Source organism: Mytilus trossulus, chromosome 8 (genome assembly GCF_036588685.1).
Source record: "Mytilus trossulus isolate FHL-02 chromosome 8, PNRI_Mtr1.1.1.hap1, whole genome shotgun sequence".
In the NCBI taxonomy this organism is placed as follows: domain Eukaryota; kingdom Metazoa; phylum Mollusca; class Bivalvia; order Mytilida; family Mytilidae; genus Mytilus; species Mytilus trossulus.
Window position 1 is genome coordinate 32,533,165 of NC_086380.1, and position 69,013 is coordinate 32,602,177.

The 69,013-nt window shown below is 32.8% G+C and overlaps 6 protein-coding genes across 6 annotated transcripts; 1 reads left to right on the forward strand and 5 right to left on the reverse strand.

Annotated features, from left to right (window-relative positions):
• Nucleotides 1–1,115: 1,115 nt before the first annotated feature.
• LOC134680831 (glutamyl-tRNA(Gln) amidotransferase subunit C, mitochondrial-like) lies at nucleotides 1,116–14,522 on the reverse strand. The gene is made up of 4 exons (XM_063540081.1): nucleotides 14,428–14,522; nucleotides 6,036–6,256; nucleotides 1,946–2,049; nucleotides 1,116–1,348 (listed from the first exon to the last, which is right to left on the reverse strand). The coding sequence occupies exons 1-4, from the start codon at nucleotides 14,497–14,499 to the stop codon at nucleotides 1,290–1,292; spliced, it is 456 nt and encodes a 151-aa protein (XP_063396151.1). The 5' UTR covers nucleotides 14,500–14,522; the 3' UTR covers nucleotides 1,116–1,289.
• Nucleotides 14,513–15,522, forward strand: LOC134680832 (TP53-regulated inhibitor of apoptosis 1-like). The gene is made up of 2 exons (XM_063540082.1): nucleotides 14,513–14,703; nucleotides 15,266–15,522. Exons 1-2 carry the CDS (start codon nucleotides 14,560–14,562, stop codon nucleotides 15,347–15,349), a joined length of 228 nt encoding a protein of 75 aa, XP_063396152.1. The 5' UTR covers nucleotides 14,513–14,559; the 3' UTR covers nucleotides 15,350–15,522.
• A 14,265-nt stretch (nucleotides 15,523–29,787) lies between these two features.
• Nucleotides 29,788–30,327, reverse strand: LOC134680833 (dynein light chain 2, cytoplasmic). The gene has a single exon (XM_063540083.1). The coding sequence runs from the start codon at nucleotides 30,319–30,321 to the stop codon at nucleotides 30,052–30,054; it is 270 nt and encodes an 89-aa protein (XP_063396153.1). The 5' UTR covers nucleotides 30,322–30,327; the 3' UTR covers nucleotides 29,788–30,051.
• Nucleotides 30,328–41,637: 11,310 nt separating this feature from the next.
• Nucleotides 41,638–43,227, reverse strand: LOC134680834 (dynein light chain 2, cytoplasmic-like). Its single transcript, XM_063540084.1, has 2 exons — nucleotides 43,071–43,227; nucleotides 41,638–42,169 (listed from the first exon to the last, which is right to left on the reverse strand). Exons 1-2 carry the CDS (start codon nucleotides 43,177–43,179, stop codon nucleotides 41,892–41,894), a joined length of 387 nt encoding a protein of 128 aa, XP_063396154.1. The 5' UTR covers nucleotides 43,180–43,227; the 3' UTR covers nucleotides 41,638–41,891.
• A 5,343-nt stretch (nucleotides 43,228–48,570) lies between these two features.
• On the reverse strand, nucleotides 48,571–50,173 carry LOC134680835 (dynein light chain 2, cytoplasmic-like). Its single transcript, XM_063540085.1, has 2 exons — nucleotides 50,170–50,173; nucleotides 48,571–49,101 (listed from the first exon to the last, which is right to left on the reverse strand). Exon 2 carries the CDS (start codon nucleotides 49,091–49,093, stop codon nucleotides 48,824–48,826), a length of 270 nt encoding a protein of 89 aa, XP_063396155.1. The 5' UTR covers nucleotides 49,094–49,101; nucleotides 50,170–50,173; the 3' UTR covers nucleotides 48,571–48,823.
• Nucleotides 50,174–51,453: 1,280 nt separating this feature from the next.
• On the reverse strand, nucleotides 51,454–59,623 carry LOC134681832 (TNF receptor-associated factor 4-like). Its single transcript, XM_063541469.1, has 8 exons — nucleotides 59,485–59,623; nucleotides 58,621–58,767; nucleotides 57,452–57,503; nucleotides 56,459–56,563; nucleotides 55,858–56,097; nucleotides 55,024–55,101; nucleotides 53,991–54,324; nucleotides 51,454–51,800 (listed from the first exon to the last, which is right to left on the reverse strand). The coding sequence occupies exons 1-8, from the start codon at nucleotides 59,568–59,570 to the stop codon at nucleotides 51,472–51,474; spliced, it is 1,371 nt and encodes a 456-aa protein (XP_063397539.1). The 5' UTR covers nucleotides 59,571–59,623; the 3' UTR covers nucleotides 51,454–51,471.
• Between the last annotated feature and the right edge of the window lie 9,390 nt (nucleotides 59,624–69,013).

Consider the following 69,013-nt stretch of genomic DNA (forward strand, 5'->3'; position numbering starts at 1 on the left):
ACTTCATTGGTTGTGTAGAAGGTTTGCTTGGTGTGCATGTTTCTCTGACAGGGTTGATTTGACTGGCCTCAGTGAAAAGGGGATTCTGAACGACAATCCCTAGCGCCTTGCATCATTGAAATCACAGGGAAGCCATATATGTAGGCCACAGTGTACCAGATAAATTCCCAATTAAAAACATGCAGCAATGTTCCTCAACTCAAATTCTGGTTTATTTGTATCCTGTACAAAGCATTCTACTGATTGCATGAACCAGGTCCACATTGTGTGTCTAAAGGGTTCATTCTCATTTATCCCACTTTTTAAAATTTGAGGTTGTAAAGGTAAAAAACAAAGTTGGATAGATGAGATTAAAGGTAATTAAGAACAAAGGGGTTTTCAATTAGAGTTTGCGTTGAATGACAGGTGAAAAATAAGACTGAAAATTATACCGGATTAAATTTTCTGTAGTATTATTTAGAATAGCATGTTAACACATGCAACTGACATTAAGTTTATATAATTTTAATCATTTGAAAGTATTTTTAAGTTTTTTAACCGGTAAATTAAAATGTGAACTGGATAGAAAAGTATCAGTTGCACTTTTATTCATGAAGAGATTTGTCAATGAGATGGAGTATTTTTTTGTGTGTAATAGATCCTCTTCATTCGTTTTTCAGTTTCTGTTCTTCTGACCAAATGATCCAAATGGGACAACATATAAGTTGAATACGTTTTACTACACAAACAGAACAATTATTTAATATATACTAAATTTTATTTAAAAATAAAATGTAACAAGTTTACTCTCTCCTATTTTCATATATAATATTTTTAGATAATATAAAACACAGGAACAAATTTACTGTCAAATTTTAGAAAAACACCTTATTATTACTAAACAAACAACCCAATAATTAACAAAAATAAAAAGTTGGCTAAGTGAGAATTCCTTATTTTAAAAAGTTGGATAAATGAGAAGACACCGTCTAAAGTTATGATTGTTTATAATGGTCCTGTATGTGATCATTATTGGTATAATAAAAATATTACATCAATGAAAAAAATTGAAGCATGGATTTATTTTGGAAACAAAACATGAAATATAAAATTAAATCTGATATTTAACTATTAGTTATGTTTTGATACAAATATGAAGTCCTTGCAGTTGCATAAAAAGATGAACGTAAATTATGTCACAGGAAAATGGACTACATAAATCCAGGATGTCAGACTTCATCAACTCAGTAAACTACACAGACACTGCATGTCACAATCAACTGTTGCCTAAGGTTTTATCATTCATCATATCAGCTTCCCTCTGAATTGCTTCCATAGTCTCTCTCTTTTGTCTTCAGTGGAATATTTCCTTAAATGGAGATCAAGACTTGATATATTTGCTAAACAGTGCTTTCAAAGAAAGGTTTATACTTATATTGTAGTTCAGCATTTATGAATTCATCTATTTGCGACTGAAATTTAATATTTGAAAAAGGAATTGTATTGTTTAATATAAATATCAGTAATATGACTGATGAAAGTCATTTGATGGATGGCTAATAATCAAGAAAAAAAATTGAGGAAAGGATGTTCTTTGGATCCATCATGTCCATGATGTTTATTTATTCTTCTTAGATCTGCTATTTCTGAATAACTACATGATTGTACCATTTAATTTCTGACCAACTGAATTGAAATATAAGATTTTTGCATAATACATTAAATTTTTCTGAATGCATGAATCATTCCAGTTGATTTCTGAGTAAAATTAAGAATGGATATTGGATATATGTAAAATAGACATCAATGGGTCTTCAACACAAGGATGATCTCTGGATCATTCTTTTCATTTTTGAAGATCTATATTGTGCCTGTCTGAGGACGTAGGATTTTCTCCTTGTGTTGAAGACCCATTGGTGTCTATTTTACATATTTCCAATTTCCATTCTCAATTTTATCATATTACCTGGTGGAGCAACAAAGTAATCCTCTATTGTTTTAACAGCATTACTAAGGACGTCTTGTTTACACTTCCCATCTGTAACTTTATCTTCTCTCAAATACAACATCCTATCGAAAAATCATAATATTTCCATGTAGATGAATCTATTTACAATAACAGAAAAAACAATATGCCAAGTGATGAGAATTGCTCATTTGACCCTTGTGGTGAGATGACCTTAAAAAGGCTGCAAAAATTGGTCATATATTGGTATCACGTTGTCATCAGAGTCGTCCAAAGACAGATAGTTTACGGATGATAACTCCATACCAAAAAAGAAAGGTTGGGATAGATTTAGGGGGTCATGGCCCTATCTGTTAAGGAATTAGGGGCCAAAACAATATTTTTCTATATTGGTTATTTTTTTACCAATTTCAATGGGGTTATTCTTGAATTATAAGAATTCTTTAATATGCTGAATCTAACAGTGTATTAAGTTTTTGGATTTTGGGCCCCCTTTTCAAATTGGTCAACATTGAGGTTTAAAGGGTCCAAAATTAAACTTTGTTTGATTTCCTCAAAAATTGAATATATGGGTTTCTTTGATTTGCTGAATCTAACCAAGATTTAAGTTTTTTGGATTTAGGGCAATTATTTTAAATTGGTCCACATTGAGATCCAAATTAGGGTCCAAAATTATCAAAAATTGAATCATTGGGGTTCTTTGATATATACGGAATGATTTATGCATTCATAAACAAAAATCTAACCTTGTAATTAGATTTTTGATTTTTGGTCCCGTTTTCAAATTGGTCTACATTGAGGTCCAAATGGTCCAAAATTAAACTTTGTTTGATTTCAACTAAAATTGAATGTATAGGGTTCTTTGATATGCTGAATCTAACCATGTATTTAGATTTTTGACCTGTTATCAATTTGATCCACAATGTTGTCAAAAGGGTTGATTGATTTCATAAAAAAAATGAATTTTTGGGGTTTTTGATATACTCAATCTAACCATGTATTTAGATTTTAGATATTGGACCATAATTGGTAACTGTCCAATTTAGAATTTTTAAGTTCTTCATTTATTTTGTGTCAGGAACCTATGCTATATCAAATATTTAATCACAATCCAAATTCAGAGCTGTATCAAGCTTATATGTTGTGTCCATACTTGCCCCAACTGTTCAGGGTTCGTCCTCTGCTGTCATATGAAGCTGCAACTTGCGAAGCATTTTATTAAATTGTTACGTTTTAGTTCTATAATGCACCAACTATTTATCTCTTGTGGGATGTTAGGGTTTTTTCTTGAGCATGTTGAGACAAACATTTTTTGGGACTTTTATAAAAATAATCACTAGTTTTTGTGTTTAACATATAGCAGTGGCGGATCCAGGGGAGGTTGCAGGGGTTTGCAACCCCCCCTTTTTTGGGACGATCAATGCATTTAAATGGGGACATATTGTTTGAACCCACCCTTTGTCCTGGGTTGGGAACACCCCTCCCCCTTTTAAAATGGCTCGATCCGCCCCTGTATGAATCATTAACCATTCCATTTTGAAAGATTATTAATTTCTTTTTAGTCAAAAGGAATGGTAAAATGTTTCTCTATTGAATACCAGTATAAGGAGAACAACAAAATCTAACATCAAGAAAAATGGAATCTTAAAAACAGCCTGCCCCATAAAATGACTTATTGGTGCCTTAGTGATATTCACCAGTCCAGTCAGCACAGATTTAAGGTGGTACCTAACACTACAGGGAGATAACTCTGTAAAATCAGCAGAACGTTTTTATGACGTTGTGTTCATAAGGGAATATTAAACTTCTCAATGATCAAAAAAGGTGTTTGTCAAACTGCTAAATAACCAGTGTAACTTTTCTGAGTAAACAGTTGGTTCAAATTTTTTGAAATTCATAAATTTTTGTCAAAGGGTCAAAGTAAATACTTTGTCAAAATTTTAAGAAAATTAAACAAGCCAAATTAATTTTAGTTAAAGTGTTAGGTACCACCTTAACTTATCAGAATATTGGTTGGTCTGTTGATAGGAAACTGACTATAATATTGTCATATTTAATCAAACAGTTAGTAAGTAAACATATGGGCACAGATGTAAAGGAAAAGAATGCCATAATTATAAGTGTAATTAAAATTAAATTAAAAAACTAGCCACAAAAACCACAAAAAATGTATAAATATGTATTTTCGTGTATATTTTTGTACATGTGTGGTCAGAAGATTCACAGGAAATGTAAGTGTCTACTTTTTCATATGAACATTAAATTATGTGATAAGCCTATGTTTGTATTAATGCAGACAGTTAAGGTGGTATGGGAGTCTAAAATAAAAATGATAGAATTTGTTCATACTTTGCCAAAATCTATTGATATATGTTGAAAAATATAATAAAAATGATAGGTCACCGCGCATTTTTTCGAGCTACAGGACGTGACAAAATGACAAATTTTGTATGGATTATACAGGAAAACACACCATTTTGTGATTACAAACTGAACAAAATGATAGAAATGTTAAATACTTAAGGAAAAGATAGCTTTCAGACAATGCTTTGAGAATATCAAAAGAAAAGATAGGGTCACCGTACGTTTTTTCCTGCTAAAATACAAAATAGGAAAATTCCATGTAGAATCCTTCAGAAAATGCACTGTTATTGAGTTACCTCCCCTTAAAATGCCATTTTTTTTTTTTAAACAACCAAAAATAATCACAATTTGCAAAAATGTTAATATTTATCAGTTATATTCTTAAAAATTGGCTCTTTTAAATAAAAATTCACATTAAATATCTGCATTCCTGCATCAAATTTTGCTAACTTGATAGAAAATATGGACCTTTGATTCTCTGTTTTTAACAATCCAAGATGGAGGAAGACACCCATACCACCTTAAAGCCAAAATTGGTGCAAATTGTAGTAAAAGGCAAAGTGTCATGTAATTTTTTAAACAGTATGTATACCATGTATACTGACTTTATATATTAATACATGTTTATTCAACATAAAGTTAAACAAATTACTGTCAATCATTTAAAGTTCCAAAGGAAACATGTACATTTATGATCTCTTTTTAGAATTATGGTTGATGACCCATCCAATATGGTTAATAACATCAGTTCTAAAATAGACACCTGACAAGAACATTACAATTAAAGTTACATGAAAAAAGACAACTTTGCCTAATGGGACTTATTAATAATTGTATGATACTTGAGCATGCTTTAATATAATGTTAAAAACAAAATTGATATGCACATACCTGTAGCCAGGAATTTCCAAAGGGGGGTTGGTTTGACTCACAAACTCGACTTTAACAGTCACAATTCGAACAGAACATTGACTTTAACAGTGCTTATAAGTTTTCAAGGGGGGGGTCGTCCGAACCCCCCAAACCCCCCCTGGCTACGGGTATGATGCAATTACATTTTGTAAAATCAACCATAAAAAGCAATATTAGTTATATGATGGTCCCAATTGTACCTCATTTTTTCATATGAATCACCAAACAATATTACCTAGGTTCTTTAGCACGTTTAGTGTTTTGACGGATCTTAAAAGAGCTTATGCTCATAATTGTTCCTTGTATCAAAACTATTCTTAATTGAATATATTTATATGTATAGATACATTTTAGTATCTTAATAATTTAGGTCTAATCTGTGAACATAAATTTTACAGCTAACATCTCTTTATATCAAGCTCCAGTAATGTACTTCTTAGGTCAAAAGGTCACGTTTAGGAAATTTTAAAATAGTTGGGTTTTAAACATTTTCTTAGGTGATGGGTCATTTTAAATTAGACATCAGGTCCCAAGGAGGCCTTCAAAACTTCCAGAGGTTGCAGGCCAGTGACTGATCCAGGGGAGGGTATCGAGGGTTGGCATCATCCCTTTTTTGACAAGCAATGCATTTGAATGGGGACATATATATTTTGAACCCTCCTTTATCCAGGGTTAAGAAACCAACCTTTTTTAAATACAAAAAGATGTAGTTGGTTCCACCCAGACACAACTTCCATTTGTTGTTGTTGAAGGCCGTGTTTGAGCCACATGTATAAATTCCAGGCCAGCATTTCAAGCTCCTTCTAAGATTTACCTGTCTTCTAATACAGATTCCATGGGTTCAATTCCATCTGTGTTGACCATATGTAATTTATTAGCTGATTCTATAGCTTTTGACAACCTCTCGATCCCTGCCTGATTATTAAACTCAACCAAGGAAACCCTTTCTAAATGGTTTATCATCTCTTGATCTATTTGTGGAACATTTGGAATTCTTGTGTGGTCCACTTCTTCCCATATTGGTGTCTTTGGGACCTGAAAATGAATAATGGCCCCTTATGAAATATGAAGGTTGAAATATAAATGTAAGGGGGGATATGGTAACAATAATTTACAAGGAGTTTAAGTTTTACAGAAAGTTTTTTCCAAACTTATGCAACCATTTCAAAATTATAGTTCATATTAATATTCATTTCAGGTGAGAGAAAATAATATTGAATGCTATTCAGAGCTACACTTTTAAGCAGAAATATGAATCATGTGTATCATTTACATTAAAAAGACATAAAAAAAAATCTTCATTTGAGGATCTGTTCACTATTTCATGTAACAAAATGTAGCAGGCTGAGCCCAAAATTATAGAAACAGTTGGTAGATTTAAAAAAAAAAATGATACAGAATCAGAACCAAAAAAATAATTGTCTAAAAAAGAGCGACCTCAAGCGAGCACATTGTTAATCTTGATATGGAATGGTGACACTTTAGACTGACATTTCTACACCATGCACATCCATTATGTATTGATAGAATCAAATACCTTACTTACATGACTTACACATCATGTGGCATGTACTGTTTAAATTTGCCTTATTATCATAATTTTTTTTGAATGAAAGACATGTGTTATTGGAGTTATGTTAGTACTGGTAATGGTATGTCAGAGGCAGATTTAGAGGTATTTTTCAAGAGCCCCTGCCCCCCCCCCTTTTTAGGTGGGACAAATGTTGTTGATTATATAGGGAATTGTAAAAAAATATTTGCTCCAGCATGACATTTGGTCCGCCAGAACAAATTTCATAGCAAATATGTTCCACCGGAACTTATGTCACAGAAAATATGTTCCAGCACAATAAAATTATTTGTTCCGGTGTCATATGGTATTTTGAACCCCATGGTAAAATGACCCCGGGGTCAAAATACCGCTATGGTAAATTGAACCCCCCCATGGTAAATTGAACCCCCCTGTATGGAAAATTGAACCCCCATGGTAAATTGAACCCCCCTGTTTTTTTCATTCTAGATGATTAATAAAACATTTAACATTATGTAAAAGCTAATCAAATATTAAAAATCATTTATACAAGAAGGGGAGGTCAATTTTCAATGATTGGTTAAAAGAAAAATATTTGCTTGGTATAAGTGCTCTGAAGTCTTAACCAACAAAATTTCATTCAAAAAACTTCTTCAAGCATTAAAACTAGACCATGTAGCCTGGACACTATAATTCTTTGAAATTTAAAATATTTATATAGAATGGTAGACTTTTAAGTTTTAATTCTCCATGGTGAAAAAGGGGGAGGGGGTCAAATTACCATGGCTCACTTGATTTTAAAAAGGAAAATTTTCAAAACATCTTTTCAAACTAATAAAATAAATACAAACTACTAATTGGAGTATAATAAATATATTAAGGAGTTACAGTAGCAAGATATTTTAACATGAAAGGTCTTTAGATGTATAGTAGGGGGGTCAATATACTATGGTACAATAACATGGCTAAGTAAAATTTTCAAAATATCTTTTCCAGCATGTTAAATACAAACAAACTACTAATTGGAGTATTAAAACTATGTTAAGGAGTTAGAAAAACTTGGATTTTTAAAATTCAAGGTCTATAGGAGGGGGTTCAATATACCATGGTAGGGGGAGGGGGTCAAAATACAATGGAATTTTTTTGTTCTTCAAAATATCTTTTCAAGCATGTTTTAAAAATGCATTCAAACTACCAATTGGAGTAACAACTATGTTATGGAGTTAGAATAGCTAGAATTTTTGAAATTGATGGTCTATGGTAGGGGATTCAATATACCGCAGGGGGTCAAAATACAATGGCTGCGTAAAATTTTCAAAATATCTTTGCCAGTTTGTTAAATACATACAAACTACTTATTGGAGTATTATAACTATGTTAAGGAGTTAGAATAGCTTGGGTTTTTGAAATTCAAGGTCTATAGTAGGGGGTTCAATATAAGATAAGATAAGATAAGATAAGATATTTTATTTCCTAATCATAGGGCTCATAACAAGCATTTAATCACACAAAGTAAAAATAAAAAGCCTTTCTCTCCCACTTGCATACACTCACACATACAACTATCGTTCTGATTAAGGATGATTGATTTAACAGTACAACATGTAAATGAAAAAAATAGAATACATATAATAATACCAATACAAATGTATTTTTTTATGAGGAGAGTCAGTTGCCTACATTGTATATATATATATGGAACGAAGGATAACTCTTACTGCCCAGAAAAGAACAATTCAAGTATATAATGTTACAATGAACTGGTGAAGACTATAAATAAGTTTTATAAGTTTCAGTTAAGCAAATATTTAGTTTCTTATGGTAGGGGGTCAAAATACCATGAAAATATTTTTTCTTCAAAATATCATTTCCAGCATGTTAAATGCATACAAACTACTTATTGGAGTATTATTATATATATAATTACTATGTTAAGGATTAAGAATAACTGGAATTTTTGAAATTGAATGTCTATGGTAGGGGGTTCAATATACCGCAGGGGGGTCAAAATACCATGGCTAAGTAAAATTTTCAAAATATCTTTTCCAGCATGTTAAATATATACAAACAACTTATTGAAGTATTATTACTATGTTAAGGAGTTAGAATAGCTTGAATTTTTGAAAATCAAGGTCTATAGAAGGGGGTTCCATATACCGCAGGGGGTCAAAATACCATGGCTAAGTAAAATTTTCAAAATATCTTTTCCAGCATGTTGAATACATACAAACTACAAATTTGAGTATTGTTACTATGTTAAAGAGTTAGAATAGCTTGAATTTTTGAAACTCAAGGTCTATAGAAGGGGGTTCAATATACCGCAGGGGGTCAAAATACCATGGCTAAGTAAAATTTTCAAAATATCTTTTCCAGCGTGTTGAATACATACAAACTACAAATTGGAGTATTATTACTATGTTAAGGAGTTAGAATAGCTTGAATTTTTGAAACTCAAGGTCTATGGTAGGGGGTTAAATATACTGCAGGGGGGTCAAAATACCATTGCTAAGTAAAATTTTCAAAATATCTTTTCCAGCACGTTGAATACATACAAATTTAGACTTATTAAGAAGGGATATAGTTACAATACTGTTGTCAGGTCATTAAAGATTGAATATTTTGGTGTTAATATTGATTCACTTATAGGGTCTTTGCATCGGAACTAAACCCATTTATTCAAAAACCAGTTGTTGGCATGACACGGATTATGTTCTTCTCATCTATGTTATGATGGTATGATACTGAAATGGGAAGGATTGTGTCTGATGCTCATATGATGAAATCATAATCTCTCAGTCAGTTTAATTGAAGTCTGGAGCTGGCATGTCAGTTAACTGCTAGTAGCTATAGTCTGTTGTTATTCATGTATTATTGTCATTTTGTTTATTTTCTTTGGTTACATCTTCTGACATCAGACTCAGACTTCTCTTGAACTGAATTTTAATGTGCGTATTGTTATGCGTTTATTTTTCTACACTAGCTAGAGGTATAGGGGGAGGGTTGAGATCTCACAAACATGTTTAACCCCGCCGCATTTTTGCGCCTGTCCCAAGTCAGGAGCCTCTGGCCTTTGTTAGTCTTGTATTATTTTAATTTTAGTTTCTTGTGTACAATTTAGAAATTAGTATGGCATTCATTATCACTGAACTAGTATATATTTGTTTAAGGGCCAGCTGAAGGACGCCTTCAGGTGCAGGAATTTCTCGCTACATTGAAGACCTATTGGTGACCTTCTGCTGTTGTTTTTTTTTTCTATGGTCGGATTGTTGTCTCTTTAACACATTCCCCATGTCCATTCTCAATTTTATTTAACTACAAATTGGAGTATTATTACTAAAATAGCTGGAATTTTTGAAAATATAGGTCTTTAGTAGGGGGTTCAATATACCACAGGGGGGGCAAAATACCATGGCTAAGTAAAATTTACAAAATATCTTTTCCAGCATGTTGAATACATACAAACTACAAATTGGAGTATTATTACTATGTTAAGGAGTTAGAATAATCTTACTCCTTAACATAGTTATAATATTCCAACAAGAAGTTTGTATGTATTTAACATGCTGGAAAAGATATTTTGAAAAGAAAAAAATATTCCATGGTATATTGACCCCCTGCGGTATATTGAACCCCCTACCATAGACCCCAAAGTTAAAAAATTCTTGCTATTCTAACTCCTTAACATAGTTATAATACTTTAACAAGTAGTTTGTATGTATTTAACTTACTGGAAAAGATATTTTGAAAATTTTACTTAGCCATGTATGTTGACCCCCCTGCGGTATATTGAACCCCCTACCATAGACTTTAAATTTCAAAAATTCTAGCTATCCTAACTCCTTAACATAGTAATAATACTCCAGGAAGTAGTTTGTATGTATTTAAAATGCTGGAAAAGATATTAGGAAAAAAAATAATTTCCATGGTATTTTGACCCCTCTGCGGTATATTGAACCCCCTACCATAGACCTTAATATTCAAAAATTCTAGCTATTCTAACTCCTTAACTTAGTAATAATACTTCAATAAGTAGTTTGTATGCATTTAACATCCTGGAAAAAATGTTTTGAAAAAAATTAATTTCCATGGTATTTTGACCCCCCTGCGGTATATTGAATCCCTACTAAAGACCTTAAATTTCTAAAATTCTAGCTATTCTAACTCCTTAACATAGTTATAATACTCCAACAAGTAGTTTGTATGTATTTAACATACTTGAAAAGATATTTTGAAAATTTTACTTAGCCATGGTATTTTGACCCCCCTGCGGTATATTGAACCCCCTGCCATAGACCTTAAATTAAAAAAATTCTTGCAATTCTAACTCCTTAACATAGTTATAATACTCCAATAAGTAGTTTGTATGTATTTAAAATGCTGGAAAAGATGTTACAAAAAAAATTAATTTCCATGGTATTTTGACCCCCCTGCGGTATATTGAACCCCCTACCATAGAACTTTAGTTAAAAAAATTCTAGCTATTCTAACTCTTTTACTTAGTAATAATACTTCAATAAGTAGTTTGTATGCATTTAATATCCTGGAAAAAATATTTTAAAAAAAATAATTTCCATGGTATTTTGACCCCCCTGCGGTATATTGAACCCCTACTATAGACCTTAAATTTCAAAAAATTCTAGCTATTCAAACTCCTTAACATAGTTATAATACTCCTACAAGTAGTTTGTATGTATTTAACATACTGGAAAAGATATTTTGAAAATTTTACTTAGCCATGGTATTTTGACCCCCCTGCGGTATATAGAAACCCCTACCATAGACCTTGAATTTAAAAAATTCAAGCTATTCAAACTCCTTAACATAGTAATAATACTCCAAATTGTAGTTTGTATGTATTCAACATGCTGGAAAAGATATTTTGAAAATTTTACTTTAGCCATGGTAATTTGACCCCCCTGCGGTATATTGAACCCCCTACTATAGACCTTGAATTTCTAAAATTCAAGCTATTCTAATTCCTTAACATAGTTATAATACTCCAATAAGTAGTTTGTATGTATTTAGCATACTGGAAAAGATATTTTGCAAAATTTTATATAGCCATGGTATTTTGACCCCTCTGCGGTATATTGAACCCCCTACTCATAACCTCTAATCAAAAAAACATAATAGCCAATAAATTGTTAATCAGATTATCTGCAATACTATTTCTCAAAAACATGGGGGTTCAATATACCGCAGGGGGGTTCAAAATACCATATGTGAAAAATGAACCCGGGGTCAATATTTAGGGGGTTCAAAATACCATATGACACCTGTCCTAATTTTTTAACCAAGTGTGAAATAAGTTCCGGAACAAAAATCACAGCACCATGAGTTTTGTTCCAATATTAATATTTAAAAAAAAAAGTGAAATAAGTCCCTGTGGTATTAGTTTTGAACGAAGGTATTTTATAGAAGTCAATGAAAATGTTCTGTTTGAACCTATTTCACAGAAAATAAGTTCTGTGCTTGCATGAGGTACATTTGTAATTGAAGGCATGACTTCAGGATGAAGATAAGAAATAAAAGCAATGATAATGTTTCATAATTTGTATCCATGTTTTATCGTTTATGTGGTATTCGACCTCCTTGTTTCCTGTTGATCTGTCATGTGTGTTCTAATTAAACATGTACTAAGCTATGGTCATTGCACAGGTTTTAAAGAGTGTGTCTTTTGTTTCTTTATGTCTTTTAATATAATTGATCAGTCACTTTGTCCTTTTCAAAAAAGTACAAATGTTCATCTTTAACCGTTATAATACTTTTATTATTATTTCTTATTATGTTCTCTTCCATATCATAAGTGTCATTTTTAGTATGATTAAGGAGGCTTCTGGGTATAAATCAATTTTTTTTCTAATATAGGATTTCGCTAAATTTTTTTTATAAATGAACTTTATCATATTCTTAAAAGAAAAATGAAATAAAAAGATGGGGTCACCGTTCATTTAAGCTCACAATCTGCCTCTGGAAGAAGCATACATTTTTGTTTTTTCTGTTGAACTAATAGGAGAAATAGATGTAATATCGAAATAAAAAAATAACCTAATAACAGATATCACAGTCACTTAAATTTTACAATTATTTAGTTTATGTACAGCTTATTTGAAAACAATAATAAAAAATATAGGCCACTGATGAGTTAAAAAAGATATTTCAAATTTAATGCCAAAAATTGGCATTTTTGAACCAAAGGGAGATAATTTGGAGCTCTTTCAATAATATAAACATTTTAAAAGTCATCTGGGGCCAAACCGAATCAATTTTTTGGGTTGATTTTTGTACCATAACATAAAGTAATAACTAATAGTGTAATAAATAAAACTTGTAATGAAAAAATAAAGGTTTAATTTTTTGCTGAAATTTTTGTACCCAGGAGCAAGGACTTATATACGTCCCTGCCAGGAGCCACCTTAATTGAGTATGTCATTAAACTTTTGCTTTACTCCACATGATCTAAATTGGATGTTTACACTTTCTATTTATTGCATTATCAATATAATACATGTTTTTATAATGACTTTAAACTTACTGATGACAAGTACTCAGTATATAAGATACTTGTTTAACCAGTGGAACATATTTTACAGACAAGGGACTAATTTCACCAGGTGAGGAACACATTTCACAAATCCAGAACTTATTTCACCAGGTAAGGAACAAATCTCACAAACATGGAACTTATTTCACAAGGTAAGGAACAAATTTCACCAACCCAGAACTTATTTCACCAAGTAAAGTGTGGAACTTATTTCATAGAGATGGAACAAATTATATAGAAATTGTCTGTGAAAAAAGTTCTCCCAGAACATATTTCCTGTGAAATTAGTTCCATTGGAACTTTTTTCACAGGAACAAATTTTGGCTCACAGAACCACTGGAGCGCTCCTAGGCAGTCAGTGGTCTCCCACTAAGGAAATTTTCTAGATCCACTACTGTAGTGCTGGGAGAAGTGTGACAGTCACGACTGCTTCCCTTAGTTTATTTAGGAGATACTTAGTCAGTAGTAAGTGGTTTGGCTAAGGAATTATTTCATTTATAGCTCAGTTGGTTAGAACACTGCGTTGTCACACAGAGGCCCCAATTTGAGTCCCAGTGGAGTCAAAGTAAATAATTTTATATGTAGAATCACTATCAGATCAGTTTAGGGGCCAGCTGAAAAGTGCACAAGTTTCTCGCTGCATTAAAGATCCATTGGTGGCCATCGGCTGTTGTCTACTGGTTTAGTTATTGTCTCTTTGACACATTCCCCATTTCTATTCTAAAGTTTACGTGTCTCTGTCTCTGGTTCAAATTCTGACGTAGCTGCGGAACCGTAGCTCATAGGTCCTTATGTTATTTTTTTACTATTTGCGGACCGCAAATGTTCCGCAGCTAATTCTGACGTACATGCTATCTTCATAAGATTTTATAAAATTAAGGGTTTTTTATTATTTAATGTTTTGACTTTTGTCTATTTTATTATGTTATCTGTTTATTTTTCTTGTAATCATTCTATCAAATTATTTTTCATTGGGTCCTTTAATAAATAAAGAACGTACTAGATTTTGACCTTTGTGAACATTTTTAACACTAACAGTGTTTACTTGATTTTGTTATTTTTCTACTTATTACTAGTTCAATTTAAAGATGAGAATAGAAAAAGAAAATATGACTTCTTTAAAATCCACACCTTGCTACAGAAGCCCTTCTTGATTCGTGAAACTCTTTGAAAACACAGTCTGCAAGTGAGTTTTGTCAACATGTTTGTTTGTTTTGTTTGGATTATCTCCCTTACTGCCTATTTACACTTCCTGTTAAAAAAATGAACAGCATTGGAGAAGAATGCCAAGAACTAAAAGTTGCTTATGACAGTTGTTTTAACAAATGGTTTGCAGAACAATTTTTAAAGGGGAACACACATGATCCATGTAAAGCATTATTTGGTGTTTATCAAACTTGTGTGAAGGTAAAATGAACATAGAACGTAAAGAACTTTTAATTTTTTAATACTGCATAAAATTACATCATACTGATGTGATTTCTTCCAAGAGTTAATTAAACAGAAAATCGCACAATTAGGATTCAAAAGTACCAACATTTTGATCCATTCTTCTTTAACGATGTTAAATGCAACATGAAACGGACAATATCATCATAATACATGAAATATTTGCCACTGGTTTTTAGGATAACATCAACCAATCATCAAATTTTGAAATGTATTAATTTATTCATAAGTAATTTATACTCCCATACCACCTTAAGTGATCTTGTTAATGGAGTCAGGAGATATCATATTGAAACCCTCTGTGTATAAAGCTGATTAAAAAACTGTTGCCAACTTTTCAAATAAAATTTCTGTTTGGCCTTATCAGGAACATATATAGATATACTGTTCCCAGGCCTTATGAGTTGATTAGAATGTATGAAACAAAAACAATTTACTGGTATAAAGAGTAGACTAGACCCATAATAATAAAGATTATAAAAATCACAAAAATATCACAATTATATTTATGTAATTACAGAAAGCAATACTTGAGAAGAAACTGGATTTGGGAGAAATTGAAAAAGATGTGTTAGGGACAGACAGAGAAGAAAAGAAAACCTGAAACATTTCCAACTGTCCTCTTACAAGAACAGTATAATAATGCAGCTGTAGAAATATATTGACATTCTTATCAGTGTGAATGAACAATGACTACTAGTGAACTTACATGACTTTTATGATTTGTTTTTTAAATATTTTTATTATTTTTTTATAAAAAAAACACCATAAAAACCATTTACATAGTATTGTTGTTTTTTTTCAATGGAGGGAAAGGGTTGATAAAGGTGGTATTGGGTTATTTTTTATGTGCAGGATGTTGTGACATTTTTATTTCACGTGCAGCCAAGAAAAAGGTTTGTTATTCACTGTGTTTTGTGAAATCAGTACAGCAATCAATGTGCAAGACATTTTTAATGTTCATTCATCGTAAAATGGCAATTTGATTTTGTGTTATTCTGTGCAAATACCGCAAACCCCTTATGCCCCTTGATGATGTTGCAGCAGTTTGGAAACTGATCAGGGATGTAATTCTTTCTTGTGTAGATCATAAGAGCATGGAGCAATACAAATCATGTATAAACATGAGAAATGAGGGGTTTAAAAAAAAATAAAAAATAAAGTTTTTGATTACACTGAGGCACAGGAAAGAAAAACTGATCAACCCAGGAAACTCAATGTTTGAACCCAAATATTGAACCCTGTCCAACAAACACTACATACTGTGGATTCAGTTATTTTTGTTGGTACCAATTTTTGTGGATACATCTATACTATTAAACGAGAAGACCTCATTTTGGGTGTCGCTTCTCTTCTTTCCACAATAAATTAACCAACACGCCTATGTGTCCTATAGGTACAGTGCATAGTGCCATTTGTCATCCATTCATATGATTATTCAGATTGAGTTATTTTTGAAGAAAAACGAGAAAAAGGCATCCGGATATTGTCCCGTCATTGGACGAAATTTTAAGTCAGATTAGACTTCCGGTTTGCGTTTTTCTGTATACTTTGAACATACATATACAAAGAATAAAGTGTATTTTAAGAATTCTATCTGCTATCATTTTCAAGTTTACTATCAACGGCAGACACAGAGTTTATTAAATAGAGAGGGTCTGTACACCATATCAATGACCACTATGGATCGATTAGTAAACTTCGAATTGAAAGTAAATACACTATATTTATATAGTAATGAATGTTCATAATATACAGATAAGGCCACAGACCACAATTAATTCCTCTATCAGTTCTTTATAACCTTTTGCATCATTAAAAAAATTGCACCATGCACTTTTGTCCAATTTTTTGTGTGTGTAATGTATTGTCCTAGTCCAAATATATATCCAAAATTCAGAAAGATTGAAGCAATCACTTTTACAAATTTAGCCAATACACATCCATACCCCTATTGACAAGTCAAGAGATGTTCCGAAAACTGTAAATATCACCTTTTTGCACTTGACCTAATCACTCATTCCATATCAAAATCAGTTAAAATACAACCTCCAAAAATTTATTTGACCTCTCTTCTTTCATTTCCACCCAAAAAGATTTAAGGAATGAGTGAGGAAAGGAAAGAAAAAAAATTAAGGAAAAATACACTCTAATTAAAAGGAACTATATTCGTGGACAACGAAAAGCGGGGTCATTAATTGTGGTCTTGGGCCTATTAGGGGCCTAAAACTTGACCAATTCTAATAAAACTTGGCATGATTCAAGCTTAGTATATTATAAAACAGGTTACAAAGTTTCAAAGCCATATGATACCAAATAAAAAAAATGTGGCATTTTTTATATCTGAGTTTTGGGTGCTGAATTGTGGCGTTGAATTAGAACAATTAAAACTATCAAATTTGAGCTTCTAAAAACCAAAAGATACCAAAACTAACACTTTTTAATGTCTCTATGTATAAGTTAACATCTATTTTAAGCAACAGAAAGCATACTTCATGTATCAGACTTAGGAAAAATGGCCAGAAGTTAATTTTATATGAGCCTGTGCCAAAAAATAGAGGTTTTCAATTAGGGTGAGGCCTTATATCAAATGTAATATTTTTCACTTACCACAATTTTCTGAAGTTGTTAAGTTATCAAACAAACTTTAACAGGTTATAAATGTACTTTTGATGGAAATATAAGTTTCAAATAGCATAACACATGTGGATAAAATGGTCTTTAGCAATGTTATGCTTAAAAAAACAGATTGCCAGTTTAGGCCGTTCCCCACATTTGCATATTTAAAAGCATATAAATGATATGGGAGATGGAGATATACTTCTTTTTGCTAAAATCTGTGCTCAGATATGATAAAACATGGAGCCTGGATGTAACAAGACTGTCACTTTCAACTATATATGCAGACAGTATGGTCTGATGCAAAGTTTATTAACTTTACTGTTTAAAAACTGAATGAAATTTCAGCCTCAAAAGGCCAATATTTAAACCACTAGCTATCCAACAGAAGAAAGTAAAGGTAGTCTGTGAAACAGAAATGGTTAAGCAACCAGTAATAAGTGTTTTTGATGTAGGTTCAGTGCAATCTGTTTTGGAATACAACTTTTAAGTGCATAGAACTTCACATTTCACCTGCTGCGTATACTGACCGTTAACCTTAGACTATTAAAACAGCACATTTTGCACTCATTTTATGTTTTTATCTACTTTTTTTTGTGTTCAGAGTTCACAAATAAGTTAAACAACTGAAATAAATACCACAAACACAAATAGATATCAGAAAAAAACTGTCAGAGAGAAATTAAGCATGCTGTTTTTGAAAAAATTGTGAAAAAAGTGAAAAAGCTACATTTTAGGCATTTATTACCTGAAAAGTGACTTTTTCACAAAATTTCTATCAAATGAAAGTGAAAATCATTTCTTCTCATATAGTTTGACAAATCAATACCAATAGATCATTCAGAAAAGATGCCAAAGTAAAAATTCAAAATTTGCTGAAATGCACCTCTTAGGCCACAGACCACAATTAATTCCTCTATCAGTTCTTTATAACCTTTTGCATCATTAAAAAAATTGCACCATGCACTTTTGTCCAATTTTTTGTGTGTGTAATGTATTGTCCTAGTCCAAATATATATCCAAAATTCAGAAAGATTGAAGCAATCACTTTTACAAATTTAGCCAATACACATCCATACCCCTATTGACAAGTCAAGAGATGTTCCGAAAACTGTAAATATCACCTTTTTGCACTTGACCTAATCACTCATTCCATATCAAAATCAGTTAAAATACAACCTCCAAAAATTTATTTGACCTCTCTTCTTTCATTTCCACCCAAAAAGATTTAAGGAATGAGTGAGGAAAGGAAAGAAAAAAAATTAAGGAAAAATACACTCTAATTAAAAGGAACTATATTCGTGGACAACGAAAAGCGGGGTCATTAATTGTGGTCTTGGGCCTATTAGGGGCCTAAAACTTGACCAATTCTAATAAAACTTGGCATGATTCAAGCTTAGTATATTATAAAACAGGTTACAAAGTTTCAAAGCCATATGATACCAAATAAAAAAAATGTGGCATTTTTTATATCTGAGTTTTGGGTGCTGAATTGTGGCGTTGAATTAGAACAATTAAAACTATCAAATTTGAGCTTCTAAAAACCAAAAGATACCAAAACTAACACTTTTTAATGTCTCTATGTATAAGTTAACATCTATTTTAAGCAACAGAAAGCATACTTCATGTATCAGACTTAGGAAAAATGGCCAGAAGTTAATTTTATATGAGCCTGTGCCAAAAAATAGAGGTTTTCAATTAGGGTGAGGCCTTATATCAAATGTAATATTTTTCACTTACCACAATTTTCTGAAGTTGTTAAGTTATCAAACAAACTTTAACAGGTTATAAATGTACTTTTGATGGAAATATAAGTTTCAAATAGCATAACACATGTGGATAAAATGGTCTTTAGCAATGTTATGCTTAAAAAAACAGATTGCCAGTTTAGGCCGTTCCCCACATTTGCATATTTAAAAGCATATAAATGATATGGGAGATGGAGATATACTTCTTTTTGCTAAAATCTGTGCTCAGATATGATAAAACATGGAGCCTGGATGTAACAAGACTGTCACTTTCAACTATATATGCAGACAGTATGGTCTGATGCAAAGTTTATTAACTTTACTGTTTAAAAACTGAATGAAATTTCAGCCTCAAAAGGCCAATATTTAAACCACTAGCTATCCAACAGAAGAAAGTAAAGGTAGTCTGTGAAACAGAAATGGTTAAGCAACCAGTAATAAGTGTTTTTGATGTAGGTTCAGTGCAATCTGTTTTGGAATACAACTTTTAAGTGCATAGAACTTCACATTTCACCTGCTGCGTATACTGACCGTTAACCTTAGACTATTAAAACAGCACATTTTGCACTCATTTTATGTTTTTATCTACTTTTTTTTGTGTTCAGAGTTCACAAATAAGTTAAACAACTGAAATAAATACCACAAACACAAATAGATATCAGAAAAAAACTGTCAGAGAGAAATTAAGCATGCTGTTTTTGAAAAAATTGTGAAAAAAGTGAAAAAGCTACATTTTAGGCATTTATTACCTGAAAAGTGACTTTTTCACAAAATTTCTATCAAATGAAAGTGAAAATCATTTCTTCTCATATAGTTTGACAAATCAATACCAATAGATCATTCAGAAAAGATGCCAAAGTAAAAATTCAAAATTTGCTGAAATGCACCTCTTAGGCCACAGACCACAATTAATTCCTCTATCAGTTCTTTATAACCTTTTGCATCATTAAAAAAATTGCACCATGCACTTTTGTCCAATTTTTTGTGTGTGTAATGTATTGTCCTAGTCCAAATATATATCCAAAATTCAGAAAGATTGAAGCAATCACTTTTACAAATTTAGCCAATACACATCCATACCCCTATTGACAAGTCAAGAGATGTTCCGAAAACTGTAAATATCACCTTTTTGCACTTGACCTAATCACTCATTCCATATCAAAATCAGTTAAAATACAACCTCCAAAAATTTATTTGACCTCTCTTCTTTCATTTCCACCCAAAAAGATTTAAGGAATGAGTGAGGAAAGGAAAGAAAAAAAATTAAGGAAAAATACACTCTAATTAAAAGGAACTATATTCGTGGACAACGAAAAGCGGGGTCATTAATTGTGGTCTTGGGCCTATTAGGGGCCTAAAACTTGACCAATTCTAATAAAACTTGGCATGATTCAAGCTTAGTATATTATAAAACAGGTTACAAAGTTTCAAAGCCATATGATACCAAATAAAAAAAATGTGGCATTTTTTATATCTGAGTTTTGGGTGCTGAATTGTGGCGTTGAATTAGAACAATTAAAACTATCAAATTTGAGCTTCTAAAAACCAAAAGATACCAAAACTAACACTTTTTAATGTCTCTATGTATAAGTTAACATCTATTTTAAGCAACAGAAAGCATACTTCATGTATCAGACTTAGGAAAAATGGCCAGAAGTTAATTTTATATGAGCCTGTGCCAAAAAATAGAGGTTTTCAATTAGGGTGAGGCCTTATATCAAATGTAATATTTTTCACTTACCACAATTTTCTGAAGTTGTTAAGTTATCAAACAAACTTTAACAGGTTATAAATGTACTTTTGATGGAAATATAAGTTTCAAATAGCATAACACATGTGGATAAAATGGTCTTTAGCAATGTTATGCTTAAAAAAACAGATTGCCAGTTTAGGCCGTTCCCCACATTTGCATATTTAAAAGCATATAAATGATATGGGAGATGGAGATATACTTCTTTTTGCTAAAATCTGTGCTCAGATATGATAAAACATGGAGCCTGGATGTAACAAGACTGTCACTTTCAACTATATATGCAGACAGTATGGTCTGATGCAAAGTTTATTAACTTTACTGTTTAAAAACTGAATGAAATTTCAGCCTCAAAAGGCCAATATTTAAACCACTAGCTATCCAACAGAAGAAAGTAAAGGTAGTCTGTGAAACAGAAATGGTTAAGCAACCAGTAATAAGTGTTTTTGATGTAGGTTCAGTGCAATCTGTTTTGGAATACAACTTTTAAGTGCATAGAACTTCACATTTCACCTGCTGCGTATACTGACCGTTAACCTTAGACTATTAAAACAGCACATTTTGCACTCATTTTATGTTTTTATCTACTTTTTTTTGTGTTCAGAGTTCACAAATAAGTTAAACAACTGAAATAAATACCACAAACACAAATAGATATCAGAAAAAAACTGTCAGAGAGAAATTAAGCATGCTGTTTTTGAAAAAATTGTGAAAAAAGTGAAAAAGCTACATTTTAGGCATTTATTACCTGAAAAGTGACTTTTTCACAAAATTTCTATCAAATGAAAGTGAAAATCATTTCTTCTCATATAGTTTGACAAATCAATACCAATAGATCATTCAGAAAAGATGCCAAAGTAAAAATTCAAAATTTGCTGAAATGCACCTCTTAGGCCACAGACCACAATTAATTCCTCTATCAGTTCTTTATAACCTTTTGCATCATTAAAAAAATTGCACCATGCACTTTTGTCCAATTTTTTGTGTGTGTAATGTATTGTCCTAGTCCAAATATATATCCAAAATTCAGAAAGATTGAAGCAATCACTTTTACAAATTTAGCCAATACACATCCATACCCCTATTGACAAGTCAAGAGATGTTCCGAAAACTGTAAATATCACCTTTTTGCACTTGACCTAATCACTCATTCCATATCAAAATCAGTTAAAATACAACCTCCAAAAATTTATTTGACCTCTCTTCTTTCATTTCCACCCAAAAAGATTTAAGGAATGAGTGAGGAAAGGAAAGAAAAAAAATTAAGGAAAAATACACTCTAATTAAAAGGAACTATATTCGTGGACAACGAAAAGCGGGGTCATTAATTGTGGTCTTGGGCCTATAGCGCTAAAAATATTCATGTGAACTTTTGATACCTTTTCTGAAATTCTCCCGTCATTAAATCTTTTACAAAATTTATTGATTACAAAAAAAAGAAGATGTGGTATGATTGCAATGTTGAGATAAGGCAGTGGCTATTTGACCGGCACCGGCTAAATAGCAAATTTGCTATTTGACCGGCACCGGCAAAATAGCAAATTCGCTATTTAGCCGGCACTGATTAAAACTGTTCATTGATGTGATTAATAGAGAATAAAAAACTTCTCAATTATAATTTAAAACAATTTTATCACAATATCAAGCATTAAAAATATAGAACCATAACAAATAAAATATTGAAGATGTAAATAATTTATAACTTTATAATATCAATTAAAAGTATGAAAACACATTTATATGTACATTAATTTACTAAATATATCTTTTCTAAAATATTTATAAAAAAGTTAATGTCCAAATCTGTGTAAAATATCCTGCCATGCGATAGAAATAGTGATTTGTAAAACTACGTACATCATGAAAAAGACAATATTAAAGTCAGGAACTGTAATTCAGTGGTTGTCGTTTGTTTATGTGTTACATTTGTTTTTCGTTCATTTTTTTACATAAATAAGTTAATTAGTTTTCTCGTTTGAATTGTTTTACATTAATTGTCTTATCTGGGCCTATTATAGCTGACTATGCTGTATGGGCTTTGCTCATTGTTGCGGAAAGCCGTACGGTGACCTATATTTGTTATTGTTTGTGTCATTTTGGTCTGTTGTGGGTAGTTGTCTCATTGGCAATCATACCACATCTTCTTTTTTATATTTGCTACGAATTTCAAAATGACACATGATTTTACATTTGCAATTGTTACAAAACCATTTTTTTGCCTTTGAAATGTTTTTTAGTCTAGCACAAGAAAAATGTTACCGCCACTCCAAACATGAACTACTCATTACACTGGCTTCCTTTGAATCTGCATCATATGTGCAAATGTTGCATATGTAGATAGGGTTCTTTTTCGTCTCTTTATACATGTATACGCCCTTAATAGCTTCCCATATATCTTTTTGACAATACTTTTTGATTAAATCAATGTTCACAATTGAGTTCAAACAAGAGACAGTTAAAAGTTCAGGTCTTGCTTTAACTTGTTCTCTTAATTGAAATGTTGTTATTACCAGCATGTTTGGATAGAATCCAGAGGCAGAGACATATGTCTCTGCCAGAAGTAAGCTGTGTAAAAAAAAAAATCCATTTTTTCCGTTTTTTACTTTTAAATGGACTTAGATTTTCTGCCAGGAAGCAACACATTTACTCTGTGATTAATTTTTTTTAAAATTTAATGACTTTCTTATCTTATTTCTAATAAGTACGAAACTTGGACAGAAGCTTGTTTATGATCAAAAGTTAGTATCTAGAAGGAAATTTTGTTAATTAATATTTTGTACCTGTGTATCTATATTTTTCTTATACATGAACATTTTCTTCCAGTTAACATTACATACAGTCTGCAGTTAAAGTTTTTAAAACATTTATTAGATTCATAAACTATCATGGATATTCACCAAACTTCGACAGAAGGTTCTTACAATCAAAAGATAGTATCAAGAGGAACATTTTTTTTGTTTTTTCCTCGTTTTTGTTGAGCCTGCCATTTACAGCAAAAGAAGGCGAGGCACTGGGTTCCGCGAAAACCTTACATTTTTTTTCTAAATGAGAGTTATATTTTTATTTTTAGAATATATCTAATTTGAAAGTTAAAAGATTTTTTATTGTACTGTATTTTTAATGCTTGATATTGTGATAAAATGATTTTAAATTATTATTAAGCTTTTTTTATTCTCCACTAATCATATCAATGAACAGTTTTATTCCGTGCCGGCTAAATAGCAAATTTGCTATTTTGCCGGTGCCGGTCAAATAGCAAATTTGCTATTTAGCCGGTGCCGGTCAAATAGCCACTGCCTTGAGATAACTCTCCACAAGAGACCAATATGACACAGATATTAACAACTACAGGTTACCGTACGTCCTTCAACAACGAGCAAAGCCCATAACGCAAACTCAGCTTCAAAAGGCCCCGAACTGACAATGTAAAACAATTCAAACAAGAAAACAAGCGGCCTTTATTTATGTACAAAAAAAATAACGAAAAACAAATATGTAACACATAAACAAACAACAACCACTAAATTACAGGCTCCTTACTTGAATGTTCATAACATACTAAATGTATGTTCATATTGAAATTGATAGAAAACCAAAAAATGGCAATATTGGAAATAAAGGAGGAGGGATAAAAAAAAAAAAAAAGCATTTTCCTGTCCCTAATAACCTATGACTTATGATACTTTTGCTGAAATTCTCCAGTCATTCAATATTTTACAAAATTCTTCCAACAACACTACATACTTTAAACTACTTTCTGAATGCCCGCGACTTTTCGCGGGTGTGTTCTAGTGTATTTAAAATATAAAGGATGGATGGATTATTTAATCACAGTGTTGGGTGTCTTTTTACTCACCTATGAAAAATGGTTGCATAACTTGATACCTGCCGATGCTTATACATGTATAAATGGTGGTGACAATGGCAGAGGCGGATCCCAGGTGGAAGGGGTTCGACCACCCCCCCCCCCCCCCTTTCCCCTCCCTTTTTCGTGACGATCAGTTCATTTAAATGGAAGAATATAGTTGGAACATCCCCCCTTTTTTACTCTGGCTGGATCCGCCCATGAATGACATGAAGCACTTGCATACAGTATAATAATGCTTTTTATTATTTTGATTTTGAGGTCACAATGTAAAGGAATAAGATCATAGTTACTAAGAACAGACTATAATTTGTGCTGAAAAATGGTTTTTAAAAAATCCTCGCAAATTTGATTGAAACCTTACTTGGATGGTCACATACGATGAGAGTAAGATTTCTATTTATTTTGAGATCACAAAATCAAGATCATATAGTTAGTTTTTAAAATAAATCTAAGCTTGTTTACAAATGTAATACAGGTTCCTTACAGTAGTTAAATTGTTCTACTAGTCCTAAAGGAAAATCTATGAAATATTTGCCACTGGAAGAGAGACAGCATTCGGTCAATTGTTATTAAAAACGTATTTTGGAAGTGAAACAATTTGATTAAAAAGGAGGTACACCTTTGACCTGTATATTTTCCCTGAATAAAAGAAAAGGAGTATGATTGGGAAGACCCTTATATGAACAGGCAGTCGTCCGGTATCAGGTCCGTTCGCGCCCAATATACTTTCGCACCCTACACGTTCGCACCTCGCACGTTCGCACCCAAGGTCCGTTCGCACTCTACACGTTCGCGCCCAATTTTAATTCAAATTCCAGGTGAATAATTGGAAAATCGTGATTTTTGTTTTAATTGCTTTGATGTAAATACTTGGTATTTAGCTTGGTATGAGTAAAAGATTAAATATATTAAATGAAAAACACAAAAGATAATTGTTTTTAACAGCTTGGTCCCTTTGATCTGAAACAATTAAATAATAAAATATAGCAATACACTATAATATAAACCAAAACATGATAAAATTCATTCAACGCACACAAAAAACGTAGTCAGAATCTCACTTCATTTTGAAACAAGTCAATGAAACAAAGTTATAGGTAATACACTAAACAAAACATAATTTAGTGTTATTCAACACAAAATAAAACGTTGACAGAATCCCACTTTAATTAGAAAGGAATAATTTATTTTCTTTAACAATACACTCTCAAAAACATGATTAAGATTTATTCAACACATAAAAAATGCTGTCTCGATTTATTTTGAGACAATGAAATCAATTATACTTTTAAGAATACTACTTGCCAAAACTTGATTACAAAGTTATTAAACACAAAACCAATTAAAATTGGGCGCGAACATGTAGGGTCGTCCGGGCATAAGTTGTTAATTTCTGTGTCATTTTGGTTTCTTGTGGAGAGTTGTCTCATTGGCAACCATACCACATCTTTTTTTTTTTTTTATATCATACACTAACCTGAACAATTCAGTCCCTCCCCTTAATCGATCTATCCTAATGTCAGTTAAGCGGAATATAACGACTGAATTATTCGGGTTAATCATAGACAAACTGTCGTGCTTATTTAGTCAAGCCTACGAAAGCAAAATATAAGCGATCCCATTAGATCGTACTGTAAGATATGTGTATCAAAACTCAGCTTAGTGGTAGTCGTTGCCAATTTATAAATGTTATACAGTCACTAATATCACATGTAAATTCGCGTTTTTTTATCTGGACTGGACTGAACAGGCATCAAATATTTTCCGCTGGACGCTGAGCAACTAAAGTTCAATCAGCACTTCGCTGTGAATATAATGCTAATGGTTGTAATAAGAAAATAATAAATGTAAATCAATGATACACAAAAATGACGATGTGTTCCCTTTAGGTATATATATATATATATATAAAAGAAGATGTGGTATGATTGCCAATGAGACAACTGTCCACAAGAGATCAAAATGACACAGAAATTAAAAAAAATATAGGTCACCGTACGGCCTTAAACAATGAGCAAAGCCTATACCGCATAGTCAGCTATAAAAGGCCCCGAAATGACAATCTAAAACAATTCAAACGAGAAAATTAACGGCATAAATAATGTAGTCAGTTGCGGGAATTTCACGTTACATTGAAGACCTGTTGGTGACCTTCTGCTGTTGTTTTTTCTATGGTCGGGTTGTGGTCTCTTTGATACATTCCCCATTTCCATTCTCAATTTTAGTTGAACCGAATAATTTACAGTTGAAAATTAAATTGACCAAAATATTGGCGGATGATACGAAATGGTAAAATGTAAGGTTTTTGTAATTGTGGTGGCCGAGCAGAAAGGAAATTAAACAAATCTCAAAATTCTATGTTAACATCTTCGCTACGATGCTATCTAAAATGCAACTATCAAATGTATTTCAAATACAAGTAAATTTTTGTTTATCTCCAAATGACCTTTAGACTAAATATGAAAGTATGATATTTCTTTTACTTCCATGGGTCTGAGTCAAAACCAACAACAGCAACGTATAAAAAAAAATATACTTCCGTTTATTTTAGTCCTTCATGTGTGTTATGATTATACTTTTTATTTCAAAATAAATTATGGTTCTCGGTAACAAAAGTCTTAGCTTAGATCTAGAAGTATTGATAAATAAGAATCTGGCAGGATTTAAAAGATTTTTTCAAGTTGAGTATCTGAATGAGATGCACCCCATTTATATGTAATCTTCATCTTTTAAAGAAGATTTTATGCGGATCCAGGATATTGGAAAAGGTGTATAGGCAACGTTAGATGCTGAGCACGCAAAAAATCTTAGCACAAACTACATATGAAGCCCTCTTTAATTCGCATCTGTTGTATACTATAGAAGTATTGAACTGTATTTACGTGCAAATAAACTCTTATCACACATCATTTGTTTTTGATTCATACTGTTGGCAAGGTTATACTATCAATCATTAACACTATGTGTAAAACTTATTTATTTATATCTTGTTTATGTAAAGGAATGTGATTAATTCAGCCATCATTTTATCTTACATCCACAGCTTCTGATTGTTAATCAAATGTTTCTGCCTATCCTCGCGGCTGTATATGTTTGTCACAAAGCCAAATGAACCTGACTTGCTACGTCCACGGGCGGATTAACGTGACATTGATATAACAAGAAAGGTGTCTTGTCCTTTATACTTTCTATTTATAATTTGTTATGGGCGTTTTTTTCCTTATAAAGTTGTTAATCTACTTCAGAGTTCAGACTTTCGCCGATATTAGAGTGTAGAAAGAATATGCATTGACTTTTGGGTTTCACTTTAGTAAACGATAGTATTTTATTCGTTTTGATTTTCTGCTATTTGGTCGAGTTGCTATTTCTTTGTCATATTCCCCATTTCCATTCTCAATTTTATTGTTCATTGTACCTTTTGTACCATTATTTTATAGTTGCGTACTCTATATCTTGAGTTATATTATCCCAAAATTATGTTCGACTGGTCGATATTAAAAAGACTAGCAGAGTTGAATTAAAAAAAGGAAACTTTCAAAAACCCAGGAAGCTTTTTGAAAATTCTTGTCGTTGAGTTGCTGTCTCATTGAAGTATAATCCATATTTCATTTTATTAAAACATGTATAATGGGGTAATGAGATTTACAGTTTCTGTCCATACTTCAGGCTGGAATGGTTTGTCACAAAGCCAAATGAACTTGACTTGCTAAGTCAACGGGCGGATTAACGTGACATTGATATACCAAGAAAGGTGTCTTGTCCTTTATACTTTCTGTATTTGTTCTAGGCGGTTTTTTTTTTATAAAGTTGATTATTCACTTCAGAGTTTAGACTATCGCCGATATTAGAGTGTAAGATGAATTTGCCTAGTGTTTGCTTGCTGTAAACGATAATATTTTATTAGTTTTTGTTTGTTTGTTAATGCCTTTATTACTAGTATACAAGTATTTTATAGTTGATATAACAAAATTGAGAATGGAACAGTGATTTATAGAATAGTTTATCTCTAGTGTTTTCCTCTTATGTTGTTGCTCGGTAATATAAAGGCCGAAAGAGTTGAGACATAAAATAAATTAAAAAAAAACCAGCCGATAAAAGCTTGCATAAACCCACAACATGTGCATGTGGATTTTTGTCGAAAGCGAGACATTTACCGATCCTACATACCGCCATCGTCCGTCCACAAAAGCTTACTTTTGAAAAAATCACTTCACTAAAATATCCTGGATTTCTACCAAACTTGAAAGAGCTTGTTTATGACCAAAAGCTAGTTTTGTAAAAAACAATATTGCCTGTTTTTCAGTTTATTATAAAGTATCCAGTCTGCATTTATTCCTTTAAGATTAATTCATGAGCCATCCTGTATTTTTATCAAACTTGGACAGAAGCTTCTTACAATCAAAAGATAGTATCTATAGCTAGAGGAACATTTTAGATAATTTTTCTTCAGTTTTGTCGAGTGTACGACTTTTCTAAGTTCTATTTCATTAACTGTGAATCTGTTATGTGCATTTCCCTCTCACACTGAAAAGTAGGGGAGACAAAAGAACCCTAATAATTTTTCTTTGAAGATCAGGATCTTGTCATACATGATTAGTACTATTCTATCATTTATAATTGTATACTTTATGTTGTGTGAGAACTTTGAAATTATGGCATTTATTTGATAGTTATTTATATCAATCATTTTTATTATTTACAACCGAACAGATTTACCAGTACAAGTATCAATGGTGTTTAAAATTTCGTGTCGTTGGGTTGCTTTCTCATTCGCATATACTCAATTTACTCCTTAATAGCCTGTTTTGTGGTTGAGTCTATGCTCTTTGTTGAAGACCGTACTTTGACCTTTAATGGTATACTTTTACAAAGTGTTACTTGGATGCAGAGTAGTTTCATTGGAACTTATACCACAACTTCTTATATATATGTGTGGTTTGTTTACATATCATTTAACAACAGAATCGAAACAGTTATCCGGGGTTCTATAGATTATAGATAATTTCACCAACAAAGCCAAGATACATCACTTTGAGATAAAATATAAGGTAAGACAATATACTAACAATGTTTTATTATAAACACGTTAGCCATGTAACAATACAAGGTATAACAATAATAAATAGGTAACAATATGTTCATCTAAAATGTTCACATCATAAATTCACAGGCAATAATTTACCGCAATCGGCGATCACGTAGGTTAATAATATAACGCTGGCAGTGTTCATTTCGTTCCTCTGGTCGGGACCCGATGCGCGATATACTTCGTCCTATATAAAGATTACTGTGACTAGTACTTTATAAGTTAGTATACATCTCTAACCGGATTTGAAGAGCAGGATGGCGACTTGTCCTAAGTAAAAGTAGATGAAATGCTTGGTCTCGTGTGTTACGTAGCTACCAAAGTTACGTCCAACGATACAATGCCATGTTGGGTTGTATTTTTTGTCGAACTCTTTCTTGATGTATGCTGCAATATCTTTCTCGATGTTGTATTTCTCTAGAGCTTGTGTTGCACAGTCAACAGCATCCTGCTGCATGTCTTCTGACATGTCAGCATTCTTGATTACTGCTTTTCTTTCAGACATCTTGACCTAAAAGAGTATATTTAAAAAAATTAAAATAAATGGAATACTAGTAATAGATTTTTATTCAGAGATTTAATTACGTAATTGATGTAATAAATTGGCTATAATACATAAGACTTTACTCGGCAAGTTGATTGTGACTACCCATGGGTAAGACATCTATTGGTTTCAAACAAAATTTAATTTAAAAAGTGGTATATAAACTACGGATTTCATGTTCTAATTTTCTATACAGAATTCCTGAAAAGCCGAACTTGAATTTAAATGAATAACGAAATCCATTGAAATTGTTGTATAACCTCGCAGTGTCTTGGTTAACAATCCTGACTGACTACTTTTTTTTTTTTTTTTTTTTTTCTTTTTTTTTTTTATCTTTTTTTCCAAATAAGACCAACTTACTTGAAATTTCTTTTGTTAAAAAAACCCCAAATGTATCAATAAAAATAATTTACATCCACTGAGTATTTGGGAACCATTTAAAAAATAATCTACTTGAATCCTCGCTATGATGGTACACAAACATGTATAACAAAAACGGCTGCAATTTACGCATTACTATGCACTATAAATTGGCATTTGCAGGTCTTGTTTGAAACAAACAATAAAAATAATAAACAATGTTTACAGGCTATTTGCATATCAAGAAATATTCGTTCGCAGCTATTGCTCATTAAACCTCATCACGAGAGATTTCTTACCAGAACATTTATTCCAAAGTAAAAACGGAGGAATTTCCAGTTATTTACAGCAGTAAAAGATATATCACGAACGAAATAAAAGTATTTGAAAAAAAAATTGACATGATCACTGGCCTTTTTAATGATAAAAATAATAATAAGGGTCAACAAGCGACGTTAAACAGAGACAGTCTATAGAAAGACGATGCGTAAAAAAAGCACGCAAACTTCAATCATTATGAAGCGCGGACGTCTTGGAAAACACCCCTCAATTATTATGAAGCGCGGACGTATTTGAAAACACCATAAATTAAAACTATAGCAGAAAATGATGCTGTTACAGCTACATACTTTAAAATAATAAAGTTATAGTAAAGATTAAAGTACTACTTACAGTTAGTTTTTCTAAGGTCGTCTAGATGGTCTTCAGTCAAATAATAAATTTCAATTGCTGAAGCTTTCATGGATACGCAAACCTTTTACTTATGTTAGTAACCAATGCGTGCATTGCACTGGTCACAATATGATAGCTCTCTAGTTTAGTTTATCAACCCACAATTCCAACAACAGGAAACGTACAGTCTAATATTAGATCATTTTCGGTGTAACTGTGAGATTGCGGCATTTACTTCAAATACGAAAAATAGCTTTTCTAAAAAGCTGACGAAAGTCGGAAATGTGTTCATTCATTCAGAATACCCTTGTATATCAATTATAGTGGACTACAAAAGACTTGTACATTTTCTCAGATTAACTACTACTTTTTTTTGAGGGGGGGGGGGGGGGGGGGGTGTACTGGAAACGAACACAGTCAGGGACTCGGTAAGCAGATAAAAAAATCAGTATACGGATATGGATAGTAATTAAACTGCACATTGCCAGAAAACAAAGAAATATCGATGTCATCGTCAAATACGTTGATAAAGTAATACAAATAGACAGGTAATACTAAAAATAATATAAAAAAACAATTATTAACAAAATGTTAATCGGCTAACCGAGTCCATATGGAAACGGAGAGGTAATAAATGTCTATATAATTAACGATATTAATATGAATTCAATCTAATTTAAAACCGATCTCTCATCGCTCCTGTTTTCTGATATGTTACACTATTGTTTCAGGTAAGGGTGAGGATTGGTACCTATTAAAACGTTTCAACCCGCTACATTTGTTTGCACCTAACTGTCATGTCAGGTATCTGATGTTCAGTAGTTGTCATTTGTTGATGTGGTTCATAAGTGTTTCTCATTTCCCGTTTTGTGTATTGATTAGACTGTTGGTTTTAAACATATCATTTTGGGGCCCTTCAATATAGCTTGCTGTTTGGTGTGAGTCAAGTGTTGAAGACGGTGCTTTGACCTATAATGGTTTATTTTTATATATTATGAGTTGGATAAGAGAGTTGTCTCATTGGAACTCATTCGACATCTTCTTATATATTAGTATATAATGGTATGTCCATTGCACAGGACCGTATGTTTAACTTTATAAGTATTGTGTATGGGTGCTATAAACAGTTTCGTATAAAAAAAACTTGGGGTTATTCCCCGACTAAAAATAGACTTGGAGGAAAGTCCCTTTTTATCAACATAATTGGTAAAAAAGTATCATGTTTTTTATATTTGATTGTAAAAATAAGTTAATTAGCTTCAATTAAAACAGGTTGAATGATTAAGATAATTTTTAAAAATTAGATTAAATACACATGTTTTAAGGGGAGACGAACTGTAAACATCCTGTTTTTTTGGCAGTGAAAAGTGCAAAACTTATTTGCACCCACTGTAGCTCTTTTCGGAGCAGGCGAACGTAGCCTGAAGCATAAATTTTTAGAAAGACCAGGTAAAAACCTATGAAATTCATACAGTTTTGAATATGAAAAATGTGCATGTATCATGTCTGCATGGGTGTGCACATGGCCTGATTTCATGTTTTTTATGCATAGATTAGGCAATATTTTTCCCATTTTCTCTGGATAAAACTTTTTGGTACTATTAAAAGTACAATTTATTTTTATTTCATTATAAACTAGAGAAAATTCTGATTCTAATGATATCTAGTTTTATACAAGTATCTTCATTAACATTAACACCACTAAGGGTCAATTATAGATGATCCCTCAAAATATGACGTCATAGAAAAAAACTGTTGATTGCACCCTATATTTTGTTTGATTGCGTTGCTTTCTAAATACATTATGCATTCTTTCCTTTAAAATCGTGCATGCATATCATATTTCTTAAAATATGCTAGCATACATGTACAATTGTTTTTATCGTCTTCGATTAGTTTTGTTTTATTCTTATTCTTCTTATACCCTCTTTGGAGTTTTTTTAGTCTTCTATTCTCCTTCGTCATGCTATCTTGATCGGAAGAGCTAGACGACGTCCAACAAAAACCACACCCAGATCCCAGATAGATCTTAATTTGGGTTTGTAGATAAACCATTATAAAAATATTTGGGATAGTAATCAATTATACACACCACGTATGTCTATCTTAAACCAGGTGCTCCGCAGGGAGCAGCTTTATACGACCGTAGATCAAATTTTTTACATATGAGTTTCTGACACAAAACAAATGTCAAGATCTTAAATTACAAAATTATTGTGCAGTATTGTATTTTTAACCTGTATTATCTACGATCATACTGAGATGAGGTGAGCATCGTGTGACTTCAATTATTCCTCCTACAAGTATTCAAAGGTCTCGCTCGTGCAAAAGCGAGAAAGAGAAGGTGAGACAGGGACAGAATACATATTTCAGGAGAAAATTCGATAATTTAGTATTACTATAAGATATATACATAAAATGAACGTGTTCCACTATATATATCATTGAAGTTCAAACATCATCCAGTGTATGTCTTTTTTGTTTTTAATATTATTCTATCCAGTCGCAGACAATACATTGATAGACTCATTTGTGTTTCACGCCACTTTAAGCACTATTGTGCTATCAGGGGCAGATCCACTATTTGAAAAAAGGGGGGTGATCCCAACCAGGATGATGGGGTCGGGGTGAGTGGGTGTTCCAACCACATGTCCCTATTAAAATGCATTGATCGTCCATAAAAAGGGGGTTCCTGTCCCCAGCTTGAAGCATATCAGTAACACCAGCAGTTTATCTGATATGCTTCAAAATCTGAAATGGCAAACCCTACAAGAACGAAGGCTTAAAACCAGATTACAAATGTTCCACAAAGTAATAAATATAGTTGTCTGTAGAAGTTTTGTTTGAAATTTCAGGTGGAAGTTTATTCCAGTCTTTGATTGTTTGGCTGAAGAATGAGAATTTAAAACTGTCTTTATTGCATTGGAGCTGTCTGAATGTTAATTTATGAGTAGATCTTGTTTTGGACGCTTTTTATCAGAATATCTTTAGATGGTATTGTATTAGGATGCACTTACCCATGAAGTACTCATTAAAACCTTTTCTCACTTAAACAAAATGTACCTATTGTTTTTATCTTAATTTGAAATTAAAATAAACCAGATGCTCCGCAGGGCGTAGCTTTATACGACCGCAGAGGTTGAACCCTGAACGGTTGGGGCAAGTATGGACACAACATTCAAGCTGGATTCAGCTCTAAATTTGGATTGTGATTAAATAGTTGACACAGCATAGGTTTCTGACACAGAATGAATGTGTTCTAATGAACTTAAAATTTTTGTTTTCTCTTAGAGCAATTCACTATGCTGTTGAATATTAATCCTCTCAAAAAAATGTTTGAAGAAATTTTCTTTTTATTTATGAAATTTCAAATGAGAAAAATTGAACCCAATTTTTTAATCACATCCCCCTTTCCCTTATTCCAAAACTAATCTCAATTAAAATATTTTAATGGAGTTTGCAACAATAACTACATCATAAAATATTAAGATGTAAAAAAAATGCTTGTTATCACTGAATGGTAAAGATCATTTAAATTTATCAGTTGGTAGTAAAAAGTGAATATACATTGTATATTGTATATAACAAAGATTTAAGTTGATTCTTGACAAAGAAAGATAACTCCAATTAAAAAAATTTCTTGCAATAAGATATTTCTTGCTTACTATTCTAGACAAAGAAAGATAACGGGATCAAAAAAGAAGAATCTACATACACAGTTAGATTTGGCATATCAACGAACCCCATTTATTCAATTTTTGATGAAATCAAATAAAGTTTAATTTTGGACCCAAATTTGGACCAACTTGAAAACTGGGCCAATAATCAATAATCTAAGTACATTTTTAGATTCAACATATCAAAGAACCCAACCGATTCATTTTTTGTCAAAATCAAACTAAGTTTAATTTTGGACCCTTTGGACCTTAATGCAGACCAATTTGAAAACATGACTAAAAGTTAAGAATCTACATACACAGTTAGATTTGGCATATCAAAGAACCCCAATTATTCAATTTTGATGAAATCAAACAAAGTTTAATTTTGGACCCTTTGGGCCCCTTTTTCCTAAACTGTTGGGACCAAAACTCCCAAAATCAATACCAACCTTCCTTTTATGGTCATAAACCTTGTGTTTAAATTTCATAGATTTCTATTTACTTATACTAACGTTATGGTGCGAAAACCAAGAAAAATGCTTATTTGGGTCCCTTTTTGGCCCCTAATTTCTTAACTGTTGGGACCTAAACTCCCAAAATCAATACCAACCTTCCTTTTGTGGTCATAAACATTGTGTTTAAATTTCATTGACTTCTATTTATTTAAACCAAAGCTATTGTGCGAAAACCAAGAATAATGCTTATTTGGGCCCCTAATTCCTAAACTGTTGAAACCAAAACTCCCAAAATCAATCCCAAGCTTTCTTTTGTGGTCATAAACCTTGTGTCAAAATTTCATAGATTTCTATTAACTTAAACTAAAGTTATAGTGCGAAAACCAAGAAAATGCTTATTTGGGCCCTTTTTGGCCCCTAATTCCTAAAATGTTGGGACCAAAACTTCCAAAATCAATACCAACCTTCCTTTTATGGTCATATACCTTGTGTTAAAATTTCATAGATTTCTATTCACTTTTACTAAAGTTAGAGTGCGAAAACTAAAAGTATTCGGACGCCGACAACGACGCAGACGCAGACGACGCCAACGTGATAGCAATATACGACGAAAAATTTTTCAAAATTTGTGGTCGTATAAAAATGTAAAAATTAAAAGTTCAATAAAAATTGAAATTAATTTTTAAAAAGGCAACCTCAATAAGGCATGCACGAGAATGTTATCTTCAAAATGTTGATGGTTTTCTGTAACTCAAGAAGAAGCTCTGTATCATATTTCGTGGAGATCGGTTTTCATTTATGGAGGATGCTATATGGGGGTCTTTCATAAAAAGTGTTGTTGCCTGAAGTAACCAAAAACCAGAAGACATATTAAGTCCATGTTTTATTAAGGGGAAACCAGGAAGTCGAATATTTGAAATGAAATCTGCAGGTGCAGAACTTCACACCCTGAAGAAAAATATGTGTAATGATGCTTGAATTCTGTGTGGCAGTTGTAGGTAAACATGATGCATGACATCCAAATTGATCCCTATATGTGGATAGTGATAGACTTTTATGCAACTAAATAATTTGTAAGATCATTTACTAGATGTTTGGTAAACATCAAGAGATCTGTTTAAGGTAACACGATACCGAATGACGTTACGCCACGAGTTATCGTTCCTTACGTTATCGAATAACGTTCGCACACAAAGAGATTTTTGGTGACTATGTGACATTTTTAACGGAAACTTTTTCTAGGTGCAGAGTGCCAAGAGTTTTGATGCAATATGTAAGAGTTAACTTATTTGACATAGATTGCTTTATCGTTTTCCGGCAATTCTTTTGCTCATTGTTAACCTTTAAAAATGTATTACTTTACTTTTAAATATCCTGTTTCTTGAATATTTAAGCATCTGCACAATTTAACTACATATGTTCTTATCCATAAAAGACTGAGTTTTGTCACTTTATTTTATTCTTGGTTTATTTTTGCAATAAATACTTTTTCATGATGCACGCAGTATCCCCATGAAATTTTCTTTTGAACGTAGAATTCTAATCTATAGAAACTTAGGATGATGTGTAAAAAAACAGGAATTGTACAACTATTAATTCGTGTTAAAATGGTCGTTAAAAACATCGCTCTTGCAAAATAAAAAGGTTATCTGACATCTGGATGAGAATTCGAATAGAATTAGACGATAAAAAACCAAACATTGTACAATCAAGACTTTGAAACTCATACAGAAAATAGTTTGTTAGTATGGAATGTAAAAAAGTGGTTTAAATTTGTTATTTTGCCGAAAAACTTTCCCTGTGTTCCAAGTATAAACAGTCTCTGAAATTCATTGGTCTGTAGAGAGTAAATCCGATATAGTTTCTGAAACATTTATAAATGAAGTGCTAGCTTCGTAAATAGACCAAATCTACATGGAATAGACAGCAAATTCGGAATGAGGCCTGAGAAAGTTAACGAAGTCGAAGACTGAGAAATACAAGAGAACTTATTCGGCAAAAATGAAATTAAAATCAATTCAGGTCCAGTTAAAGTCTGATTAAAAGCAGCCCCATGTATCCACTTGCGTATATGAACGCAAGTTGATAGTCAGGACTGGCTGTAGTCAGATTGGATCCGTGCCATTGTTTTCTTTCGAAATTTACAAGCATACGACTGACTAACTTTTTATTCAAACGACAGAAAGAGTCTTGTTCCGTAGTGAGTACAAATACATTTTATTTTTCTGACAATATACATAATTTTTATATTTTGTTTTTATTCTACGAATTACACCCCAAGGGTGACAAGGGAATAGAAATTGGCACTTGGGATTCTTTTGACCGACAGTAAAATGCTTCCAAAGTGAGGCGTCCATTTGGCTGTGCGGGATGTATCAACTTTGCAGCCACATCCGGTCAGAATGGGGAAATTAAATCCGATGCCTCGAATAAAGAGAGTGCTATGCTCTTTGAAAATCAAAAATCTTTGCAACAACTCTTTGAGTGGTCGATCTGTATGTGGCCTGTTGCAAGATAAAGTTTCTGTCCCTATCCAATATACCCTCATTTTCAAGTGCCCTTCCAAATTTACTCAACCATAATCCCGGAACGCCTCTATTACATAACCTACCAATTGTATTTATTATTTTGTTCTCGCCCATACATGTAACATGCATGGTCTATTTGTCACTGGACGTAAAGCCAATCAATCCTACAATTTACAATCATCACTTGCAACTTTAGTTGTTAAAATTCAAATCATTGCCTCTATTTTTTTCTTTTAAAAAGAAATCGACAAAGTTAACGAACATTTACGCAAAAAGAAATATCTACGTTACCGCTTGCTCATTATGGAAGTGGGATAACATAAGACAAGAAAAAGTACAAGTATAGATAAAGCAAACAATTATATGGAACATTTTATTTGTACAACACCGTACATTGACCTATGGTTTATTTTTTTAAACTGTTATTTGAATGGAGAGTTGTCTCATTGTCGGCTCACACCACATCTTCCTATATCTACTTAACGACATCAAAACATCAAAGTATTTGTAGTATAAGTATCACACTAACATGTCAGTCTCTAGTACATATTTGTTTAAGTCTTAAAACTTTTATTCTTCGGTAGAAAATTCAAACCATAAAGAAATAAGGTTGTGCGGTAAAATTGCCAATTTATCAACTTTCCACCAAAGACAAAAATGACGGAAATGTTAGTTTGCTTACATTGCTACTTCATTTTAAAACTCCAAAAAACTATTCCATTATACGAACTAGATATTCAAATATTTTTTTGTCACCAAAATCCTAATAGGCACGTATCATCATATTGTGTCACTTGTTTTTGTTCAACCGTCAATCCCGCACTTGGTATATATACATATATAGGGTGTATACGGATAACTATTTACGTAGCACTACAGTCTTTTTGATTCGGGTTTAAATTATGTACATGGTGTAACAACTTATATTAAAGCTGCGCATATCTTCTGGATTATCTTTATTTTTTGTTCATGACAGGTTGCTTGATTAGGCATTTTGATAGAATATAAAGGAACGCAGAGTTCAGACTCCGGCTTCCATCTCATAAATGTGGAATTTCAAGCTGGAACCTTTCTATTTCGTTTGTTTTACTTATAAAGAATGTATGTATGTACTCGAGATTCCGCCAATCTAGACGCACCCCTTGATTGATTGCAAGGGTACAGCGGATCCATGTACACTCCCTAAGGATTAATGGAGATGTGTCCTTTACAATATTATCCTACCACCAGAACAATCCCCACCCAACACCACCTAAGGGAGCGTGTAGGACACCGGGAAGTCTGTTATTATGGTGGAGGAAGCCGAAGTACTCGGAGAGAACCACCGGGCCACTCGGTGGAAACAGACAAACCAGAGAGATATCAGAAGATTGATCTCCAGGTCAAAGTAGGGGACAACTTTGACCAACCGAGGCCCCCAAAGTACCCATTCTAGTTTAAACTCCGGTCTGGGTACCAGAGATGTGTGTGAGAGGGTGAAAATTCCCCTTCTGATGTACTGATATTTTTAGCACCCCGAGTGAGAATCGAACTCGGGACCTTCAGCACTGTAACCATCGGTCTTAACCACTAGACCACGAACTCGCATATCTGATCTCAAGATTTGTTTTGTAAATAATTTTCCACAAATGACAAATATTTTGTGAAATGTTGCGTACAGTTTAATTGCCAATGTTTGTCTTGCTTGCTGAGCAACCAACTGACACATTTACCACACGCAGAGTACGCTATACTTATGTATTTAGCAAATTAAGAATATGATCGAGTTCTGAAATTTTCTTTGAGTTTTATTATTTTATTTTTTAGAATGTGTATTTTTTAGGATCATAATTTTCACAACTAACAGAATGTTCAACCTTTTTTGACTGGTGCATCAAATGTGTCTTTAATAAACAACTGTTTTCAAAATTGTATTGTATCGTCCCCAACATGCATGAACTATTTGCCACTGAACGTTAAACAACCATCAAAAACCGAGCAATTATAAAACTGTTAACTGGATCAAATTTGTAAAGTACTCTTTTTCTGCATGGATGAAGCGATGACACCACCATCAGTGTCTTAAAGGATGGAGTTAAAAACTCAGTTATTCAAATGAATCACCGTCAAATTTCTCATGTTATTTCCACGTGAGCTTTACAAAAATATGAAGGTCAGATTTTTCATGATTTTAATTAAATTTTAGAATTAAGATGTTATTTGAATAATCTTTTTTTTTAAAAATACGTGAATTTAACGTGTATCTACTTCCGGTGATTTATTCATGAACTAGTATATTATAAGATTTACGTGGAACCAACCAGTTCAAGCAAGTTTGAAATATATATAAAAAAGAAGATGTGGTATGACTGCCAATGAGACAACACTCCCAAGAGACCTAAATGACACAAAAATTAACAACTATAGGTCATCGTACGGCCTTTAATAATGAGAAAAGCCCATACCGCATAGTCATCTATAAAAGGCCCCAAAATGACAATGTAAAACAATTCAAACGAGAAAACTAACGGCCTTATTTATATAAAACTATGAACGAAAAACAAATATGTAACACATAAACTAGGTTGGTCTTCTCCGTAAAACATTCAGTATGCCTTCGGAATATACAATTAATAACCAAGAATTTCAATAACGGCCGGGAAACAGACATAAACAAACCACACCCACTGAAATACAATATGCTCGTTTGGTGTGAAAATCAGACAATTCATTTGAGTGAAATTTCTATGAGCGGGACGAAATATTTCATATTGCATTACTAGGAAATTTACGACACCCGACAGGGGAAATGAAAATAAAATAATCACCGTTCAGATTCCGACACATATTTTGTTTTCCATTTCTCTGAGTAGGAATAACGTTACATTCTGTATTTAATAACGTCACACGTTTTCGGCCAAATTCTAAGGGTATCAATCAACTTTGAAGTCATTTATCTCAAAAACAAGGATGGTGACATATAAGTTTCTATACGTGTATGGATTCAGTATTCAATCCTGGATATTATGTTAGTTTTTTGTTTTTCTCCGTATATCAGAACATAGCCATCCATTGGAAAATATAAAAAAGTAAGCCGAAAAATAGCCATTTTCCCTATATACCTAAGTAAATTTGTCGCCAAAATTGACGTTTTCTTATGAAAATTCCAAGAAAACAAAAATGGTGACCCCCATTTTTTATTACATATTCCGATGTAACTCGATTCAAAGAACACGTGTGCCAAAAAGTTTGGAAATCGGGAGATATGCCATTCGGTATCGTGTTACCTTAAGGTATCACACAGTTTGATTACTATACTACTCATTGTTGGAAACTACAGATAAAGACCTTTTTACAATTATACCATACACCATTTCTTTACCAAGTTGTAAAATATAGAAGATAATATTAACTTTACAGCTCCAAATGGTTTTACACTAACCATTTTTGGTGCCCTTTACAGCTTGTTGTTTGGTGTGAGCCAAGGCTAAGTGTTGAAGATCAGACTTTGACCTATAACGGTTAACGTTTACACATTGTGACCTGTATGTAGAGTTGTTGTCTTATTGTAATTCATACCACATCAATTTTATATCTATCAAACCAAGTACCAAAGAGACAAAATGAACTCTTCATTACTTTATGATGTGGAAACAGAGCACTCAAAATACAAAACATCAAAATATTTATACAATAACACTATCTTTCTGTGTATAAAATAAATAACAAATAACAAAATATGATGTAAAACAATGCTGTCAAAGGTCAATAATGATGTCACAGCCTACAGAAAACATAAGCGTCTCATGATCACAATAATGGCAGTAAATTTTGGTTCCCATTGTTCGTGTTTCCTCGGTCTGTAATGCTGAGTATTTCTAACCGGATTTGAAGAGCAAGATGGCGACTTGTCCCAAGTAAAAGTAGATGAAATGCTTGGTCTCGTGTGTTACGTAGCTTCCAAAGTTACGTCCAACGATACAATGCCATGTTGGGTTGTATTTTTTGTCGAACTCTTTCTTGATGTATGCTGCAATATCTTTCTCGATGTTGTATTTCTCTAGAGCTTGTGTTGCACAGTCAACAGCATCCTGCTGCATGTCTTCTGACATGTCAGCATTCTTGATTACAGCTTTTCTTTCAGACATTTTGACACCTGGAAAACAAAATAAACAAATATTTATTGAACTGAATGTACCAATAATGAAGAATTTTGTATTTATCAATAATTAACCTGCAGGTGGTTATAGTTAAATTAGTACAATCTATTAAGAATAATTTTTTCAAAGTGTTCATGCTTGAACATGTGTTATGTGATCATGATGTTTTGCAGAAATAAATGATTTTTTTTCTCCATTTTTTGTTCGTGAATAAATAACTAATTTTTCTGTGTCAATCAGTTCTTCCCACTTCTTTACAAACTCATATGTATCTGCAAATTCTTAAAACACCTCAGTGCGAAGCCACACATCAGTTCGGCGCCTCCTTCCATTTCAGGAAAATGTGAGGCGCAATGCCAACAGAAAAGTGTTTGTTGCACATGTATGACTTCAAAGTTTGAAGTGGCGCAGATTTCCTCACAATAAGGTGATGTTTGTTGGTTGCTTCATGTCCAGTGGCAAATATTTCATGCATGTTCAAGACTTGTACTATATACAACACGGACATTTGATGCAGGACACAATGATTGTTTACTTGTCAATGTACTGTGCCAATCTATAGCATAGTTTGTATGTTAAATATTTGAAACGTCACACGAGACTCAGAGGAGTGTCTTATTTGCGATGGGGAGAAATTAAATAATGGGGGGAATTTATTTTTTCAAGAGGTGTTTCGATAACAGGAAGTTTCACTTTTTTCACGGAATGTTTCAATGTGGATATATACAGACGTAGGACAAAACAGCTGCTGAGACTGAGTGTGACAAACTTGTATCTTTTCGCCGGGTTGAGCAGACGAAGGATGTAGATCAGGTGTATTGCCCGCCTACTACAGAAGTTTAGCATACTAATCAAGTCTAATATTTTTAAAAAATGAAGTAAATAGTAAATACTTACTTGTTCTTGTTTGTAAACAGGTGGAGACTTTACTGTCAGATGTAGAATGATGTATTTTACATAGCAACTCACAGATTTTGTTTTTCGTAGAAGATATCTTAATTTTCATTGGTCATTTTGTTTCGTTCTTGAGTCCAGTCTATCATCCCAGCATTCCGTTTAAGCGGATATCCATATTAAATTTAAATTTGTAACGGTACAATAAGGGATATTATCCGGTTTTCCGCCTTCAGAACTGCTACAAAACGGAAAGAAACTTTTGTTTGCATAATTAATAAACGTAGGTGAAAACTTTCAAATTAGATGGAATTTGGCCGGGTGCCCTCACGTTACCGATCCAATTTAAAATTTAAAAATAGAAGATAAGTAAACTGAGATTTTCGTCTATTTCTGAGAGTCGGCCGTACCAACAAGCCTTTCTAATAACAAATTTAGACAGGTATTTTGAGAATTAACTATCAAGATGTGAAAAGGTAGTAAACATGTTTCAAGAACGGTGATTTTTAATTTCAAGTTTGGTTAATGACAAAAAAAATCATTGGTAGTGACTATTCACACGCGGCCGAGCTGAGACTGAGGGTCCCACTGACTGACCTAATGGGACCATCTCCAGTCATGCCAGTTCGATGATTCTCTATATAATCAATCAAATTTTCCCTTCAGAATGGGGGTTCGGATCCCTCAGGGCGGGCGTATGACATTTTCGCCAATTATTTAAATTTTCATTCTTTGATTTTATAAATGATTCCGATTTTATATTTGCTCCTTATTGCATTTACAGAAAAACATAGGTGAGTAAATACGGGCCATAATGATCGTGAGAAAGGTTAAGGTATCATGGCTTATTTTTTCTACACACCTCAACCTTGAATGTCTTTGCAATGATATGTCTGCAATATTTATAGATGCAGGCGCGGATCCAGAGGGGGGGGGGGGGGGGGGGTTCCGGGGGGTTGGAATTACCCCCTTTTTTGGACGATCAATGCATTTGAATGGGGAAATGTAGTTGGAACTCTCCCCTTTGTCCTGGGTTAGGACCCCCTTTTTAAAATGGCTGGATCCTCCCCTGAGATGGAACTTTTAAGTGCTGTCCGAAATACTTTTATCAGTTACATATTTTACACGGACGTAAAATTGGAAACTTTGTACCTCTAATTTACACCCTCTTATATACCAGCGAAAGATGAACAGTGTTACGAAGTGATATGGAAAATAATTTTCGATCTCTGCCGTCAAAAATAACTTTCGTTTGTGGCCGAGGTTATGCATATTGAGTTTGGATAAGCAATGTTATGGAAAGCCACAGTGAACCCCCCGATTATTATTATTTTCCCCATTAGAAATGCATTAAAAAGAATTATTCGGCGCACTTCAAATTCCCGCCCGCAAATTATCATTTTTCCCGCCCGAAGTTTTTTATCAATCCCGCCCGCAGATTATTATCATTCCCGACCGCAAATCATTATTATTCCAGCCCGCATATTCATATTTCCCTATTCTTTTTGCGGCGGTCGCCGTTTTATTTTCACAAAGCCGACAGATTATTATTACACAAACCCCGCCTTTTTACACAAGACCGAAAGATTATTTCAACACATATGTAGAATAGATTGTTGTCGTTTTCATCTGGCTCAGAATTAGAGCTGGTGAAGGAAAATTAAGCCCTGTTGGGCTGAGCACAGAGTATAAAGACAAATTAAGTGACATTGGTAAATGGCTATCCCAATTGATTGACAATTCCTAACATTTGTACAACTGGCTAACGGTGGAGGTCTATGATGATCAATGAAAAAAAACACCATTCACCTGTAATTTACCTGTAATTTAACACAAACGGATTGATTGATAAGTGTTTAACGCCACTTTCAGCACTATTGTGCCTCTCCGTGGCGGTCAGTTTTTATTAGTGGAAGAAGCTGAACAGAAACACCGACCTTCGTTAGTCTCGTTGCACCAGAGTTATCGTTCTTACTGTGAACAATAACTCTACATATGTATAACCGGAAGTTTTCCGTGTTATAGTGATGCAAAGACGGAATACCAATACTTTAATATTTATTAGCAAGGTCCGGACAGTACCAGACCTAAGACCTAAACTGACTACAAAATGACATACAAAAGCATATATAAAAACAGTTTCTATAGCAAAGAATTAGTGTCCAACGGATTAACTTGTCATGGTCAGAGTGATTTCCATCACGACAAACATATATTTAACAATAGAATTAATTACACACAAAGAAATATAAAAGGTTAGATAGACGGATTAACAAATTGTCACTTTAGCACTTAAAATATAATGTCTGATCTTAATTTATTTGTAATCGCAAATAGTCCAAATCTTCCTGGTTATATTCGCCACTACTCCACCTAAACTCGGTCTCCGAGTTTGCCGAATGAATTTTGTTATCGTCGTGGGTATCCTCCTCCTCGCCGATGACGTTGCTGCGAATTGCCACGCGAGCAAATTGCATAGGTCGAAAGCGCACCTCGGTTTGAATGTTTTGTATCTAGATGTTGAATCTCGTGTCTACTGTTTACGTTCTCTTCCCTCAGTCTCTGCATTTCGTCTTCCATATCATTTAAGATGCGATTGTAGTGCATGTCAGTATTTTTAAACTCCATTGTTAAGCGTTGTCTGGCGTTGGTTAAATTACGGTTTTCCTCTTTCAAACGCACTATTTCTATTTCAAATTTTTTAGTTCCACTTGCATGTTCAGCTAACTCCCGCTCGATCGTTTGTATTAACCGAACATGTTTTAAACGTTCCAAATTTAAATTGTCCAAACTGTTCCTTAACATCACGTTTTCTTGTATTACTGTATCTAATTTAGAATTTTCACACTTCAGCACAGCGATTTCTTTGATGAAGTTTCGGTTAGACTCTTTCAACTTGTTAATGTGTTGTTTCGCGGATTCGTCCTGTATGGAGCACGTAAAAGCGGAGAGTTCCTTGTCCTCAAGTCCTTGAAACGGAAATTGAGACATTTGCTTCTTCTCAATAAACGTTCTCATACGGTCACTATCTCTCTGAATTTTGGATTTCGACTTTGATTTCTTCTTCGGGTTTGGGTTTTCACATGACTTAACGTGAAAACTACACATACGGGCAAAATGTCCATGATGTCTGCACTTGTAACAATAAGCGTTAGCTGCATAACACCGATGGTATGTGAAAACATTCAATGTCTTACCGCAATATTTGCACAGAAAGTCCAAACAGGTATCTGCTTTTCTCATCGGAAACGGATGTCCATTTCTGCAAGGCTGGTAATTCCAGGTTCCTTCCATAGTGTTGTTTCTGAAGGTATTCATTTACTAGTTTGGGGGGAACTAGCTCAAGATCGTGCCCGGGTCCTCCACCAATATATAACCGGAAGTTTTCCGTGTTATAGTAATGCAAAGACGGAATACCAATACTTTAATATTTATTAGCAAGGTCCGGACAGTACCAGACCTAAGACCTAAACTGACTACAAAATGACATACAAAAGCATATATAAAAACAGTTTCTATAGCAAAGAATTAGTGTCCAACGGATTAACTTGTCATGGTCAGAGTGATTTCCATCACGACAAACATATATTTAACAATAGAATTAATTACACACAAAGAAATATAAAAGGTTAGATAGACGGATTAACAAATTGTCACTTTAGCACTTAAAATATAATGTCTGATCTTAATTTATTTGTAATCGCAAATAGTCCAAATCTTCCTGGTTATATATGCATATGGAGCGTATGGATAATCGACACTAACCTTCGGAGGGAAAGCTGACAATCCTAGTCAATGAAGTTTTATGTCGAGCACCTCTGCCATCTGCTTATTGCGGGATTTTAACTCACAACCTCAGTATTGACTGGGCTACTGATACAGTAGTTAACCACTAGATCACTTTTTCCCACAGTCCCCCCCCCCCCCTGTTTAGTATCGAATCATTTGTTTTTCATTATATTTTTCTCTATTAATTATGTGTGTGCCATTCTTTACTTTTCTTTGAAGTTTCTTCAAGGCATTGTATTGTTTAAATTTGTTAATTAATTTATCTATTTATAAGAAAACATTGTAGAATTTCTGCAGTTGAGAACAACCTATGTTGACTTATATTACTTCAAGATATGCTGTGGCCATACTCTGGAATGAGCGACAAGTGATATTCACAACCAACTGAGTTTAACCCGTTCTAAAGTATGACAAATAACTGGAATGATAGCTTTCACAGACTTGGCTCCTACAGATTTTTAGTGCTAACATTTTAAAGTGAATTTTATCCTTTTAGTTTATTCCTAATGTGTGACGATGTGTTGCATTTTTTTTAATTCATATAATCAATATTTCACGTGATTTTTGTTTGCCTTGTTCAGGTGTATGCGCTTATGTTGAGGAACTTACTTTATGAAGACCTATAGTTTCTTAAATCCGCTTCATTTTAGTCTATGGCGGATAGTTGTCTCATTCACATTATACCACATCGTCTTTATATGTTACCTTACTTTCCTATAGGTAAGGGAAGGTTGAGCGCTTCTTATGTCTATTCCCACCACATTCTGTATGAACTCGATCGTCTTAAGCTAGGGACTGTTTATCAAGTGTTTTATTCTATATCAAATTTGTTTTTGTTTAACATTATAAGCATGCAATATACCGTTGGTTTTCTGTGTCTTCTGTTTCATATTTGTTCTTCTGAGCCTTTTATAGTGTGCGACATGAGTATTTTGCTTTAGGAAAACTCGGTTAGAAATGGTTATATCTATAAAGAACATAATTATAGCGAAATAGATAGACAAATTTTAGCGCATTGAAAATAAAAATTAAGGTTATGTTTTTACGCAAGGCTGGCTGTGATTGATATTTTAGTCTGTGAGAATATAGCTTTCAAAACAGCAAGTACTCCAAGATCGATACTTTGTGTATTTTGTTAATTTGTTATTTTCCTTTTTGCATCGTGCGGATTTGATATAACAAGCAATTCCAACTGATCTCAGAATAGTTTTTTTTTATGTTGTATGGTCAAGGTAAGGGAAGCGTTGAGCGCCCAGTGATATGTAGAACCCCGTGTATTATGTATGTGCATGCATGCCTGTCACACGCCAAGAACCTGTAATTCAGCGATTGTCGTTATTGTCTGTCTGTCATATTTATTTTATGAAACTTTGACTATAAGGTACGAATTTTGCTCATGTTGAAGGACATACGTAACGATGACCTATATTTGCTGACATTCGCTTCAAGGTAGAATTTGGTGGATAGTTGTCTCATTGCCTTATACCACATCGTCTCATCTAAATATGTGACTCTTATCTTGCTTTTCAATGGTAAACGCAGAGGCCAAGGACCTTTTTTTCTCAGCTTTTCATACAATCATGACTACATACTCATTGTTTGAAGCTGCAGACTAGTTTACCATTTGGCAATAACATAGCATCTCCTTTTCTTTATATATAATATATATATCATGAAACCTGGCAGCTTGTAGTATTACTGAGACAAAATTAACTCTTCTTTCATACTTTATGTTTAGGAAACAGATCACCCAAAATACAAAACATAAAAATATTTATAGAATAACACTATATGTGTATAAAATAAATAACAAATAACAAAATGCGGTAACAATGTTGTCACGTGTCAATGCTGAAGGGGCCGCTTATGTAAAATATAAGCGTCAGATCTAATCATCACAACTTGATAAATGGCAGTAAAGTTGTTCTTATTGTTCGTGTTTCCTCTCGTTTGTAATGCTGATTTTTCTAACCAGATTTGAAGAGCAAGATGGCGACTTGTCCTAAGTAAAAGTAGATGAAATGCTTGGTTTCGTGTGTAACGTAGCTTCCAAAGTTACGTCCGGTGATACAATGCCATGTTGGGTTGTATTTTTTGTCGAACTCTTTCTTGATGTATGCTGCAATATCTTTCTCGATGTTGTATTTCTCTAGAGCTTGTGTTGCACAGTCAACAGCATCCTGCTGCATGTCTTCTGACATGTCAGCATTCTTGATTACAGCTTTTCTTTCAGACATTTTGACACCTGAAAAAATAGAAAATGAAACAACACTATGAACATTTTTTTTAAAACAAGAATTAACCATTTAGAAAATATTTTCATAGCGGGGAAGCCCAGAAGAATGAAATACATTTCCCCCTTGAATTACTCCAAAAATAAAACCTGTTAACGTTTATCTAAATAAGGGATTTAGTAGACATATGGTTTATACACTTTACAGTTTCTTGTATAGACATGATCAGTAGTTACTTAGTTATTTGGTATTGAATTTTGTCATATTACACTCGAACATTTAAAAAAAATACTTTCGACACCATCGCCATTCATAATCTAAAATAATATCATTTAAACAGACCAAATTGAAAAAAAAACCCTTGAAAAATAAGAAATATACTTCAAGTAGAAAGAATAAAAAGTATTACAATGTATAGATACGTTCAGATATGTTCTTTAAAGGGTACGGATTATGTTTGTTTTAAATCAGAAAATCGATTGTTGTTGCCATGTACATTGAGTGTCATTATATATCAACCTAGCAAAAACAAATATTGTCACACCTTCAAACAAAGTTTATTGAATTCGTTTTGATAAACACATATATACGGCATATACATGTACTATAAACTCCCACTCCATGTTTAAGTGTATGATGCAAGATCAACAAACAGCAATGATGAATACATTTGTTTCGACCGGGTGCTCTTTAGAAACCACTACTTAGACACATTTAGCCATAGGTAACCATAACATTAGATCTCAAACGTGCATGGTGACGAGTTTTCGTACATGAACATATTCAGCATATATTAAAGTCTTAAAGTTGCCGGTGTAAACATAACTGATGCATAATATAAGCATCAAACAAAAAACGATATGAGTTTGCCTTTTTTTTAGATGGGCTGCGGGGGGAGGTTGGGGTTAAAAACATTCAATATTATTATTAAATAAAAGTACTTTTTAAGCATACGACGGGATTCATATACGTATTATACATACAGATCTGTATTTTATCAAGCTTTTTAGAATATACTATACTGCAAATAACTATTTAAAAAATAAAATATGAGATAAAAAAAACAAATATGTACTTACTTGTTCTGGGTTATAAACTGGTGTACAAGGCTTTGATTTCAAAAATATATATATAGTAATATACAGATCTTATTTTGGATAGCAACCCAGAGGATTTATTCTCTTTCTATTGTATTTAAATTTTGATTGGTCACCTTTTATTAAGTTCTTCAGTTTAGTCTATCGTCCCACCATTCCATTTAAACGGAAATTAATATGGACATTTAAATTGTAACGGTATATTGTAACTTCGAAAGGTCATTTCCGACAAGAGTTATCGGTCATAATCGATTTTTTGAAAAGTCAATACTCTTTTTACGTTTCCCAATGTCAAATCAGTTTAGCATAAAAGTCTGCTTTGGAAAAAAGTAAAATAACAAAAATATCCAACTCCGAGGAAAGTCCGTAGACTAAATTAAATCAAATACTTATAGAAAAATCAAACGTCAAATAAATCAATCGAATAAATAACAACTGTCATGTTTCTGACTTGGTACAGGCATTTTCTCATGTAGAAAGGGTGGATTTAACCTGGTTTTATAGCTAGCTAAATATCTCACTTGTATGACAGTCGCATAAAGTTCCATTATATTGACAACGATGGGTGAACAAAACAAACAGACATATTTAATAATAAAAAAAACCGTCAAAAATATGGGTAGTAGTCACTTATGTGTTATATAATCACAATCATCATAAAAACAACAAAAATCTGTAGCAAATAATTCTTAAAGGCATATATACAAAGCACAATAGCAAACACAAAAGACAAGAAAACACAAATTTGCCATAGCACAATAATACAATGAAAAGATGTTAAAGTACAGAAACACGCCATATGTAACAAAGAAACACAAAAAGGCATATAGATGAAGCACATTAGTACAAATGAATGACCAGAATACATTTTTTTACCATAGCACAATAGCACAAAAACAATCACGGGATGTTTGAGTACAGAGCCACGTCAAATGGGTCTTACTAACCGGACTAAACAGTAAAAGTAAAATTCATTAACACAAATTAAACGAAAGAGTACTATAACAGTCAAAATCCAGAAGTAGAGATGGTTACAATTGGTAAAGCAATGGTATTATAACAAATACGCACAGTTTTAGAAAGACAATGCTAAAGTACCAACTCGAAAGTTGAAAGAACGAGCACTGGTTTAACATTTATTCGTTTCAATGAATTAATACTTCTTTGCTATATTACTTTTTTATTTTGCTTTTTTTTCTCAAGAAATTCATTACACTACATGTTTAAAAATCCTATATAAAATTGAAATCCAAACATTTAGTCCCTTACATTAACCGTCATCTTTTACAGTTTTGTCATATCTTCACTGCCTATTTCACATTTAATAAATACACAATCATCTCTTATGTAATCCATTGTTTTTAAGATTTCCAGCTCCACAAATTTTTGAGCCCCGAAACTTGCGTTCCTCTCTCCTACAGGTCGTCCAAGGAAAGCCTTATTATCTTTGATGATATTTGGCTTTATCGTGTATGTAACATTGCGACGAGACTTCGGATCCTGGCACTGGTCGACAAGGGAAAAGGATACCCGATGGGTGAAAGGCCAAGTCAACAGAGCGTCGTGTTCTCCTTTACAGATGCATATGAAAATGGAGAGGAATTTTCCTCTGGCTAAAATATAAAAAAAGTGAATCATTAATGCACATGACTTGCTGAAGATTAGGTATTTTTTCCCTCCAATGTACCCAATATTCGAAATAAGTTATAATGAGCCAATTGATGCACATGCCATATTTCTTTCTGCAATATTCTCCATATACAAAAATAAGTTAGAATTTAAAAAAATATAATTGAACTAGATTTGTATGTACACAAAGGAAGAACTACTATGCTGTTTAACCAAATATCAAGCTTTATGGACAAAATATTAATATTTTTCCTACATTTAAAAAATACTCCCCCCTCCCCCCCAATAATCTTTCTATGATCGTACATATCATATATTTGATTAATGTATAACCAAGATAAAATAATGATTTATTATCAAGTATACCATATAAAATCATACACCAATAAGATATTTATATACAGTCAGTCAGGCGCGGATCCAGATTTGGGAAAAGGGGTGGCGAAGTTTTAAAGATTTTGGGAACTTTTTGGGGCTAAGAAACATAAAAAAAAGTGTAACATGCAATTTTTAAACGGTTCCTGTCGTGGGGCATGTTTATTTGTAGTTGCTGTAAAACGTAAGGGTTGGACATTTTTGATCCTGTATTCTCCCTATTAATTTTCTTTCATAAAATTCATAAAATGATAGTATACTGAACGAATTTAGAAACGCAACACTAGATTATGTTTGTGTTATTTTTGAATGAATGTGTCAACGACTGCCTGTTACTAACGCCAAAATGATTGTCAGAAAGGTCAACGAATTCTGTCTGAAATTTTTTGGGTTCTGTTTTACACCTTCTGATTTTGCATTTGTTCAACCCATTAATTGGTTTTGGCAATTATGCGGTTGGAACTTGAGGGCTTTACAGGTTTTCCTTCAGTCAATTCTTTGGCAATGCAGTTCATGGGAAACATTTATGGCATGAATCTGTACTCAATGTCACTCGGTAATTTGGTTAGCAGTGGACGTTGCGGCCGTAAATATGACTGGCAAATGACGTTGCAGAATCAAATTCCGTTGATGTTTCATTGTCACTACTTGTTGATCTGTTTATTGATGGCCAGCAACAACATATTGTCTACTTGTATCGTAGTCGGAAGGACAGTATAACGAGTTTCTGAAGTCATACGGTATGGTTGCAGCACATTTATGTTTTCATGTTTGCAGTATTCTTAAGGGCTAATTCAGTTCTTTTTTTCTCTCTTTCTCAGACTTGGCAAAATGGAGATGCAACATTTTGAAAAAAAAGTAAGTAAGGCAAAGGATTTAAAGAACTGTTTCACAGAGCAAAAAAAAACGAAACAATCTTTCATGGGACCAAAATTTCGCTTTAAGAAATTCGTGCGACTTCAAAAATTCGGTATGTTCAATAACCACAGGTAAGTCAGATTTTGATTTTTTTTAAGGAGAAAGAAGCATGAAAAGTAGTTGTAAGAGAATAAAAAAAGATTTGGTAAAAAAAATCAACAAAATGAGTGTTGCGTTTCTAAAGTCGTTCAGTATATGAATCCAAAGCTATGTACTTATAAATTTGATGTGGGACTTGTTAGTAAAAAATAGACATTGAAACTCTCGCCGGTTTGTACATGTTGTAAGTTAAGTTATCATAACCTCACAGATTTCTTGTTGTAAACAAGATATACGCCCTCTGGACTCAGTTTATTTGTGTAATATATACTTGGATCACAACTATGTTGTGCTCTTTCCAATTAATATTGAAATGTATTGATGTTTCACGTTACGTATAGTAAAATTGAGATTGGAACGAGGAACGTTTCAAAGACATAACCGGAACAAAGAGCAGAAAAAACAGCCAAAGGCTACCAATGGGTCTTCAAGCTGACAGGGAGAGAGAACGAATATGGACATAATTATTGAGTATACACCAAGCATCCAACTTTCATTTAGACTGACTCAATAAACCAACATTGGAAATATTCCATCTTCTTTCAAACTTAAGATATTTAAAAACTGTGATTTATTTAATTTTACTTTCAATTCATATATTCTTTATCCGAAGGATTATGGTATTATAGCTACTTATCCTGGACATTTATATATAATGATTTGATTCTTTGTAAAATCTTAGTTTGTTCCTGTTAATCTCTACAAATCTTTTCAGCGAGAAAGGTCATTTAGTTTGACCTTGAAATCTGTTTATTTATTTACATAAAATAAGTTTAATATACCTCGACCGTCACCATAGGGACAAAGGGACATTGCCATTCGATATCCATGTCTGGTTGTAAGGAAAGGGGGACTGAAGATTGTTGGTTTTCGACCAAGTTTTGCTTCTGACATTTTGTCTTCCCATTTCTCAATACGCCACACAAGTTGGCACCCATATAACTTTTCCAGTGTGTCAACTGTTCGTTCCAAATCGGCAATCTTGTTGGTATGCATTGCTAGTTGTTTCATATTGTTGTCCAGTTCTTTGCCATGGGCTATAATTGTATCGCAAGCCATACCCAAGTGGGAAATAGGGTCTTCCTTGATGTGTTTGTGCAAGTTTTTTCTTTTACTCTGGAAAATAAGCATTAATTAAGACATATTTACCCATTTCTAAATACAAATTGATTTTTAATTTTAGTTCTTATACAATTTTACATTTATGGGAGGTGCAGCTATAGTTATTTTGAACCATTTTTTTAATCTTTCAAAACTGTTCGTCCAATTTCTAAAGAAGTATGAACAAGCGTCCTTTCCATTTATTTCTCAACTATACCATTGTCTTTTCTATTGGATAAGGAAATCGGAATACATTCCGTGAATTGTCTTTCTAGTAAATTTTACTTCATTCTTGTTATTTATGTTATATATATAATAAATATTAGAAGATGTGAGTATGAGTACCAATGCATTAGACAACTCTACAACCAAGTCGCAATTTGTAAAAGTAAACCGTTATGAGTCTTAAATTATACAAACGGATTTTAAATATGCAATAATTAATCAAAATTATCTTCTTGCAATCTGTAACATAAAAAGAACATTTTAAATCGACGGTTTTAAAGCATATCAGTTCAACTCTTTAATTTTCAAATTTTTATATTTTACATTAACTTCCTTTTTTTTTATCATCTCATGAGTCAAACTATTCCGGGGGAAAATCTATAAGCTCATAATTTTGTTCTCTCCAAAAATCGCGAAGACAGTCGGTAGATATTCCCTCCCCCAAAAAAATAAATAAAAAATAACATGACCCTAAATAATCTTAAATACCATGAAGTCACAACCTGCATTTGCAAAAGGACAGGGAATCTCTTGTTGTGGACATTTTTCTTCTAAGTGAAATTCCATCTGAAAAAAATATCTAATTTTTAAATTTTATTTAGAAAAAATGATATTCTATGCAAAGAATGGTACAAAACTCACATGTTATTTTGACTTAAAAATTTACTTTCGATCTTTTCTGTTTCTGTTTAGATGCAGTAGAATCGTGATTTTGTATTTTCAAGCATTGAAGCACATTTACATGATTGATTGATGGCTGCTTAATTTCCAGCAGAAAATGTTACATTAATTTTTATAATTTGGGCGATAAATTGCTCCATAAGACCAACATGCAGAGTCGGATTTCTCAAGTACTTGTTTCTTTCGAATATTGAACCTTTCGTTATATTTTAATTGATGTTTCTCTTATTTACCTACACCATATATCTTATCTTTCTTATTCATAAAATATTTTAAGATATTGATCTCTTTTAGAACTACATGAATGAATGAATGAATAAATAGTTTATTAGAGTGCAACCTGAATATATACAATATAATGTACATTGAGTATTGACATAATGATTCAGCCAGCCAAATAGGTTGATGATGCGCTATCAATATAGTGCAAGTTAGAATTACGCCATTTTAAAGGAAAGTTTCAAAAACAGTATCTGCACGCCTGAAGATACTCGCTATATTAATTATGTCAAAGAGACAACAACCCGACAAAAGAGTAGAAAACAGTAGAAGGCCACCAAGCCCCGGGAACTTCATCACAACGAGATAATCCCACATCCGAAGGGGTTTCGCAACCGGCATCTTTTGTTACATTTTTCATACCTCTTCTCTTGGAATATCCCCCTTTTTACAACCATTTGGACATGGTAGAAGGAATTTCCCACAAACTTCCAAATGTGACCGTTCTTCGTCCTGTGTTATGGGAATATGACAGAAGTCACACCTAATACCGCGCTTTTGACATTCTTCCTGAAGATGTCTTCGAAGTTGACTTTTCTCCAGTTCGATCCCACAGTTTCTAGGACATTTCATAGGAGTATAACGACAATCCTCTAAATGCATCTAAAATGAAGAGTACTTAGTTAAACCAGTTATAAAAATTCAATGATCTATCCAAAAAAGAATCAAAAAAGTATTTTGATTTATCAATGCATATATCTAAATAGTTCAGTTTTGAATATTTGAATGTTCTGAAATACAATCAAACGATTTTACTGGAATGGATTTTTTTGGCGTTTGGTATAATTAATAATATAACGGTTAATCCTACTATCGTTATAGGCCAAAAAACAAATTGTTCCGCATGTTTGATAGACAAACAGAAAACAAGGAAGTGTGTATTATATTTTGTTGCATTTTCTTATATAAAAGAGGAGTATTTTTTAATATATGAAGCAATGTTTGTTTAAAACACATGTGTTACCTCAAGGTCTTTAAGTTCCCCGAACCAGGTACAACCTCTGTTGACATAGCAACATTTGACCTCCAACGCGTCCAGCTCTTGTTGGAAAAGTCTATCAACACTGACCTAGAAAATTATAAAATTGAGTTTTAATAACTACAATCCCCTTCCATTTCATGAAAGTGACCTACCGAATTAGACTATTTACCGCATGTGTTATCACATAAGCAACACGACGGGTGCCACATGTGGAGCAGGATCTTCTTATCCGTCCGGAGCACCTGGGATCACCACTAGTTTTTGGTGGGGTTTGTGTTGCTTATTCTTTAGTTTTCTTTGTTGTGTCATGTGTACAGTTGTTTGTCTCTTTGTCTTTTTCGTTTTTAGCCATGGTGTTGTCAGTTTATTTTCGATTTACGAGTTTGACTGTTCCTCTGGTATCTTTCGTCCCTCTTTTAATAGGATAGTTAAAACAATATTTAACTGTTAACTGCATTTCAAATTATATGAATTAAGTTGGATAAAAACGAGAGATAGCTGCAATTCTATTGAGACAATTTGTCTAAACATACTCCGAATTAGGACACGTATTATAAAAGAAACCCAAGATTGCAGTACTCTTAATGCCTTTAAGTTATTTTTGGTACACCGAGCATGGATTATAATTAATATTTGACAATTTCTGAACTCCTGTTCGAATTTATTTGTAAGTTCAATTCAAAGGATATAATTTTTTTTTGATTTTTTTCACCTTCACTTAATTTTGGCCTTATTTTCTTTTTTTTCGGTATTTTAATATCGATCTATTATTACACGTTATAAACATAATTTATAGGTTGGACCATAATTAAAATATGATAAAATGTAGTACATTTGTCGATTAGGCGACTTCCTAAAGAAAACAAAAGGGACAGAGAGAACACTTTCTTTGGGTTGCTGGCTTATTAACGTATACTGACATATGCTTTTATTTTTATCCACAAATCCATAGGACACTGTAATAACCAAAGTTACCTCCCTTTCTCTGTCGATGATCTTTCCGTCAACTGGACATTTGGGAGCTATTCTGAAAAATTATAAATTCAAAATGAAATTTTAGTATGATATCGTATATATATACATCGTATATGTATACGAAAGCGTAAGCGCGTTAAAAATATGATGTCTGGCAGATGAATTAGTAGTTCTATGCTTTTTGCCATTTCTCCCAGCTGTAAGTTTTGAAGGGTAGCTAATATTTACCCCATGCAACCGGCTTGTTATTTAGTTACGATTGGTTAGTTTAAACATATTTATTTAAAGCGGATTCGGAAACAAGTTATTGCAACTTATATTAATCCAAATCTACTTTGCTGGTGCGAGTGCTGCCTTGTAGCGGCATCAGCCTGCTCTTTTTCGAAATCTACAATGGTGTCTTTTACTTGCAAGAGGTTAGTTATCTGGTTACTATTGTAATCAATTACTTGTTATACAACCCCATTATCTAGTTGGTTACCATTAATATTAGTGAATACAACATAGCCAGAGATATCTCGATGAATATAAGCCTTTAGGTATCTGGTTAAGGTCGTATTCAGTGACTACAATTCGATCTGCTATCTCAGTGGTGAACATTGTAATCATTAAGTCAAATGCCGCTCATACAGCTATCTGATGATCCTTAAAATCAGTGAATACAATCCAAACAGCTATATGTTTTCAATAGTAATTTACGAATACAACTGGTTACTATTGTAATAGTGAAAACAACCAAGGCATCTGTCTGGTTGAAATCAGTAAGTATAACCCAGCCAGGTATCTGTTTATATTTGCAATCAATGAAACCAACACAAGTATTCCATTTGTTTATAATTGGTATAGTGAATACATCGAAGCCAACTATCTGGTAACCTGTGTTATATCGTGAATACAAGCCCAAGTATCTGTTTACATTTGTATTTAGAGAATACAATTCAGCCTGCTTACTGTTTTCACTGTAATCATTGAATACAACTCAGCCTGCTATCTGTTTACAATTGTAATCACTGACCTACTATCTGGTTACATTGTAATCAATGAGTACATCCAGTCAGTTAACTGATAACCGTTGTAAGCAGTAAATACGACACAGACAGCTATTTGGTTACAATTGTACTCTGTAAATACATACCCTCCCCCAGCTATCTGGTTACCAACGTACTGACCTGAGAAGTTCTGGCAGACAAGAGGCACAACATCGATGTCCACATTCCTCAAACAAGACAGGATATCGTAGGACGTTAGAACAAACCGGGCATTCGTATATCTTGTCCAATGGGGAGCAGAAAATGTACTGCATGTCTTCTTTATCACTTAAATAAAAGACAAATAAGGCGCTATAATTAAATGATAATGAAAACTATTTGAAAGAGTGATACAAATTTCGAATATTAAAATGTTGTAGGCCCACGTATGAACTTGCATCCACAATAGCGTATGTGATAATAAGGACGCCTTGTCATCTAATTTTTACCGAGAAAAATCATAGTTTTATAATAAAATCTTTTCCATTGTTTGTTGTTAGAAGATGATTCGTCCTGAACTTGTACACTAACTTAAACTTATGGAAATCGAAATGAAACTGCTTTCTAACTCAAAGTTTGCCTCGAAATCTGACTTGAAATGGAAGAAAAATTAGAATTTTAACCCAGACTGGAACTTCAACTGGACCCCTTACTCAAACTCTGAAGTTGAACCGATGATTCATTAAGCGACACTTTTTTCATTTGGAAAAATGTACACAATGTCATGTTGTTTGCTTATTCAGAAGGTGCAAAATGTTTTTTTTTCTCAGTTTGGTAAAACGAGTAAAATAACAAAAGTATTGTTTGTGGTAAAATAACTTTCAAAAGGAATATCTAAATATAAATATATATCAAAATACAAATGGGTCTTCTGAAATTTGTATTATAATCTATGAAAAAATATGAAATATGAATTTTGATAAGGTCATAAAAAATTTCTTTAAGTTAGAATTTCATATTCTTAAAACACAGAGAGTTCCATTTTTATTTCAAATTTTGACTTACCTAAGAATCCCACCATCCATCCCCTGGGGTGTAAACATCCTCGACTCTGCCCTTGTGCCGGGCCGTCCCATAAAGTCGTTGTCCATCTTGTTATATGAAGGATTTGCAACTGTTAGCGCTAGTTGCAGCGGATATTATTTTAAACACCCCAAGCAAACTATAGTATTACATATACTTAGAAATATAATTGATTAATTTAAATTATGTTTAATATAGTCTATTCTATTTTTAATTGATTTTGTATACTAAATAAATATTGCATATCATGCCATTAGAATAACTTTCAAAGTCTTATTTGTTTAAGAAAAAGACAGAATCAATTTTAGATGTTAGTATCGGTATTTACAGAATTTCTGTCATAAATAAACAAACGTGTCTCTTACTATAAATATTAAGTTTGAAATCTTTCGAGAATGAGTTTTTCGATATATAATAAAATAAAGAATGGAAATGGGGACTTTGTCAAAGCGAAAACAACCCGACCAAAGAGCAGAATTTGAAAACAGCCAATTGTTTATCACTAAGATATTAATTTACGACCAAAGCACCTTTTTGTTGTTATGTATGCGTACACATATTTTTTTCGTAATTGCATCAATGAGACAAAAAATGAAATACATCTTGATCTGTATTTCATCTTTGGAAAAGGCATTTTGGCACACAAATTTCACTTTCATTTTGCTGCTCGGTGTTATTTTCGTACACTTGTCGATGTCGATGTCACGTACGTGTAAAAGTAACCTTTTTACCAGTTTAATTGATGTTTGTGTTAAATAGTGAGTATTTATATAGATATAGGAAGATGTGGTGTGAGTGCCAATGAGACAACTCTCCATCCAAATAACAATTTAAAAATTAAACCATTATAGGTTAAAGTACGGCCTTCAACACGGAGCCTTGGCTCACACCGAACAACAAGCTATAAAGGGCCCCAAAATTACTAGTGTAAAACCATTCAAACGGGAAAACCAACGGTCTAATCTATATAAACAAAACGAGAAACGAGAAACACGTATATATTACATAAACAAACGACAACTACTGTACATCAGATTCCTGACTTAGGACAGGTGCAAACATTTACAGCGGGATTAAACGTTTTAATGGGCCCAAACCTTCTCCCTTTTTCTGAAACAATAGCATAACATCACAACATATAATCTTTTTACGAAATACTGCGGTACGTGTGTTTGTGTCAAATTGTTTAAAAATTGTGTGCTTCTGTTTTTGTTAAAATAGTGTTAAACGCGTACGTGTCTTTCTCTTACAGTTACTGCTGTTTGTGTCTTTGTGCCAAATATTGTTGTAGATGTCTTAGTTTGGACTGTTATAGTGGAAATAATTGTATACAGTTCGAGATTGCATGTTCGTTACGTAAGTGTGTCACTGTTTGTGATGTCTTGTGGTGTCTGTCGTAGATGGATGATACTTGTTGTTGTTCTTTTGTCGAATATTATATTGTTTGTTTGTGCATTTATCTTTAATGAGTGTTCTTAATTGTGTGTGTGTTGTATTAATGTCACGTAGAATTATCATTTTGGCTATACTTTAAACATTGTCATCTCAGCGTGAGGTTTGGCTAGCAGCCACAAACTAAGTTCTTAAAATGTCCTGTACCATGTTTGGAAAATGACAGTTGTTATCAAATAGTTCTTTTCTTTGTATGTTGATCCTTGTTTTTGTTTCACTTCAGTGTTCTTTTTGTTTCTTTGTCTTCTTCTTGTAGTTGGTGTGTTTTCTTCGGTTTTAATTTGTAACCCAGATTAGTTGTCTTCTAAATCGATTTGTGACTTTTGAAAACCGGAATACTGCTGTTGCATTTGTTTGGGATAGATTGTGTTGTATATGTCTGTTATTTAAATAAATGTATAACTATTACTATTTAATACCGCTGCACGCGTCTCTTCTTGTATCTGTCTGTGCGAAATAGTGCTGTACGTACGAATTATGGTCTCTAAAAAACTATATAGAAATATAATTTTCTGCTGTTCAATTCTGCATTTGAACATATTTTATACTCCAATTAATAATATATAACAAAAAAATAAAATAATCTTTGTTAGTGAGACTAGATCTTCAACATAAATGTGTTTCAATTATCAATGACCATACAGAACTATCGCACATACAAATGATATATTGTTTTTAAAATCAAAAATCACATAACATCATATTTTAAAATAATTTGTTTATTAAAGGTGAAGCACTGAAAATAGATTACAGATGTACGTTCAACGGTTATTATAGAATTTTGAATATGCACTAACGTTCACAAATTCTCCACACTGTTCTTTAGTAAATGCCATTAACGAGGAATTCTGTGATTTGTTAAAATATTCCATGAGTATTCAGAAGACATAGAATAGCTTTATTTGAATGTTGTTCGGCGAGGTTAACTTTTATTTCATACTAATCTACATCGTCTGAGTTTACTTCCATTTGCAAATGACGCATGAAGAAAATAGTTAAATCGGACTTTAAAGTAGCAAATGTTCTTCTGAGTTCAAAATTCAATATGAAGTAAACTGGTAAAAATAAGAGATAAGATACCAGCACTATAAAGTGAAGAATGATCAGTGACGTATACGCACAATCCTCTGACGCTGTTTCCGGATACCTTATGTGTAATATAATTAACAAAGTAAGAGGCCATTCTACTGCCAACGTAATTAGCAATATTCCTAAAGACTGGCGTTGCTGCATTGTACATTTTCGATTGCGAGGTATAGCAGTAACACTGTTAACGAATACTCTTTTGCGTCGGACGTAACTAAGACAAATAGCGTAAATTAACGGACCCACACACACTGTCATAATGACACATGGCACTATTTGAACGATTATTGCACAAAGCCAATTATAAAATGGAGTGTAGACAGTAGTATCAATCCCGTTTCGATAGCTAAACGTACATGGTTTCCCAGAATCATAAAAAAAATCAAAGAATTTAAATCCATGTATTATAAATGCACATACATAAATTATAATAGTAAACTTGAGAAATCTATCCACTTTATACCAAACAAGTGCACTGAACGGCCATCGGAAACAAAGGAATCTCTGAACACCATAGAAAGCTAGTTGCCATAAAGTAGCTGTATGAAAAATGTTCGGCAAAATAAATCCCAATATTCGGTATGCATAACACCAGTCTGAAGAAACTTGATATGTATTGTCCAGCGAGAAAAAATAAATTAAAATTGGAAGTTGAAATACACCGTGTAGCGTGTTTGATATTGCTATTCCCGTTGACTGTACTGTAGATGCAGATCGATCGTCTTTATCGTAATTGATGAGAGTTATATATAGAATATTAAAACACAATGTAATGACGATGACTATAGGAGCAGCTACACTGTACAAGATATTGGCGATTTTATAGTCACATTCGGATGAAAATGTTCCGTTCACAAATGGCGGTAATCCTAACAGCGCTTCCTCCATTGCAATAAGAAAAGGTTTAAAATGTTAATGATCAAGCGTATTAAAGTGTGATCCACGTGAACCATCATAATTATACGTCAATCTTAATATAAAGTTTCCTCTCCTTTTCCTGTTGAAGAATACTAGTACATAAAATCACATCTTCAATTGAATCTTTCAACCTGACATATCTTATACATACACATACGGGATTAATGTTGATATGTTGAATGTTAGCATCTAGTATTGATTACATTTTTACATAAATAATTGGAAATCAGATTGTACCGGTGAAAACCATAAGAATGTAAGGACACTTTTTTATTTGTTATTGAACCGTGTGTACACGGAGATTTGTTACACATATCTGTAATTCATTATTTTTCCTTGCATCATGAAAATTATCCTCATTTTCTCCCATAAATGCTTCCAATAATTATCTTTTCTCATTCTATTTGAAATATTTTGTTACAAAATGATAAACCATAGATTTAGACCCAAAAAGAACAATAAAACGACTCGCCCTAAAGTTTTTTTTTTCTCTCGCAAAATAAATATTTTGTGTAAACCCAATGAGATTGAAACATGGGGGTATACAGTCTTAGAAAATAGAGTATGTGTTATAACTCATTGTTTAATTTGAGACGAAGTGTGTGTTTATTAAGAAGTTATCTATATGACGATTGTAAACACAATTGTTTGTTGGTATACCGTTAATGATAATTCTAGCACTGGATCGATACTGAGCATCACTGAAAAGACGTTAATTGTCAAAATATGCAGTACAATTTGTATTGTTAGTGTTTTATTAACCCGATCAGTATATGATATTGCTGAAAATTTAGAATAAATTATGATGTACTCCATGAGAAAATATAACAGTACTCTATAAAAGTGCAATAGCTCATTTATGATATAGTATCGACAAGTATTACACTAACATAAAAGATACAATAAATTTGTCTCATTCTGCAAATCTGATCCCGTATTAACAAAGCAATAAAACAAACAGCAGTATACAAAACACAATATGGAAAAAATATGTGCAATACAAACGCCATAAAAAAGGGGCCTGATCTCATGTGCCTTGAAAGAGTAAGAAAATCTTGCTCCACATGTAGACCCTTAGTGTTAATCATACATGTATGTTACAGGGTGATTAGTTATATTAAGTTACGAGACAACCGGACAATAGCGGATTGATGATTGACTCTTATCTAATCCAAATGACCTCAACAACAGTATACTCCAATATTTATGTTGTTTTTTATGTTCAATTTGACAACGTATCACACATGATAGAATCATACTGCATCAAAATTATAGTTTTTGCTTTTAAAATCTACGCGAAATGGAATTTTCATTATAATTCATAATTTTTGTTTATTATATAACATAAAATAATTTATATCTTTTTAAGCGAAATGAGATAATTAATTGCTCAAGAAGTAGACCATTTTTGTATGTTAGTCGAAAAAAAAAATTGACAACGCCGTAGCTAAAAACTAGAGGCTCTAAAGAGCCTGTGTCGCTCACCTTGGTCTATGCGAAATAGCACTGTACGTACGAACTATGATCTCTAAAAAACTATATAGAAATATCATTTTCTGCTGTTCAATTTTGCATTTGAACATATTTTATATTCCAATTAATAATATATAACAAATAATATATTTTTTTTTAATCTTGGTTAGTGAAACTAGATATTCAACATAAATGTGTTTCAATTAACAATGACCATACAGAACTATCCCACATAAAAAGGATATATTGTTTCTAAATAAAAAATCACATAACATCATATCTTCAAATAATTTATTTATTAAAGGTGAAGCACTGAAAATAGGTTACAGATGTACGTTAAACGGTTGTTATTGAATTTTGAATATGCACTAACGTTCACAAATTCTCCACACTGTTCTATAATAAATGCTATTAACGAGGAATTCTGTGATTTGTTAAAATTCCACGAGTTTTAAGAAGATTTTTTGCGAGGTATAGCAGTAACACTGTTAATGAATACTCTTTTGCGTCGGAGGTAACTAAGACGAATAGCGTAAATTAACGGAACCACACAAACTGTCATAACGACACATGGCACTATTTGAACGATTATTGCACAAAGCCAATTATAAAATGGAGTGTAGACAGTAGTATCAATCCCGTTTCGATAGCTAAACGTATATGGTTTCCCAGAATCATGAACAAAATCAAAGAATTTATATCCATGTATTATAAATGCACATACATAAATTATAATAGTAAACTTGAGAAATCTATCCACTTTATACCAAACAAGTGCACTGAACGGCCATCGGAAACAAAGGAATCTCTGAACACCATAGACAGCTAGTTGCCATAAAGTAGCTGTATGAAAAATGTTCGGCAAAATAAATCCCAATATTCGGTATGCATAACACCAGTCTGAAGGAAATTGATATGTATTGTCCAGCGAGAAAAAATAAATGAAAATTGGAAGTTGAAATACACCGTGTAGCGTGTTTGATATTGATATTCCCGTTGCCTGTACTGTAGATGCAGATCGATCGTCTTTATCGTAATTGATGAGAGTTATATATAGAATATTAAAACACAATGTAATGACGATGACTATAGGAGCAGCTACACTGTACAAGATCTTGGCGATTTTATAGTCACATTCGGATGAAAATGTTCCGTTCAGAAATGGCGGTAATCCTAACAGCGCTTCCTCCATTGCAATAAGAAAAGGTTTAAAATGTTAATGATCAAGCGTATTAAAGTGTGATCCACGTGAACCATCATAGTTATACGTCAATCTTAATTTAAAGTTTCAGCTCGTTTTCCTGTTGAAGAATACTAGTACATAAAATCACATCTTCAATTGAATCTTTCAACTTGACATATCTTATACATACACATACGGGATTAATGTTGATATGTTGAATGTTAGCATCTAGTATTGATTACATTTTTACATAAATAATTGGAAATCAGATTGTACCGGTGAAAATCATAAGAATGTAAGGACACTTTTTTCTTTGTTATTGAACCGTGTGTACACGGAGATTTGTTACAAATATCTGTAATTCATTATTTTTCCTTGCATCATGAAAATTATCCTCATTTTCTCCCATAAATGCTTCCAATAATTATCTTTTCTCATTCTATTTGAAAGATTTTGTTACAAAATGATAAACCATAGATTTAGACCCGAAAAGAACTATACAATGACAAGCCTCAAAGTTAAAATTATTTTCGCAAAATAAATATTTTGTGTAAACCCACTGAGATTGAAACATGGAGGTATAAAGTCTTAGAAAGTAGAGTGTGTGTTATAACTCGTTGTTTAATTTGAGACAAAGTGTGTGTTTATTAGGTAATTATCTATATGACGATTGCAAATACAATTGGCCGTTTCAGAATCTAATGCATCCTGGGTAATATTTACAAAAGTGTACACCAAAACGTCCTGATTGGTTAAAAATGTCATAAACAATGGAAATTTAACCAATGACGTGACGTTGTTTTCATTTTGGGGTACGAACAATGAAATTACCCATGATGCTTTAGATTCTGAAACGGCCAATTGTTTGTTGGTATACCGTTAATGATAATTCTAGCACTGGATCGATACCGAGCATCACTGAAAAGTCGTCAACATGTGCAGTACAATTTGTATTGTTAGTGTTTTATTAACCCGATCAGTATATGATATTGCTTGAGCTTTTGAGTAAATTATGATGTACTCCATGAGAAAATATAACAGTACTCTATAAAGGTGCAATAGCTCATTTATGATATAGTATCGACAAGTATTACACTAACATGAAAGATACAATAACTTTGTCTCATTCTGCAAATCTGATCCCGTATTAACAAAGCAATAACACAAACAACAGTATACAAAAAACAATATGGAAAAAATATGTGCAATACAAACGCCATAAAAAAGGGGCCTGATCTCATGTGCCTTGAAAGAGTAAGAAAATCTTGCTCCACATGTAGACCCTTAGTGTTAATCATACATGTATGTTACAGGGTGATTAGTTATATTAAGTAACGAGACAACCGGACAATAGCGGATTGATGATTGACTCTTATCTAATCCAAATGACCTCAACAACAGTATACTCAATATTTTTGTTGTTTTTATATTCAATTTGACAACGTATCACACATGATCGAATCATACTGCATCAACATTATAGGTTTCGCTTTTAAAATCTACGCGAAATGGAACTTTTATTATAATTCATAATTTTTAATTATATAGCATAAACATATTTTATATCTTTTTAAACGAAATCAGATAATCAATTGCTCTCGAAGTAGACCATTTTTGTATGTAAGTCGAAAAAAAAAATTGACAAAAAGGACAAATAACAGTACACAAAACACAACATAGAAAACTAAAATGTGAGAAACACACCTCCACCAAAAACTGGGGGTATTCGTATGTCCTCCTGCTCAACACGTGACACCAGTCGCGTCACTACTCAAGTAGTCGGCACTTCTGTGTTGATATGCATTATCATTGATGAAGTCAAATTCATAAAATATTTTTTTTATTAAAAAATGTTGATTTTTTTTTATAATTTTGCTTTTATACCTCGGAAATAGATCTCGTTAGCTGTATTTGGCAACATTTTAGAAATTTTTGGTCCTCAATGCACCTCAAAATCGTACTTTATTTGGCTTTTCTACCTATTTTTGATTGGAGCGTCACTGATTATTTGGCTTTTCTGCCTATTTTTGATTGGAGTGTCACTGATGAATCTTTCGTAGACGAAACGCGCATATGGCGCAAATACAAAAATTCGATCCTGGTATCTATAATGAGTTCATTTACAACCACTTTGTCGATGACACTGCTGGTTGAGTTTTTATTCCCCGAGGGTTTCACTAGTTTAGAAGTCAGCACATCTGTGTTGACACGAATATTCATTGATATGTTAATATTTTACAAAAATGCGAATTTTGAAATACTAAGTCTTTATACCACAGAAATAGATTACCTTAGCTGTATTAGACAAAACTTTAAGGAATTTTTTGTCCCTAATGCTCTTCAGCATCGTTCTTAATTTGGCCTTTCTAACTTGTTTTGTTTCGAGCGTCACTGATGAGTCATTTGTTCACAAAACGTGCGTTCGGCGCAAATACAAAATTTCAATCCTGGTATCTATGATGGGTTTATCTATTCTTATGTAAGTATCAACCTGGTGATAAGTCTAATTCGGTAGGTCACATTCAAACAAGGATGTAGTTGCGAAAATTGGAACATATCAGTCGTCATATAAAACAGATAATCCATAACTGTCAACCAACTTTAAATGGCGTCCATAAAATGTACGAGAGAATGATTTCAAATTCCCCACTTAGAACTTTTGGTTTACTAGCTTCCGTGTGTAGCAAAACTTATTTTATCCAAAGAATATAGTACAGTGCAATTTTGTTTATCGATGTACCCCCAACGGTTTAAAAATATTTTAAAGTATATCATTTATATTTTTTCCATATCCAAATTCCTCCAAGTGTATTCGTCTTTCCGATTTTGACCAGGTGAGTATAGCAAATACAACGGTAATTATCTTCAAAACGATTCCAAAAAATAAAATTTCCAACCTGTTTTGGACGATTTAAATAAATACATTTATTGTTGAAAGGGGCGCGAAGAATCAAACATCAAATCAAATTAAAATGTATGAGTGGGGGGTTTAACATGTATTTCAGAGCTCAAACTGCCACCTAAGCGTGTACAGTCGTCTTAATGGTAGAATAATACATTGTATTTATCTAATGAGGCAACCTGCCATTTGTACATATTTCTTTTCATTACCTGTATTCAGTTCTTGTCACCTAGAGTTGTCATTTTAGTGGTCTTTTTAACATTGCCTTATAAGCAGGAGGTTGGCTAGCAAAACAAACCATTTCAACCCACCATTTGTTCTGAAAATGTCCTGTTCCAAGACAAGAGTATGGCAGTTGTTATCAAGTAGTCCGTTTCTATGTATGTAAGCGTTTGTTAAGTTGCAGTTCAGTGTTTATGTTGTTATGTTGTTTTCCTCTTACGGTTGATGTGTTCCCCTATGTTTTTAGTTTTGAACCCGGATTTTTTTTACTCTTG

Coding starts and splice junctions, on each gene's coding strand:
- LOC134680834 (XM_063540084.1), bottom strand. CDS start 43,179: ATGAAAATTAAGATATCTTCTACGAAAAACAAAATCTGTGAGTTGCTA. Junction 42,170..43,070: donor CTGTTTACAAACAAGAACAA/GTAAGTATTTAC, acceptor TTTGTTTTCCAG/GTGTCAAAATGTCTGAAAGA.
- LOC134680835 (XM_063540085.1), bottom strand. CDS start 49,093: ATGTCTGAAAGAAAAGCTGTAATCAAGAATGCTGACATGTCAGAAGAC.
- LOC134681832 (XM_063541469.1), bottom strand. CDS start 59,570: ATGGACAACGACTTTATGGGACGGCCCGGCACAAGGGCAGAGTCGAGG. Junction 58,768..59,484: donor ATGGATGGTGGGATTCTTAG/GTAAGTCAAAAT, acceptor CTTTTATTTAAG/TGATAAAGAAGACATGCAGT. Junction 54,325..55,023: donor ATGCAGGTTGTGACTTCATG/GTATTTAAGATT, acceptor CTTATTTTCCAG/AGTAAAAGAAAAAACTTGCA.
- LOC134680833 (XM_063540083.1), bottom strand. CDS start 30,321: ATGTCTGAAAGAAAAGCAGTAATCAAGAATGCTGACATGTCAGAAGAC.
- LOC134680831 (XM_063540081.1), bottom strand. CDS start 14,499: ATGTTGACAAAACTCACTTGCAGACTGTGTTTTCAAAGAGTTTCACGA. Junction 2,050..6,035: donor GAATCTGTATTAGAAGACAG/GTAAATCTTAGA, acceptor ATTTTTCGATAG/GATGTTGTATTTGAGAGAAG. Junction 1,349..1,945: donor TTACTTTGTTGCTCCACCAG/GTAATATGATAA, acceptor TCTCCATTTAAG/GAAATATTCCACTGAAGACA.
- LOC134680832 (XM_063540082.1), top strand. CDS start 14,560: ATGAACAGCATTGGAGAAGAATGCCAAGAACTAAAAGTTGCTTATGAC. Junction 14,704..15,265: donor TTTATCAAACTTGTGTGAAG/GTAAAATGAACA, acceptor ATGTAATTACAG/AAAGCAATACTTGAGAAGAA.